The 71,067-nt window shown below is 44.0% G+C and overlaps 1 pseudogene; it reads right to left on the bottom strand.

Moving 5' to 3' along the window:
• Positions 1–27,510: 27,510 nt before the first annotated feature.
• Positions 27,511–36,696, bottom strand: LOC142442286 (small ribosomal subunit protein eS1 pseudogene; annotated as a pseudogene).
• Between the last annotated feature and the right edge of the window lie 34,371 nt (positions 36,697–71,067).

Below are 71,067 nucleotides of genomic sequence, written 5' to 3'. Positions count from 1 at the left end.
AGCTCCAAATGAGGTCATCAAACTGACCTGATTGACAGGCTAGACTTCACCCCTTCACTCTTAATCCTTTCAAATTGACGACAGATTATATAACTATCACACTACCCCAGAAACCTAACAGTAGCAAAATGGCCTGAGGTGGTGGTTTATAAGAATAGTAAGCAAAAAATAAATAAAAGAATAGTAAGCTATCTCATAATTCTGGGGATTGTAAGTCTAAACCAATGTGTTTCCAAGTCCACGCTGCTCCCAGACTTTCAGGGTCAGACCCTTTCTTGTTGTTTCTCATCTCCTAGTAGCCCCTACATTCCTTGGACAGGCCTCTTTATGTGGCCATTTTTTTTTCTTGGCTTCTCTATATTGCTTCTCTTTTACAAAGATAGCACTGCAATTACATTAGGACTCCCCGTACTCTGGCATGACCCGTGTTAACTGATACCAACATCAAAAAACATACCGACCACCAGAGAGACCATTCTGACTCAGTCATCAGATAAGACAGAGTCAAGCTCTTCCACAGGATTCTCAAGGCTGTAAATATTTATGGGCGCCTAAGGCCTCGTCTTTCTACCCATAAGACAGCTGATGGTTTTGAACTGCCAACCTGTAGTTAACAGCCCAGAATCTTCTTCCCCAAATATTGATATCAATATTTTGATCTCCTGTTTAAAATTTTCTTAACCACACACTTGTTGTTATTGTTAGACTGAGAAATGTCTTCTTCTTAGTTGCCTAAGTTAGATTTTTTTCAGCCTCAGGAAATTGTCAAGTATTTTGCTTTGTCTTGCTATTTGCCATTCTGCACCAATTGACAGTCTGATTAAATTGATCAGTGCTCTTGTTCGGTTCTACCAAGTCAGTTCCTACCCATAGTAACCTTACCCCAGCAGAGAAAACACGCCTGGTTCAGTGCCATCCTCACAGTTCCCATGCGTCAGCCCACTGCTGCTGCCAAGGGTAAATCCATCTCTGTAGGGGTTTCCCGCTGCTTCACTGCCCCTCTACGCTACCAAATGTGATGTCCTTCATAATCATCAATTTGAATATGTACAAAATAATCCATTTGCTATTACATGATTCTCTTTCCAGTTCTTTATGCCTGATGCAGGAAACTTAAGGAAGTCACTTACAGGTAAAATCCAGAGATGTATTAGTCATTGTAGGTTTAAATCTAAGGCAATTAAAAATCAGTCCCTGATTGTCCCTAGGACTGATGGTATGTGAAGGGATATGGAAGACAGATTTCTTAAAATAACAACATGGTGGTGGGTCTAACATTTATTCTATGTCTTTTTCTTGGTCTTAACACTGGCACCTTGTTCCAGATGCAATGTCTCTCGCCTTGGTCCATGACATATCGGGAAGTCCCTCAAACGGCAGGCAGACTTTCCTCTAGGACCAAATCAGCTTTGTCTTGACTCTGTAACATTGGTATTTCACTGAGATATGCTGTATCCATGCCCTGTCCTCACCAGTCAACCACACTTCGTCCTTCTGATGAGGTTCCTCCTTTCCGAATCAAGGGGCACCTTCTAGACTAGCTCTCTCCTGGCCTGTATAATACACCTCCAGTTCTAGGTCACAGCTGCCTCCAAATGATGGCGTGTGTGTGTGTGTGTGTGTGTGTGTGTGTGTGTGTGTGTGTGTGTGTATGGGATCTTCTCATTGAGCGATAGAATCTTACTTCAGCAAGAGGGGCCCAAGTCTTCTTTACTCTTGTTGCCTATCTTACACCTGGGTTCCTTCTCTCTCTACCATGACCTGGGATTGATGGGAGAAAGATATGACAGCCTGCTTCCAAGATTTATAACCTTGGAAACCCCACATCATCGTCCTAACATGGCCTTTTTGATAGAGTTTATGAGCGAAAAGCATTCTTAATACGTTCCTCCTCTACTAAGGGATAGAAAATGAGCTAAAATAACATTGACTCACCTGAATAAAGTGGATGTCATCCTGTGAATTAGTCCAGCCCTGTCCAAAATGGCAGTGAAGACACAGAGGAACATTCCATCTGGAAAATCGCCTCCTTTCCCCCATACCTTGTTACAGAAATATAAACATTCACTAATGTCTGATAGTAAAATACGGTCCTTAATCTCTATTCATACCTTGTATTCCTGGGAAAAGCTTAAAAGAGTCTGAAAAGGTGAGTCCAAACCAGTTCGCAGGTATGGAAACAATCCCCAGGTGTGGAAACAATCCCCAGGTGTGGAAACAGTCCCCAGGTGTGGAAACAGTCCCCAGGTGTGGAAACAATCCCCAGGTGTGGAAACAGTCCCCAGGTGTGGAAACAGTCCCCAGGTGTGGAAACAACCCCCAGGTGCGGAAACAATCCCCGTGGCTGTGGGTGGGAGAGGAAAAGGGTCTCAGGAGCATGTGTAAGAGGAGCTGAAAGGAGCGCTTGCTCATCACATCAGATGACTTCTTTATTGACCCAGCATGTTAGCTAGCATTCTTCTCTAGACCAAGCTAGAAAAACATTCCAGAAGAGGCCAGTCACAAGGCATTGAGAGATACAGAAGTTGTTTAGGAAAGATCTTTCATCATGATACTGCATCGCTGTTCAGCCATGAAGCTAGTGAGCCCCTCAATGTTGGAAGAAAGGCTGCATTTGACAACATCTATTTGTACATACTTTTTGATCCAGAAATCATCTCAGAATATTTTTGCACAGGTATATGTGCCAAGTATAAATGTACATCTATTTAGTTACAAACTTATCCGCATTGAAGCACAAAGGTTGCAAGACTCTCACTGGCCTTTCAAGGAAAGGCAGCTTATACAAATTGTGTTATGTCCTTACCAAAGGGGTGTTTCATAGCTTTAAAAGGTAAGGGTGCTTTACACGTATAACTAATATGAAATTAGCTTATATGGTAGATTGACGGGGAAAAACAGCATGGTTTAGAACAATCTATGTAGAATGTTCTCATTTATATATTAAGGAGTGTATCTATTTGTCCATCCATGTCTATTCTAATACATTTATTTCTGAGAAGCCATATTAAAAACTTACACACTGGTTGTCTTTAAATAGGAAGATTGCCGGAGGGTCTGCATGAGAGGGAGACTTAAAACATAGGGATTTGAGAAAGTTTGTGGAAACGTGTATGTGTGCTTCTTAGACAACTAGTTGTTTGCTTGTTGCTAAAGAAATGGAGTCTGTTTGTGTATGCCCCTGGTCTCTTTCGACATGGGCCAAACAATGAATTCCACAAGGCATAGGTTACATTCAACTATTGATAACCTTCGCAAGTGGCTTTCAGGACACCTGAAAGTTTTAGAGCCAGCCAGCTCTTTTATCATGCCCAACTACCCTCGTACCTTGTTCCTCTGAGCACCAAGAGAAGCAAGTGATAAGGGAAGAACCGGCAGCAGGAGGGAGCTGAGGAGGCAGTGGGGAGAAGTTGTTTTGGCAGCTAATTGCAACCAGATTGCTGTAGACTTAGTGCCTTAATGGTCTATCTCTGGTACGTCTGAAGTTGTCATGTGAGGATATACATGCACAAGTTACTTTTGTTCCTCTTCTTCCAGAATGTGCATGGTCACCTAAGATAATTACTGATCTAAATTAAACTTAAAGGCACAATCTAATTTTCTTTTTTGGACTTTGTTTCTCTAAACAAAGTTTTTTAAAAGAGCATCACGCTCAGCATAAAGTGGTCACGGTACTTTCTCTGGTACTTTCTGCAATTCAGAATGGGTTTTAGGCACAAGGTTTTGGTTTTGCTTCTGTTCCCCATCCCCGAAGACTCAAGGTTTAAAGGATATCTAGGGGCAATACACGAAAAACCCTCACTCCCACAGATTCAATTCTGACTCATAGCAATGCTGCAGGACAAGGTAGAACTGGCCCTGTGGGGTTCTGAGACTAACTCTTTATTGGAGTAGAAAACCTCATCTCTCTCCCATGGAGTTTTCTGTGGTTTTAAATGGTCCTTGTGATGGGCACTCCCAAAGCATAACCCCCTGCATCCCCATGTGAAACACCCAATAGCTTCCATGAGAGCCAGAGCTAGATCAGAAATATTAATATTAAGGCACTTCTCTGAAAAGACCCCCAAAACCAAGACCTCAAAGTCTCGGTACCAAGAATAAAAAGTATCACAAGGCCTTTGTCTATCCCTTAGTGTGGTACACTGTGTGGTATACTGGTTCAGAGTTGGGCTGCAAGCCACAAGGTCAACAGTTTGAAACCCCCAGCCACTCCGGACAGGGCTTCCTATTCTCATTAAGAGTTACAGTCTTACACCCACAAGGATGGATCTGCCCTGTCCTTTAGGGTTTATATGAGTTGGCATTGACGGTTAGTTTGGAGTTCTTGCTGAAGCACCGGAAGAAGCTCACTCACTCATTCACTGTGACTGAGTCAATTCTGATTCATCGAGATCATGTGCGTTTCCCCAAAGATGCATCTATGGGGGTATTAAGCCTCATCTTTCTCTCGAACGGTGGCTGGTAGGTTTGAACTGCTGACATTGTAGTTAGTAGCCCAATGCCTAGCCCCCACTTATGCCACCACACTCTAAAGCAAGGATGGAGAACCTTTTTTCTGCCAAGGGCCATTTGGATATTTAGAACATAATTTGACCATACTGGTCAAACCTTTCATTGTCTCTCCCCTAATGCGATTGCTGGGCTGCTTTCTGATGAGGCACGTGGTTAGCTGGTATTGATTTCGCCAACCTTACATGGCCCATAGACTGGGTATTCCCCACTTTAGCAATAAAATATTAAATTTTATTCAGCATGGACCCAGAAGCATGCAACTATCAAGACACAAAACGGTTTCTCTGGAGACATAGCGGAAAATTGTACTGCCGTTCAACTTTGCAAAACCATTGCTAGCACTTCCTTCACTCTTCTAGTGATGGTTTTAAACATTTCGTTAAATCCGCTCAGCAAAACTAGCCATCTGAGGGTCATGCTCTCAAAACCCATTAGTTAAGCAATTTAAAGGAAAGGAGAAAAGCAGGGTTTTTTTTTAATATTCAGAGAATAAATACTTGTAAGCCCTAACATAACTGTGTGCATAACAGAACAAAACACTGCCCGGGACTGCTCCATCTTCACAAATGTTTTATTTCAATCCCTTGTTCTAGTCATTGTGTCAATCGCAAGAGACAGCTTATTTGTGGCTGTGGCTTAGAATAACCTAGCAGAGGAACAAGGGAAACCTCAATAGACTGTTCAAGGTAAAACAGAAGTCCTCAAGATGGAGTCTTATCTATCCATTTTCCTAGGTGGCCACACATAAATCTCATGCAAAAGAATCATCTTTTTAAAAAAACTGACAGCTCTTACAGATCTTACGACAATCCATACATCAAGTGTATCAAGCACATTTGTGCATATGTTGCCCTCATTATTTCTAGGCATTTATTTTCTAGTGAGCCTTTGGTGTCATATCTTGGTGGGGATCATACATCACTAAGTCTCCAAAGACATAAAGGTCACTGCTCACGGTTTTTGTTTTGTTTTTATGAGAAAGGGGATTTTCTACTCCCATAAAGAATTAGTTTTCGAAACCCACAGGAACAGTTCTTTCCTGCCCTCTAGGTTCACTATGGATCGACATCAGCTTGATGACTGAGTTCAGGTTAGTCCCTGGTTTTCCTTAGGCTATCCTGCTATGATGATAACAGTATAACATGCTCAAAATTTCACAACACATTAAAGAGCAACACACACATGTAAAAGGAGATACATAATTTCAAGATGTTTCCTTGGTTAACCAAAATTACCAAAACTCCTTCAGAGGTGGCCACTGATTTTCTAAATAATTCTTGGTAATCCCACGCCAAGCTCTACTACATGAGTAGAGGTCTAGCCCGATCCTTCGAAGTGGCGCTGCATCTTACCAAACAGTGACACACGTTTCCAAACAATCCGGGGACGGCTGCCGGTTATTCCTATATTTTTTTCTTTTTAAAATTTATTTTATTGGGGGTTCTTACAGATACTATCACACGATGTTGATTCCACTCAAAATGTGCACACAAACTCAGATGGTAATACTGAACAATGCAACCGTGCTTTCAATTTCTCTGGGATTCAGTTCAACATATGTATGAGCTCACCATGACCTTGAGCTCTGTGGGCATTGAATTAACTTCCATGAACTACTGAAAGAGAGTGCTCTTTCCCAGATGTCTCAGGTCACCCAAACCTGGGCACACAAAACTGTAACTGCAGACAGAAATGTTTGCAAACAGAAACAAAATTGCTTTGCCTTGGCTATCCACAGAATTAAATACATTTTTGGGAATAAAGATTCAACCCAGGTGATTCGGGCCTTCTGTCTCAAGCCAATTTATGAGACAAGTGTGGGGCAAAGAGTTTTATTGAGTCTGATATTCAAGGAGTTTGCTGGATCCAGTGCAGCTGAGGATGAGCTCTCTGAGCAGAGAAAGGAGGGGCTTTGGGTACAAAGGACCATTCAGAACCGTGTAAGTTTACAAGCAAATGTGTATATATGTTGCCATCATCATTTCCAAGACATTTTCTGTTTGAGCCCTTGATATCAGCTCCTCTTTCTTCCCCTCCCTCTCCCACCCTTCTGTATCCTTGATCAGTTATATGTTACTGTTATTTCCTATCTTACACTGTCCTTTGTCTCCCTTCACCCACATTTCTGAGGGTGTACATTTTTAAGAAGCAATCTGTCTCACAGAGCAGCCAATGCTAAATCCACTGTGCCCCTAGGGCTCCTTCAGTGTAGTGAAACCCAAACCAAGCCCATGGTCCTTGAGTGGATCCTGTCTCAGAAGGTCACTCCATAGTATTTCTAAGACTGCCTACTCCTCCTGAGAAGCATTTGGTGGTTTTGAACTGCTGACCTTGTGAGATATAATAAGCTCTTAGTTAGCAAGGCCTGCCATCTAAGCCTACATTGCTTCAATTTTTATTACTTCTAAAAATTAGAACTGCTGTCACTCTCAATAAGTACCCTCTCCCCCAAAATAACAAACACATTCATTGTAATCAAGTTGATGCCGCTCCCAGTGACCCTATAGGACAGGGTAGAGCTGCCCCTGCGGTTTCTGAGATGGTCACTCTTTACAGGGAGTAGGAAGCCCCAGCAGCAGATTGGTGCTTTTGAATATCTGATCTTGCAGTTAGCAGCCCGGTGTGTCACCACTGCCGCCAGGGCTCCCTCCATAAGTGTCTCAATAAGAGCAGCACATTAAAATGTCTACTGTACTACATTTCCTGTGGGAAATACAGTCTTTGGTCATTTTAAACAGTTTAAAGATTTGCACAGGAGAGTCTCACCATCTCCCTCCAAGGCCTGTGCAGTCTCACTGCACATGCTGAGGCTGGAGAAGGGTTAGGGAAGGGCTGTCAGTGTGCCAGGGAAATAGCAAATAAAAGCGTTCAGCATAAATAACATTTCCCTTATTTTATCAGAAAAGATCCGGTTCTTAGCAGGGTTTAGAATTGCAAACATTGGCTCCTAAAGAGGGGCCATTGTTCCCCCCTCCCCCCGAGCTATGAACAGTAGTCCTCTGGCCCTGGAATCTAGGGCACTGCCCCATCGAGAAACACATTGTTAACTAAAAAAAACAAAAATCCCAAAACAAACAAAAACCTCTCACTGCTATCGAGCTGCTCGGGACACATAGCAGCCGGCACGCTTCACTCTAGAGAGTGAGACCCGTAGCCCGGGCCGACTATTGTAGCAGGCTCTGGTCCCTGGGAAGCTCCAAGGGGCTGCTGGGAAAGGAAGAAAAAGAAAACCCGGCCACTTGGCAGCAGTGCTGCGAACAGTGAGATTAAGGGGCAGATACCTGGACCCATTCTGATGTGACTTCTCCGAGAGAAAGCTTTTTTCTCAGTGGCAAGGGCAGACCAGTCTCTACCCTCAATGACACACTTGGCCTGACAACAAGCATAACTGCGACTATTTGCATTTCAATAGAGAGCAGATAAGGGTGTTTTTTTCATCTTAACAGAACAAACCAGCTTTTGACCTAAGACCAGAGTCCCTGGGTGCTGCCAACTATTTAGACCTTGACTCCTTATCAAAAAGTTACCTGTTCTTGTTTTGCAGGATTTTCTGTATCTGAAAGCCAGGGCGGGTAGATCTATAGAGATAGCGCATTAATGATTGCCTAGGACATGGCAAGGAAGGCTGGGGGGAAATGGAACACGAATAGCGATGGGTAGGAGTACATGTTCTGGATTTGCGATGTTGGTTGTGGACTTGTCTTCATATGATTGAACGGCTAAATTGCATGGCATCTGATGTATATTTAAAAGTTTTTTTTTTAATGTTAGCTGTTCTTACCTATTCAGAGAGATCTGTGAAGAATTGCTTGGCTCTCTGCTTCTGAAAGGTTCAAACCCAAACCTAACCCACTGCCGTCACATGGAGTCTGATTCTTGTTAGGTTTGGCCACCGTTCAACGCCGTGTAGAACAGAGTGAATCACTCCCTGATCCTCAGCCATCCTCACCACGGTTCCTGTGCCTGATCCTGTTGTTTCAGCCACGGGCCACGCCATCTCATTGCCCCTTCACTTTGCCAAGGAGGATGTCCTTCCCCAAGGTCTGGTATCTGCAGAGAGAAAGTCTCTCCATTCTTGCCCCTAAGAGATTTCTGGCTGGGCATCTTCCAAGACAGATCTGATAGTTCCTCTCCCGGTCCCTGGGACTTTCAAATTTCTTGGCCAACAACACAATCCAAATGTATTGATTCTTCTTCTGTCTTCCTTACTCAATGTCCACTTTTGCATGCACAGGAGAGTGAAAATACCGCCGCTGGAGCCAGGTGCTTAAAGTAACACTCTCGCTGCTCAACATTTTTTGTTTTGTTTTTTAATCACTTTATTAGGGGCTCATACAATTTTTATCACAATCCATGCATACATCAATTGTGTAAAGCACATCAGTACATTCATTGCCCGAGCTCCTCTTTTTTTTTTCATGTTGATTTATTTTTATTTATTTTTTAATTTTAACAATTTATTAGGGGCTCATACAATTCTTATCACAGTTCATACATATACATACATCAATTGTATAAAGCACATCTGTACAATCCCTGCCCTAATCATTTTTTTCTCCTCTTTCTTTACATTTTATTAGGGAACCATACAACTCTTATCACCATCCATACATATACATACATCAATTGGATAAAGCACATCCATACATTCCCTGCTCCAATCATTCTCAAAGCATTTGCTCTCCACTTAAGCCCCTTGCATCAGGTCCTCTTTTTTTTTTCCCCTCCCTCCCCTTTCCCCCCTCCCTCATGTGTCCTTGGTAATTTATACCTCGTTATTTTGTCATATCTTGCCCTATCCGGAGTCTCCCTTCCCCCCTTCTCTGCTGTCCCTCTCCCAGGGAAGAGGTCACATGTGGATCCTTGCAATCAGTTCCCCCCTTCCAACCCACTCACCCTCCACTCTCCCAGCATCGTCCCTCACACCCTTGGTCCTGAAGGTATCATCCACCCTGGATTCCCTGTACCCCCAGCCCTCTTATGCACCAGTGTACAGCCTCTGTCCTATCCAGGCCTGCAATGTAGAATTCGGATCATGGTAGTTGGGGGGAGGAAGCATCCAGGATCTGGGGGAAAGCTGTGTTCCCCATCGGTACTACCTCGCACCCTAATTAACCCATCTCATCTCCTAAACCCCTCTATGAGGGGCTCTCCATTGGCCGACACTTGGGCCTTGGGTCTCCACTCTGCACTTCCCCCTTCATTTAATATGGTATATATATACATATACACATATATACACACACTTATATCGTTGTTGTTTTTTTTTTGCATGATGCCTTATACCTGGTCCCTTGGCGCCTCGTGATCGCACTGGCCGGTGTGCTTCTTCCATGTGGGCTTTTTTGCTTCTGAGCTAGATGGCCGCTTGTTCACCTTCAAGCACCATAAATTAAGTGGATTCCTGCCCTTCCCCGAAAAGAATTTGTTCCAAAGGACATTGACTCTGCAGCTCCGGGAGATGGACATATCTGATCAGAGCACACGGGAGCAGATGGAGGGGCAGGAGGAGAGAGTGGAGCACAGCCTGGCCCACCAGGCCGTGATGATGATGTTCCTGAGTAGAGCAGCCAGTCCACAGAGAGAACAACATGGCTGGCCCTACTATGAGACATGATGCCCCTCAGTGACTAAGGGCGATACAGGGGACAGCACCGGAGACACAGTGTGGGAATTGCACCTGACCAGATCCCACCACACCGAGGCAAATCACTGGGGGAGTGCAGCGGAACAGCAAGGGAATGGAGTGGCAAGGTCCCCAGGGAATGCTGAAAGTGGACTTTGGGGCCAGGGCGTGGTGCCCCAACAGACTGGACTGAAAAAACGCTCCTAAGGGCCAGCAAACGATCCCTGAACTAACTACAAGCTTTTCTCTTGTGAACTGTTTTGTTCTGTTCTTTGTCAGTGGTTTGTTTTTGTTGTTTTGTTGTCTGGTTGTATACTGTTGCTTTGTTTTCCTCTGTCTTGTTTTCGTGCATGTTAGTGACTCCACAGGTCTGTCTGAATAGGACAGGCTGGATGAACTATCTGGAGGAAAAACAACGGGACCGACAGTTCCGGGGGGTCTTGGGGTGGGGGGTTAGGGGGGTAAGGAAGTGGTGTTAACAAACCCAGGGACAAGGGAAAAACATGGGACCCCAAATGGTAGAGAAGGGGGAGTGGCAGGCATGGTGGGAAATGATCAAGGGTAAGGTTGCTTAGAGAAGAGGTATACTCTAGCCCAGGTGGCGATGAAGCATGGTAGTAGGGCAGGAGGAAAGTCAAGGGAGATGGAGGAAAGAGCTAGGAGTCAAAGGGCATTCATGGAGGTCTAGACAAAGACATGTACATGCAAATATATATAGGAGGATGGGGAAATAGATCTATGTGTCTATATTTATAGGTCACGTATTAAGGTGGCGGAAGGACCTTGGGCCTCTACTCAAACACTCCCTCAATGCATGAATACCTTCTTTTATTAAATTGGAACTCTATGATGCTCACTCTCCCGACACAACGGCTGGAGCCAAAGTGGGTGAACAAGTAAATGTGGTGAAGAAAGCTGATGGTGCCCGGCTATCAAAAGAGATAGTGACTGGGGTCTTAAAGGCTTGAAGATAAACAAGCGGCCATCTAGCTCAGAAGCAACAAAGTCCACATGGAAGAACACACCAGCCTGTGTGATCGAGTGGTCCCAAAGGGATCAGTTACCAGGCATCAAAGAACAAAAAATCATATCATTGACTGCACACCTCCATGATAGGATCGCTGAAGACAAATGGGTGCATAAGCAAATGTGGTGAAGAAAGCTGATGGTGCCCGGCTATCAAAAGAGATAGTGTCTGGGGTCTTAAAGGCTGCTCAACATTTTTAAGAGATTTGGTGCAGCAGAATTGCCCAATGTAGTATATTATTTGCTCTCTGGACTGTTTCTTCCATGATCATTGGTTCTGGATCCAAGCAAAGTGAAATGCTTCACAACTTGAATGTTCTCTGACTCGTGGGGACCCCCATAGGGTTTCTGAGGCTGTAAGCCTTTACCAGAGCAGTTACCCTCTACTCTCTCCTCTGGTGGTTTTGAACTGCTAACTTTGTGGTGAGCACCCTAATGTTTAAGGCAGTATGTCAGCAGGGCTCTTTGCCACAACTCAACCAAAACCCTAGACATTGAGTCAATGCTGACTCCTGGTGACCCTATTGAAGTTTCCAACGGCCGTACCTTCTCCCATGGAGAGCTGATGGATTTGAACTACTGACCTTGTGGTTAGCAATGCAACGCATAACAGAGAGGGCCACCAGGGCTCCTTGTCAGAACTACAGTGGTATATTAATGAATCTGACATGGTTTTGAGTCTGTTAAATACTAGAACTTTTCTGAGCATTACGGAACTTTCTTCCATCAACTAAAATATTTATCAATTTCTTATTTCAGAAGTTTATTCAGCTCTAGAAAGAAAGAAAAACAAAACTCAAAATCTTAACACTCTGCCATCAAGTTCATGTCAACTCATAATGGTCCTGTAGGAGAGGAGAACGGCCCCTGCAGTTTCTGCTCATTTTCTATTTTCTCCAGAGGCACCGACAGGCTCACTAACTCTTCACTGCATGGCCTCTGTCATCTTGAACACTTGATTAATCAATGTTGAAGCCACCTGACAGGCTACATTCAGGCTACATTCAGGCTACATTGGCTACATGCCAATGGACAGGTACTTATATTTAACAATTCAAAAAATATTTATTGAGCAACAAGTCCAATTGTAGGTATAAAAGATATGACTGAGTGTTATCTTCAGTTTCCATTTAACCCTTCACTTCCCCTCAGGTTGAGTCAATTCTGCCTCCTGGCAACCCCACAGGTCAGGCTGGAACTGTCCCAGGGAGATTCCAAAGCTCACATTTTCTGGAAGCAGACTACTCTGTCTTTCTCATACCTAGCAGCTGGTAGGTTTGAACTATTCATCTTTTGGTTTATAGTCAAGTACTTAACCACTGTGCCACCAGGACCTGTTTTCCAGTTTAATAACAAAACAAATATACCAATTAGCAAGAGAAGGTGTGGGACCATAGTATAGAAGAAAGAATATTTGAACTAAAGTTATGGGCCTTTGCTTTTAGTTTGTACTTATATATAAAATTGGTTAATAATACATTATGCTTCTATAAGGATAAAAAAAGATACAAAGAAAATCCATCATTCTATGTTCTTTGTATGGCATTAAAAGATAACGGAATTTTTCCAAACATTTTTGAAGCCCTTCATATGACCCTCAAAACTACCCATCATACATATAAGACACTCATGTCTTGATATAATAATATATACCTGAACATAAATAATATATATGCATATAAGTACTATGATGTATATGTATTTCAATGGTAAGAGGATTTCATGGGATTTGATGGGAACTGAGAATACTCAACTCATGGCTGGGTGATTTGGCCAGGCTTCATGGAGGAGGTATGATTAGATTTGGGACTGAGAAAATTAGATTTCTGAGGAAAATGACTGCTATAAGAAAGAGAGTGCTTGAGGTCAGAGGAAAAGCATTTTCAAGTAAAAGAAATTATGCAGTCGCCTGGGAAGGGTGCTCCCCCAGAGTTTTGATGTTCAGACGCCCAGCTGGCCTGGCATCGTGGAGGAAGAACATTTGCATTATTGTCTCACCCTATTACTATCTTATTAGGAAAAGGTCAAGTGGGAGTTACACAGGGTGCAGAAAGAACATCTCAGAGTTAAGGAAAGGGTGGTAGGCAGAATATTTGCCCCACAAAGATACCCATGTCTTAATCTCTGAAGCCCGTGAATATGTTCCCTTACAGGACCAAATGGATTTTATAAACAAAATTTAAGCAAATGATTGTGAGATGGGTGGCTATCCTGCATGACCCAGCTGGGTCCCATCTTATCACAAGGATCCTTAGTAAAGTGAAATAGAGAAACTAAGATGTCAGAATCAGAGAGAGATTTAAAACCATATAATGTTGGCTTTGAAGATAGAGGAAGGGACCACAAGCCAAGGAATGCAGCGAACACTGCAGAATGCAACGAAATAGATAGATGATCTCCCAGACATGCCAGCAGGAAGGTGATTCTTTGATGCTAGCCCAGTAAGAATCATTTCAAATGTATGACCTCCAGAAATGTAAGACAACCGGAATTCTGATGTTCTAAGGCATTAAGGTTATAGTAACTTGATAGTGCAAGAACAAATAAATCTCTCTTGGAAGAATTGCAATCACAAGACTCCGTAGAAATAAAGATGGTGCAGAAACGTGAAATACCTTAATATAGCTTTTCTGTCAAAAAAGCAGCCTTGGTGTTGTAATGGTTATTCATTGGGTTTTTAACTACAAGGTCCAAAGTTTGAAACCACCAGCTTCCCTGTGGGAGCAAGACAGGGCTTTCTACTCCTATAAAGAATTACAATCCTGGAAACTCACTGGGGCAGTTCTATCCTCGCCTATAGGGGCGCTGTAAATCCACATTGACTTGATAGTTTGATCCCTCTTTCAAGAGCCTTAATGGTATAGTGGATTATGTGTTGAGCCGCTAGTCACAAAGCCAGTCATTCAAACATATCCACTGAACATACCCTTCTGCTCTGGCAAAGATTTAAAGCCTGGGAAAATGTCAGGGGTCATTTCTCCTCACCTTCAGGGGCAATTCTACTCTGTTCATAGGTCCCTGTGAGTCAGAATTGGCTCCAGGGCAGTGACTTTGGGTTTGAGTTTAATCTGTGTCTCTGTAGCTCTCACCAAATTATGGGGTGTATGCAAAACGAATAGTGTGTATGGAACACGAATGGTCATCAGTTTTAATTGCCATTTCCCTAGCTATATAAACCAAAAAATGCTACCTCAGAAGGAAGCACAGAGAGAAGTCCCAAGACCATCGAGGAAAAAGAGGCACCAGCTGAGAATGTGCAAAATTCCTTCCTGAATAGTAGGGGCAACAGAGGTCATGCCTTGCTGGGACCAGAGGCTGAGGCAAGGCACAGCACCAAAACGATGAGACAGTGAGAGCAACAGCTGGGCTACCCGACCCATGAAGAGGTCAAGGGTCCATGTAGCTGAGGACCAGAGAGAGGCACTTGACTTCTAGCTGAGGAAAGAGGTTGCTGTGGACCAAACACTGTATCATTACTATTTTCTGATCCTGGCTTGTGGTAACCTGTTGACTTCCCTAATAGACCCTTATAATTGTGAGTATGTCTGAGGTCTGTGTGGCCATTGTGATGGGTTATCAAACCCAGCAGAAAAGGAGAGTGTCCTGAGAGGAATGGTTGGGGCCAGAATCGCTAAAGACTGATGGCTGGTGGATGTCTCTGAACTCTGTCTTGTGGCCATTGGCTCTGGGCTGGTGTAGAGATAGATTGCCCATCTCCCTTATGTAGAAAAGGTCAGATATGGTGTCCACTACTTTTTTTCAGAAGGCAAGAATTCATCTTATGCACTCTGGATATATTATTAGGAGAGGCCAGTCCCTGGAACCACCACGGGTCCATGAGTTTGTTGTACTTTGGTGGCGTGTGTGCTGCTGGAAGCTATGTCACTTGTATTTCAAATGGGAGCAGGGTCACCCCAAATGGACAGGTTTCTGTGGACTTTCCAGCTAAAGAACAGACTATGAGAAAGGAACCAGATGCCCACTTACGAGGAAGTTCCTCCTGAAAACCTTATGTGTGGCTTTGAAACATTGCCAGAAGTTGAAGGCCTAAGGAATGGAAGCAGGGCATTGTCAGAAATACTGCCCAAGGAGGGGGACTCTTTGGTCAGAAAGCACTAATTGTGACTTTGGTGAAGCTGCTTTCTCAAAGTACAGTCAACCATGGTGACGTGAATGGAGTAAAACGTGGGGGAGGAAAGCCTTCAGGGTCTTCATTTGCTGGTGGGGCACAAGTCAAAATGAGAGGACACAGCTGCAAAAATCTACTAATAATTGAAACATATGAAATATGTATCTAGGAAAATTGGAAGTTGTCTAAGATGAAATCAGACACATAAAAATATCTTAGGATTTTTTGTGTGAGCTGAAATAGGCTGATATTGGCTATTTGAGTCAGAAAATCAGATGGTTTACTATTTAGGGAATGACATGATCAAGAGAAATGGCATCCCACTCATTGTCAAAATGGACATTTCAAGTCTATCTTTAAATACAATTCGATTTGTGATCTGATTATATCCATTGGTCTTCAAAGAAATCCAGTGAATACAACTCTTATTCAAACATATGCACCAACCACAAAAGTTATCTATGGAGAATTAAAGAATTCTATCCATGTCTTCAGTCTGAAATGGATGAAAACATACATCAAGATGCATTGATCATTATTGGCAACTGAAGTGTGAACTTTGGAGACAAAGGGGAAGGAACAATAGTTGGAAATAGGATGTTGGGGGTAGAAATGAAGATGGAGATCACATGATAGATTTTGCAAAGATTTGTTCATAGAAAATATTTTTTTCAACAATGCTAAAGGCATATGGGCTTCTCCAGATAGAACACACAGAAAACAAATCGACAATTTCTGTAGAGTGGGACAACAGAGAAGCTCAAGATCAGCAGCTAAAGAGGCTGGCCCCAATCCCAACTGCATGGTACCTGCTCCTCCCCCAAGAAGAATTTATTTCAGAGGACCCCACTGAATCTGCAACTCTGGGAGAGGGCCATGTCTGATCAGAGCACATGGGAGCAAATGAAGGGGGAGGAAGAGAGGCTGGAGCACAACCTGTCCCACCAAACCTTGACGATACTCCCACTCAGAGCAGCCAATCCATAGAGAGGACCACATGGCTGGTCCCACTATGAGACAAGCCATCCCTTACTGACCCATAGCTTTACAGGGGACAACACTGGAGACACAGTGTGGGAATTCCACCTGATCTGACTCCACCACACTGAGCTAAAACACTAAGAGTGTGCAACAGAACAGCAAGGGGAACAGAGCAATGAAGTCCAGGGAATACCGAAAATAGACTTTGGGGCCAGAGTTTAGTGCCCCAACAGACTCGGCTGGAAAACACTACTAAAGACCAACAAACAATCCTTGGACTAACTATAAGCTTTTCTTTCTTGTTGTGTATTTTTTGTCATTGTTTTTTTTGTTGTTGTTGTTGTTTTTTGTTGCTTGGTTTTGCTCTGTCTTGTTTTTGTGCGTGTTATTATCTCTGCAGGTCTGTCTAAATAAGATAGGCTGGATGAACAATCTGGAGGAGAAAACAACAGGACTGACAGTTCCGGGGGGAACATGGGAGCAGGGAAGGTGGGGGGAAAGGTAGTGATGTTAACAAACCCAGGGACAAGGGAACAACAAGTGATCCAAATCGGTGGTGAGGAGGGTGTAGGTGGTCTGGTAGAATGTGATCAAGGGTAATGTAACTGAGAGGACTTACTAAAACCCAAATGAAGGCTGAGCGTGATAGTGGGGCAAGAGGAAAGTAAAAGGAAATAGAGGAAAGAGCTAGGAGGCAAAGGGCATTTATAGAGACCTAAATAAAGGCATGTACATATGTAAATATATTTATTATTTGAGGATGTGAAAATAGATCTATGTGCATATATTTATAGGTTTAGTATTAATGTAGCAGATGGACATTGGACCTCCTCTCAAGTACTCCCTCAATGCAAGAATACTTTGTTCTATTAAACTGCCATTCTATGATGCTCACCTTCCTGACACACTTGCTAAAGACAAAACAGGCTAATAAACAAATGTGGTGAAGAAAGTTGATGGTGCCTGGCTATCAAAAGATATAGCATTTGGGGTCTTAAAGACTTGAAGGTAAACAAGTGGCCATCTAACTCAGAAGCAACAAAACCCACATGGAAGAAGTATACCAGCCTGTGTGATCACAAGGTGCCCAAGGGATCAGTTATCAGGCATCAAAGAACAAAAACAACAACATATCATTGTGTGCTCACCTCCATGATACAATCGCTGAAGACAAATGGGTGCATAAGCAAATGTGGCAAAGAAAGCTGATAGTGGCCAGCTATCAAAAGAGATAGTGTCTGTGGTCTTAAAGGCTTGAAAGCAAACAAGCGGCCATCTAGCTCAGAAGCAACAAAGCCCACATGGAAGAAGCACATCAACCTGTGTGATGATGCGGTGTCAAAGGTATCAGGTATCAGGCATCATCAGAACAAAAAAAAATGTATTACTGTGAATAAGGAGGAGTGTGGAATGGAGACCCAAAGTCCATCTGTAGGCAATTGGACACCCCCTTACTGAAGGGTTGCAGGGAGGAGAGGAGCCAGTGGGAGTGCAATGTAGCAACGATGAAACATACAAATTTCCTCTAGTTTCTAAAAGCTTCCTCCCCTCCCCCCACTATCATGATGCCAATTCTACCTTACAAATCTGGCTAGACCAGAGGATGTACATTGGTACAGATAGGAACTGGAAATGCAGGGAATCCAGGGAGGATGATCCCTTCAGGACCAGTGGTGAGAATGAGCAATACAGGAATGGTGGAGGGAGGGTTGGGTGAGAAGGGGGGACTGATTACAAGGATCTACATATAACCTCCTCCCTGGGGGATATACAACATAAAAGTGGGTGAAGGGAGACGTTGGACAGAGCAAGATATGACAAAATAATTTATAAATTATCAAGTGTTCATGAGGGAGGGAGCAATGGGGAGGGAGGGGAAAAAATGAAGAGCTGATGGCAGGGGCTTAAGTGGAGGGCAAATGTTTTGAGAATGATGAGGGCAATGAATGTACAAATGTGCTTTACACAATTGATGTATGTATGGGTTGCGATAAGAGATGTATGAGCCCCTAATAAAATGATTTAAATAATAAAGAATTATTTATAAAGGAGGGAGGGAGAGTGGGGGAGGAAGAGGGGAAAATGAAGAGCTGGTACCAAGGCCGCAAGCAGAAAGAAAATGTTTTGAGAATGATGATGGCAACAAATGTACAAATATGCTTGACACAATGGATGCATGTATGTATTGTGATGAGAGCTGTATGAGCCCCCAATAAAATGATTGAAAGAAATTAAAAAAGATCAGCAGCTAAAACCAGGCCAGGACTGACTATGGAACAATCAGATGCTCATATGTACATTCGAGATGAAACTGAAGAAAATTAAAACAAGTCCACAGGAGCCAAAATGCAAACTTGAGGCTCTCGCACGTGGATCTTGAGAACATCTCAAGAGCAGACTTGATGCGTGCACACTGATGACAGAAGATTGATGAGCTGTTGTAGGACATCAAGACCGTCATTCCTGAGGAAAGCAAAAGCTTACTGAAGAGGCAGAGAAGATGGAAATAGATGTCAGGAAAGACTCTGAAATTTGTGCTTAATCTTAAAGTAGCTAAGGCAAATGGAAGAAATAATGACGTCAAAGAGCTGAGCAGAAATGTTCAAAGTGCAGCTCAAGTGGACAAAGTCAAATCCTATAGTGAATTGTACAAAACCTAGAAGTAGAAAACTGAAAAGGAGGAAAATGCTCATCATATCCTGAAACTGAAAGAACTGAAAAGAAAATTCAAACCTCGAGTTGCAATCTTGAAAGAAATATGGGTAAAATATTGAATGATGCAGAAAGCATCAAAAGAAGATGGAAAGAATGCACAGAGCCACGGTACCAAAGGAATGAGTTAACATTCCACAATTTCACGAGGTAGCATATGAACAAGGACCAGTGGTGCTGAAGGAAGAAGTTCAAGCTGCAATGAATGTATAAGCCAAAAACAAGATTCCAGGGGTTCATGGAATACCAATTGAAATGTTTCAGGTCTAATTCAGAAGAGGGTGTGGAACAAGTGGATATTATTACTGATGTCAGTGGATCTTCGCTGAAAGCAGAGAATACCAGAAAGATGTTTCTTTGTGTCTTATTTCCTTTGACTGTGTGGAATATAACAGACTACGGATAACCTTGAGAAGAATGGGAATTTCAGGACATTTGCTTTTGCTTCTGCAGAACTTTTACATGGATCAAGAGGCAGTTGTGCAAGAATACAAAGCAATACTGCATGGGTTAAAAATCATATTATTCAATATGTATTCTGAGGAGATTATCAGAGAAGCTGGCTTATATGAAGAAGAATGTGGCATCAGGATTGGAGGAAGGTTTATTAACAACCTGCAATATGCAGATGACACAACCTTGTTTGCTGACAGTGAGGAGGACTTGAAGTGCTTGCTGATGAAGTTCAAGGATTGTATCCCTCAGTATGGATCACTAAATTTAAAGAAGATCAAATGACTCACAACTGGATCAATAGTTCACATCATGATAAATGGAGAAAAGATTGGTGTTGTCAAGATTTTGTCTTGCTTGGATCCACAACCAATACTCATGGATGCAGTAGTCAGGAGATCAAAAGACATGTCACATTGGGTAAATCTTCTGCCCAAGACCTCTTTAGAGTATTGAAAAGCAAGGATATTTATTTGAGAACTAAGGTGCACTTGATCTAAGCCATGGTATTCCATGCTGTCTCATCGGCATGTGAATATTGGGCATTGAATAAGGAAGACTGAAGCAGAATCAGTGCATTTACATCATGGAGTTGGTGAAGCATATCATGGACTGACAAAAGGACACACAACTGTGTCTTGAAAGAAGTCAGCCAGATGACTCCTTAGAAGCAAGAATGGCAAGACTGTGACTTACATACTTTGAGCATGTTGTCAGGAGAGACCAGTCCCTGGAGAAGGACATCATATTTCATAAAGTAGAGGGGCAGTGAAAGAGCTGAAAGGCCCTCAGTGAGATGAATTGACCAGAGGCTGCACAACAATGGACTCAGACATAGCAACCGTCCTGAGGATGGTGCAGGACCAGGCAGTGTTTAGTTGTCTTGTGCATAGCTTTGCTCTGGCTTGGAACTAACTCACCGGCAGCTAACAACAATGACAAAGTCCCCGGAAAAGGATACTGCACTTGGGTCAGCAAAACAGAAAAACTCGCAATGAGGTAGATTGATGCAATGACTTCAAACAAAATGACAATTACAAGGATGGCTGAGGCCTGGGTAATGTTTTGTTCGGTTGTACACATGGTCACTATGCGCTGGAATCAACCCGACAGCACTGACCACCACTGGCTTTCAATGACAACAATAAGAAAAGACTAACTACCATGGGGTCAACTCTGACTCACAATGCCCAATAGGGCAGAGTAGAAGAGCTTTAGAGGGTTTCAGAGACTGTAAATCTGTCTAGGAGGAGAGAGCCTCATTTTCCTCCCGAGAGGTGGCTTGTGGGTTTGTACTGCTAATCTTACGGTTAGTTGCCCAACTAAAACTCTCTATGCCACATGGGCTGTCTGATCCTGGTTCTACTTTGCCCTACAGGATCGCGATGTTGGAATGCGCTCCATTGCAGTGAGTACTAAGAGAGAAGGAGACTAATGTAGAGAAGCAGCCAGAGCATTGAAGTGAGGCCTATGCAAATGAACAAAGCTGGAGCTAGAGGCTCATCTTACTAGAAGATTCCTGACAAGCACTGACATTCTTTCTATCTCCTTTTCTCTAATTATTCACTCTCTCCTTTCCTCTCCTACGTGTTTGCATATGTATATCTTACCTGTTTCACTAAGAAGCCCTAATAGCGTAGTGGGGATGCCTTGGGCCACAAATCACAAGGCCTCCAGTTGTAATCACCAGGCACTCCTTTCTACTACTGTAAAGAATTACAATCTCAGAAACCCACAGAGGCAGTTCTACTCTCTACCATAGGATCTCTATGAGTCGGAATCGACTCGAGGTTCATGAGAGTGAATCTGTCACTGAAAACTCCACAGCCAAGGCCACACAAGTTCCCCAGATACCAGTGATTCTCATTTTCCCCTGTTCCAAACAGGAAAATACAGGCCTCCCCATACTTCCTCTTAACTAAAGTTCAATGGGATTTTCCTTTGCAACTTGCTAAACGCTTAGGGACTCTGTAAAAGAAAATACTTATAAACATTCCCACTTTTATGGTCATTGACGTATTTTCTTTAAATTGGTCCTGTAGATATATTAATTCTATGACACCAAGATAGACCTGTTGCCCTCACCTACTGCCAACGCCAAAAAAAAAAAAGGCTTGCTTTTAGCTTTTTAGATGCCCCTTTACCCCTTCAGCCTCTCCCATTCTAGTCAACAACAATGCAGTAACATGGACGTAGGAGATGAACAGAGATGATATCTCATCTCTTCATGAACAAAGGAATCTTCTTTTTCTTGGTTATGTTTATATCGAATGCACTATACCAGAATCAGTTTGAGCTTTCCTACCTTTCAAAAAGACCCCTTTGGTGGAGGGTTGAAGAAGCATTTCTCCCCCAAGGAAAAGATTTTTGAAACTATGCACCAACCAGTTTTTCAGTCATTTAGTTGAAGCTCTTGAACTTCACAGATGGACATAAAGATCTTCTTCATTGGTTTAGTAGATGATCAAAGTTATTATTATCATAACTGATGAGATTAAAAGCTATTAATGTGGGAGTATTCACATATTGTTTGTCTTCTCCTGGGCCCTAATGAGGATCATTTCATTTTTAGCTGTTTCCCTGACCTCTTCTTGGGAAAAGGATGGCCTTTTTCCAGCTATGAAGCTGTAACTACCTGCATAATAAGTTACCAAGGAAGACAGAATGAAGAGAAAAAATTATACATGTATTTAATACAATGAGGGTGGAGAAAGTGGTGGGTATTTAGTTTGTTTTGTTTTTTGCCTTCTTCGAATAAAACATTGAAGAAATTTGAGCTGGAGCAAGTGTGGGTATGGAAAAAATGAACAAGAAAAAAGGACCTTTTAATAAGTGTTGGTTTAAAGTATGTGTTTGGGTGTGTTTTAATGTCCTTTAGGATATTTAAGTAGGGTGTGCAATTTATGATTAATTACTTATAGCAATAGAATTAAATCTCTTAGCATGATTTTAATTACTGAAAGCCACATGATTTCTGAGTTTATAAGTTATTTCTTTATCCAGCAACATTTCACATATATTTGCCATGTGTCAAGCCAGTGTATACAAAGATGGGTAAGATGACTTCCACTCAGGAGGTCAGGGTCGAGAGTAGAGATGTCTCTGTAAACAATACAGTAAGCATATTGGTGGTTATTGATGGGGATGGTGGACCTCCAAATGGTCATTGCCTTAAGGCTTAGGCCTTACAGAGGGAGGTTACTTTGGATGAAGAAAGAATACAGAAATGGAACCATGTGCTATATTCTTGTGTAGCTTTCTCCCAGGAAGAATGTGAGTTGCTCATATTATCTATGGGTGTATGTGTTCCATTTGGACTTAAAATCCTGGTAAGCCATGAAGACCAGAAAAGGTTCCTCATGATTTCAAGCATGAGTCTGAAGCAAGAGAGAAAATAGATTGTAGACAAATGGGCTCTGGTCTAGACCCGGAGGCTGTCTGTCCCAGTGTGGACAGCACGGCATTTCGTAAGGACAGAAATTGAAAAGGGCACTATGATTTTGCTGAAGGAAGATCAGGTGATTGCCAACTTCCTTCAAAACTGCAGCTTGATTGCTCATGCTTCGAGCGCATGTTCTCACTGCACAGCCACACGTGGCTCAGCTGGCTCGCTGTGGGCATGTGAGTAATCTACGCTCGGTGCTGGGCACGAGGCAGATGATGCATCATGACAAGGAATATATTCCATCTCGGTGGTTTTAATAGGATGGAGCAAGATGACAACCAGGAAGGAAGACAAAGTCATAAATAAGGATATATTCTTGAGACCAGTGCTTTCTCTTTCACGTCTATTTTAGCGCAGGTGTGAGGACGAGAAAGGCACTATGAGACAGAATTTGAACCAAGTTTCGTTCTTCGGGATTGGTTATTACACTCAGTAAGGAGGTGATACTGAGTCTTGATTTATCCCTCAGTGAAGAGAAGAAAGGAGACAGTAGCACAGTGGCTCTCAACCTTCCTAAGGCTGCGACCCTTTCATACAGTTCATGTTGTGGTTACCCCCGCCCCAAACCATAAAATGATTTTCATTGCTACTTCATCACTCTCATTTTGCTACTGTTAGGAGTCAGGCAGCCCCTGTGATAGGGTCGTTCGACCCCCCCAAAGGGGTCGCGACCCACAGGTTGAGAACCACTGCAGTAGAGGAACCAGACTGACATTTCTCGAGTTTCTGTGGTGTCAGTGATTATGCTGGACCCCTTAATCATGAGGTCACTAACCCAGACTATCAGGAGGGAGAGGTATGGAGACATGATTCACTGACTTGCTCCTGGGATGCTAGTCTGCTGTGAATAGCAGCTAGCATTCGTGGTGAGTCTCTGCATGGTGCAAATGGTTAACACATTTGGAGGTGTGAGTCTACCTGGAGGTACCTCAAAAGAAAGGACCGGCATTCTGTTTCTGAAAAACCAGCCATTGAAACACTATGGAGCACATTTCTTCTCTGACACACATGGGCCATCATGAGTCAAGGCTGACTGGATGGCAACAGGTAACTGGTTAATACTCATTGAGCCTTCACCCTGAACTAGCACTGTGCCAAGTATTAATTCATTTATTTATTTGGTTGTTTGTTTGAAACCCCAATAACAGCCTTGCAAGTAAGCCACTATTACTTTCTCCCTTTTCTATGGGAAGACATTGAGAGCAAGCTAAGTTAAAGAACAGAGACCGTTACAAAGACCTCTGGCTTCCATACCGCTGGTGTCCACATCCTGGGTAGACGACTGTGCCTGTGTAGATTACTTAACCTCTCTTGACATTTGTGCACTTTAAACAGTGATTGGCTCATTGGAAGAGCTTAGTAAATGTTAGCTATTATCAGGAATCTGAAATAGCAGGCAGGTATCCCTGTTGGGAAGGGCATTTACAGCTTAGTCTGAAATATCCAAGATACGAAGCACATGTTTTGAGGTCAGTATGTATACAACACACACACACACACACAGATATTTTACATGTTGGTACTCAAGAGTTGTGTATTAACCTCTCTAGTTCAGCTTCTACCAGGATGAGGTAGTTAATTTATTGTGCCAACCTGGCCAATAAACACATGTGGGGTTAATTGAAGGGTGGAGTGATAAATGGCTTGGTGAGTCTTGCCTTTCTAGTTCTCGGGTCCCTTGCTTTTTGATGGTCGAACCAGGTTACAGATGCCTTAGCCAGTTCCCTGCTTTAGCTGGCAAGGCTCACTTCCTGCAAGACATCCCTAAGAAGATGCATGGACTTTCCCCAATGCAGCCCTGGGTGCTGAAGCACCCGTGTGGAGACCCCTGCCAGTGCTGAGATGCTTACACATTAACTGACTCGGCTTTCCTCCTGCACTCAGCGTCATTGCATCTGCTTTGTGTGATGGAGGAAGACTTTCTGGATTGGTATTGGACATATGGGTTAATGAACTTGTGGGCTTGGGCAGCACTGGTTTCCTGATGCACACTTAACCTTTATATAAAGCTCTCTCTTATACATGAGTTTCTGTGGATTTGTTTCTCTAAAGTACTCAGACTAACACACAGGGTTCCATGTTCCTCTTTCATTTCCCCTTTGGGTTGGGGTGAATATGAAGTGTGAATCAAGGATGTCAAATGATAGGTGTTTCTGAGTGTTGCGACATGCAAGTCAAAAGGCCACCAGCATCCTGATAGTGGAGTGTCTAAAACATGAAGCACGTTCAATAAGTAAAGACATCTCTATTTTATAATGCCTGGGGAATCTTTAATGAAAGATCTGTGATCATGCCGAAAAGGCTAGTTTGGAAAGATGAAAACTTCACTCTTTAAATGAGAACTTCATGAAATAATTTTTGATGCCAATAAGGTGAGGAATTGGGTTTTTTCTTGAGTTCATTCACAATAGTCATTTTTACATAAAAAGTTTAACTGCACTACATTTTATAGAATTATGGCATGCGTTTAAAATTACTTTTTATGGTGAATTAAACAAGGGCTTACAGATTAGATCTTCATCTGTATTCATAGATCCAACCTCTCAATGATTTCCCCAACTCCCTCTTGTTGGACTTATCTTCCTCTCCACCCAAGCTACCACCTGTCTATCCTCTAGCCTGTGTTTTTCTCTCCTTCCTTCCTCCACTAACTTCCATAACCAGCAACGTGTGGTTTTGTGTATGTGTGTGTGAAAGTCTGATCTTAATACAACAGTTCTCTCAGACAATAGCTACCCTTTTGTGATTCACTAATTTCACTCTAATGTTCTCTAAGTCCCTCTATACCACGGACTGCTTCAGTTTCATCACTGTTGTTTAGCAATGCATACTCTTCCATTTTGTATGTGTGACATCACTTATCCATTCATCCACCATTAGGTGTTCATCTTCTTGTTACTGAGAAATGTGCGGCAGTGAAGATGACTGCGCCTGTTCATTCATGGTTCTTGTTTCGTTGGAGTACACCAAGCAGAAGACTGCTGGTCATATTGGTACTTCTCTTCCCTACTTTTTGAGGGACCTTGGTGGCATAGGGGATAACATGTTGGGCTGTTAGCCACAAGGTCAGCAGTTAGAAATCACTAGCCACCTGTGGGAGAAAAAGAATGCTTTCTCCTCCCATGGAGAGTGACAGTCTCAGAAACTCACAGGGGCAGATCTGCTCTGTCCTATAGGGCCACTATGTGTTGGAATTGACTTGGTGACAGTGAGTTTGGCTTATTTTGGGGGTGGGGGGGTTGTGAAGTCAGAAAAAGTGGAATGCGTCCCCTCTGGCATTTCTACAATTATTAAAGACTCATAGAAGACAGTGAGTTAAATGATCATTTATTTGTTTTCAATGGGACATAAAGACATAGAGTCATATTTTTCCTTTTGAATGACTATTTTCTGCAAGGCTGTTGTATTTAGAAGGCTAAGCACTCTGATGACGGGAGGGGAATGCTTGAGGCCTCTTCCAGAACTAGCCCAGCTCCCTCGGCCTTTCGCAACCTGAGGAGAGAAATCTGCAGCCTGGCAGAGAATCAGCACAACCCAGGTCCAATCAACCACCAAAGACCCATCATCAGGAGCGGGCATCCTATTTCTGTTTTAATGTCACTGTTCCTTTTTCCTCCTCAGTCACCCTGCTCCTGCTCTGTTATGATGTAGGCTTGGCCTAGTTACATAGATCAATCCCCCAAGAGAGATGGCATGATCTTGGGAACAAAATGGATAATTCATTTGAATAATTTAATCATTTTTCTATGGGAATATTTGAATATCAAATAACTTAAATGATTGAAAATTGACCAGTCAGTATCTCCTACCCAACAATATGAGGTCTTCAGTGAGGTTACCAGGGTAATCTGTTTTGCCACGGGATTTAAAAAAAAAAAAAAAGGCCCACTTAAGGCCAAATGATGTAGGGAAGACCCAGCTTGGAGTGGACTGTTAATGTACTCCTCTTGGGAAGACATCACTTTCTGTTTCCAACGTGAAAAGAGCAGAACAAAAAGTTTAAACAAGCTAGAAAGGATATCACCTAGTGCCTGCCTAAATGAGAGAATCATTGCCGCCCAATAAAAAATTGAGGCAACAATAACTAAGATCACCTTCGTAACATTTCTTACTACAATTAGCTCAATTGGAGCTCAGGGTTGGTTTTTTGTTTTTGTTTTGTTTTAGGATACAAGGTGAAGCACATTGTTCCTCACGAGGGCTAGTCTCTGTCCACTCTGGATGCTCTGGGGAGGAAGAAGAGTAAGGAAGGGTCGACAGGATCTCTCTTCTCTGTTTCATCATTTCCCTACCTGCCTGCACTCCTTCCCCTTAGTGTATGGGGAGCAGGGATTTAACAATAGGCCCCTGTGCTGCCCTGCCTCCTCCCACCAGGATGCTTGGGATCTGAGTGGGAGAAGAGGCGAAGGGAAGCTTCCCTTTCAGTTTCCTTGGGACAAGTTTGGTTTAGTTTTGTGGGTAAGTGGCCCAGATGGAAGCTTTGCCTTTTTGTCCCTCCCATGAAGGCTCTAGGGGCTTCAAGATAAAGAAAATGCTGAATTCTCTGACTTCCCTGGGTATTTGTAGGTGTTTCTTCTTGTTTTTTTTCACAATAAGAGTTTTTATTTATCAACATTAAGTCTGAATTTTAAACAGATTCTTGAACTGGTGGCTCATAGCCATCAGCTCATTCCACTTTTGCACCTGTCCCATCGCTAGCAGTTTTTCGAGAACTGCCACCTATACCATGAAGCTCCATGACTTTTCTCAATTCAAACTTGGGCTTTTTCAGCATCTTTACTTTTCTGACAAACACATCATGGAGAGGATAAATAGACTGGCAAGCCTTTTCTATGTCTTTCCCAATGCTGTCCGAAATCACTTTATTGACCACTTCTTTCAGTCATTTGTCTGCCCCTCTCAGGTCATGATTTCCATAATTTTCTTTCGAATTTGGTGGACCTACTGGTGCTGAGCATAAGAGGTCTTCCGAATCTGATTGTTGCGTTTTTTAGTAAAACCAACACAGAACAGACGAAGTAGATACCCATCGGTAGTCTTGACATCAACATGAGCTTCAGTCATGGTCTGCCATTTCTTGACCATGGAGCACATCTTGTCCCGTGTCAGGTCCATGCCATGAAAGTTGGTCAGGCAACTTTTCCCCTGAACATTCTCGGCAATTAACTTAAATTTCCTAAAGACAACCTCATCATTTTGCAGATCGGCAAGGCTCACTTCAAAACTCGACCCCTGGGGCCATCAGATGCAATTGTGGTTCCTTGAGTCCTGCTGACTACTGTTTTCCCGATATTCCTTATATCCAACATAGCTGGTGCTTTCACATCATACCAAACTTTCTTAGAAAATTATCAATGACTTTCTTCTTAGCTCCTTTTGCCACCTTTTGTAAGGTGCTTGCTCTTGCCAACCACCATGGTGTCGTGCAGAGAGCCAAAAGGGTACAGATGCTTCTTTAAGGCCACTGCCATTCATCCTTGGCACAGTAAAAGATCCCCAATGTGTTCAGGTAAAGAAATAATTGAAGCATATTTAGAACATTCCCAATGGGAGTTACACCACCTTTAATACCATGGGAGATAACTAGACAGGCCAGGACAGTGGCTCATCACAGCTAACCCAAACCCTCAGCCACTGAATGGATTCCCACGAATAGCAACCCTATCTGGAAACATCAGGTTCCAAAGGCTGTAATTCTACACAAAAGCTGACTGTCGCATCTCCGCATTCCCCATGACCTCTTATTCTTGCAATCGTCCTCGCTTCAATTAGTGTAAGCTCTTTTCTTCCAGTCCCTCAGGGAAAACCCGTACTGGTTTCTTTGACTTATCTCCTTTTCTCACCTCCCATCAATACTTTCATGAGAGTGTGACTCAAATCAATGATTTCGGTGGCCGCTCTACTTCTTCTTCTCTGCCCCCCCACCCCACCCTACCCCCACCCCTCCCCACTGATTGGAACCAGAACTCTGGTACAGCTCTCCCTCTACAGCCCTGCTTGAGTCCCCATTACTTCACCATAAGACGATGGCAATAGTCTCCCCACTGACCATGTGGTTGCTGCTCTAGGCCCCTTCATTCTGCACAAGGCAGCCTCATAAAGCAAGAGTCACATCATGTCGCTCGCCAGCTCAAAACCCTCAGTAGGTTCCTGCCTCCCTCAGTGTGAAAACCAAAGCCATCATAATGCGCTCACTGCCAGACCCTATACTCCCCGTCCTGGGTTACCTTGCTTTTTCTTATTCTTAGTTGGGATTTAATACATATATCATATCATTCCGTGTTCCAATCATATCAAGTGGAATTGTACAATGGCTACCATAATCAATTTCCAAACATTCTTTTACTGCATGGACCCTTGAAATTGTCCCTTTTACCCCACCTCCATCACTGCCCCCCACAAACTCCTGGTAGGTTCCATATACCCAAAAACCAGAAAAGCATATAACACAGCTTCAAGAGGGTGACCTTCATTGACATAGCACCTCTGAGACACGCTCTCATACGAACAAGCAAAAACCAAACAGTACAATACAAACCAAAAATACAGAAAAAATTGGAAACTAGATCAGGTCCAGCGTGCATCACAGGGGGGATCTACTGACAAAGTTTTAACTGTTCAAGACAGATGGACGCCTTTCATCTTCTGTACTCCCCTCTCCCAAGCATTCTGTTAACTGACCACTTTCCTCCCATCCTTCATTTTTAGGTGAGGGGAGGTCTCCGGAGGATTATCTCCTAAGTAGTTCCACATATGAATCCTGGGCCCCACTGTCATCCACTGCCTTCTGGACACCGGATTCTCAGAGTTTAGGCTCGGATACTGATTCCTCCTTTAACTTCGGATTCTATGGATTCCAATCCTTCATGACTGATGATGGCGAGCTTCTTCCATGTGGACTTGGTTGACATCTCACTTAGATGACTGCTTGTTTGGAGACAAGCCTTTAGGACCCCTGACACTACTTTATTGGATAGCCAGGCACCATCTAAATTCTTCACCACACTTTGCTATAGCACCCATATCTTCTGTGTTCCCTTCCTGAGGACAAGAACTGAGCAGGGTCATGATGTAAGAACTAATTGTTCTTAAGTTGGAAGTGCGACTTAGTGCAAGCCCAAAACCCATTCCTGGATCTATGCTTTTCCGTCTTCTTTTATTTTCTGTAACTTGGGAGTTGATATATCTTGGTTACCTTTCTGACCTTAGCTCCTAGATAACTGGAATTTATAACTGCAGTATTTAGTAAATGAAAGAATGAGTCAGATACTTATTATAGATTTATTTCTTTGTTTATTTATCTTTCTTAAACACAGAAGCTAGACTATAATATATCCTCCCAATATGTTTATTGAATCAATAAATATGTAGCTGAACCCAGACCGACTTTCAAGCCTGTGTCCTTAACCCACTCTATATCACAGAGACAGACTTTAGGTGCTTCAGATTTTGTTATATATACAAATTCCCCTTACCTTTTCCATTCACTGTTTGTGTTTTACCTATGCTGTGGCAATTTCACACTGCATCTACCTGGTTTTTGGTCCTTTAAATATTTTTTTAAATGTATTTTTTGTTGTTGCCAAGAATAAGCACAGAATGCAACATTTTCTACAGGTTCAATCCAGTGACGTCGACTATATTCTTTGAGTCATACAGCCAACCTCACCCTCATTTTCTGTGTGGGTCCCCCCTCATTACCATGAAAACACTGCTCCCGAGGTTCTCATCCATTCCTTCCAGGTATTGATGCCAATTTTGATCCCATATAGATAATTCTTAAAAGAGCATAATGCTCAAGGCAGGCTTTTTAATTAGCTAAGCAACACCATTACTTGGTTTTAAGAAGACTCCGGGGGATATTTTTGGTTAAAGGTTTAAATATTTGATTTAAAGGGTATGAAAGGCAATACTTTCAGGAGTTCATCCAGCATTCATGGATCCAGAAAGTCTGGAGTCCATGAAGATTTGAAATTCTGTTCTTTATCGAACCCCTGTTGATGTTTCTTTTATGGAATCTTTGACGACGGTGACCAGGCCTGGCAGCCAGGCACCATCCAGTTCTGACGTCATTGCAAAGGAAGCAGTTGTTCATCACGGCGATTAGTCGCCCTTTCCGTTTCCTCCTCTTGTCCCTCACGTTTCCTTTTCCTCTGTTCCTCCAGATGAAGAAACCAGTCGTGACTTGGATGGCTTCTTACAAACTTTTAACACACCCCCTTCTGCCCACTGCACAAGGAACTAGGAGGTAGAACAGAGCCTCTAAACATTATCAAGGCAATTAAATGTCTCCTAGAATCATGACTCCAAATTGAGGAATTAAATCACATGAGATATGCAGTCTGTGTGTGTGTGTGTGTTTCTTCGTCATGGTTGTGAATAGGTCTATATATCTTTAGCCAGTTCAACTTTTTGCAGGTGTAAAAAGTCATTGCTTACCTTAGCCATCTGTGCAGCCCAATCTTTACAAGGTGATTTTCATCACCTCAACTCCGTACCCCAAAGGCAGTAACGTTCTCTCCTCTCTGGCACATGTTGGCCTATTTAAGTGAGGTCACACAATACTTTCCCTTTTATGATGGATGTATTTCAATCTGCATAACATATTTTTAGTCCCATATCATTCGTGGCATGTATCAGGACTTCATTTCTCTTACTGGTTGGAGAATACTTCATTGCATATGTGCCCTACATCTTGCGTATCCATTCATCTGCTGACGGGTCTTCAGGTTGTTCCCCCCTTCAGGTTATTGTGACTAGTAGGCAATGAACAGTGGGGACAAGTCTCTGTTTGAGTCTCTGCTTTCAAGCCTTTTGGCTCATACACCTGGAAGCGGAGTCACTGGGTCTTATGATAGTTCTATATTTAGTTTTTAGGGAAGCGCTAATGTTTTTCTAGAATAGCTGTGCCACTCTGCATCCCCATCAGGAATGCTTAAAGGGTGGTTTCTCTCTCCTTCGTGTGAATGGTTGCCACAGCCAATATTTCACAGTCCTGAATTTGCAAATAGCGGCTGTGAGGAGGCTCGGACTTTCCATGTGATGTAAGAAAACTTGTCAAGTACTTAGCACAGAGTATCAGACGATCCAAGTTAGTCCCCTTTTCTCTCTCAGGGCAAAGAAAGCACACCGTTTAGTTCAACACTAAGCCGAGGCTATGGCTGGAGGAGGTGGGGACTTAGACATGCCCGGAGAACATCTTCTTCGTGTTGCTTTACAGACGAGCAGAGTGCTTCCTCTGTAGGCTTTGTTCCTCATTTACATCAACTATCAGAATGTGGAAGTGAAAATCGTCTCCCTCAAACCTCTCACTTCCTTCCTCTTTACAGGAAGGACTGTGCTCTTGCTTTCTGAGAAGGATTCCTGGCTAAGGGACCTTTGGGGGCCATGTTTTTCTTGAGTTTCAGCAGAAGTGTCGCTTGCTAGCTTGGTGAGCTTGAGAAAATATTAAGGATTGAACTGTGTCGGCACAAAGTAAGTGTTGGACTCCTAATTTTAGCACGTGTGTGCACAATCAAGTCAACTATAATGCAATGTTATTGCTCCTGCTGTGAGGCGCATCGAGTTAGTTCTGACCCAACGTAACCCTCTGCATAGCAGAATGAAGCACTTGCCCAGTCCTGCATCACCCTCGAAACTGTTGATAAATGCCCCAAGCTTCCATAAAACAATACAATATAACGGAACCATTTCCTTTGGATCATGGTGCTGGAGAAGAACGTTGAAATTACCATGGACTGCCGAAAGAACAGACAATTCTGTCTTGGAAAAAGTTCAGCCAGAGTGCTCGTTAGGGCCAAGGTTGAAGAGACTTGTTCTCATGCACTTTGGGCATGTTGTCGGAGAGATCAGTCCCTGGAGAAGACATCCTGCTTCGTCAGGTGGTGGGGCAAGGAAAAGGAGGACGACTTTCGACAAGATGGATGGACACAGTGGGCGAACTCAAACATATAAACAATTGCGAGGATGACACAAACCCATGCAAGATGTTGTTTACTTGTAGGTTTGTTATAAGTCAGAACTGATTGGATGGCAACTCACAAGAACATGGTCGTTCTATATCTGTTTGCTTGTTTACTTTTTATTGTGAATTAGGTGAAAGTTTAAAGATCAGTTTTACATTCAACGATTTATACTTATTTCCTTTGTCTCAACTCATCCATGGCAACCCATCCAGACACCATCACATATCCAACTTCATGCTTGTGTTTCCTGCTTCCATCCCTCCATCTTTCTAATCCCCAGTACTTTGTCTTTGGGTAACTGCTGCCCTTTGGCTTTTAAATGGAGCAAATTGAATTCCAGACATGAAGAGTAACTAAAAACCATGGTCTTGGGTGTTCCACCATTCTCTAGCCAACCAGCAATCTTGGTCTCTTTTATAGATGTAGGTTCTGTTCCACAGTTTTCCTCCCTCTCTGCGCAGGACCCTTCTCAGAGCAGTGGTCATAGTAGCCAGGCCTCAGCTAGTTCTTCTGGTCTCAGGGTTGTGGGGACTGATGTTTTGAGGGTCCACTGGACGAATTACTTCCATACGTCTTTAGATTTTCATCCTCTTTTTTTCATTTTCTGGTGGGGAATGGTCCATGGTTACACATTAGACGGCTGCTCACAAGCTTCCCCCGACCCCACTTCTGTGAATTCAACATTTATTAATTACATACCCCCCAAAGTAGAACGATGCAGGGGGGGAGGACTACACAAGCAGATACCTACACCTTTTCCTGGATTATGGGCTATAGTATAAAAATTTTCATTACCAATGTGGATTAAGCATTTTTTATTGGAAAAGGGGGCTGTAGGTCAAATAATTTGGGGATAACTCATAGCATTTAATGCAGCGCATTAACCTTGTAATGTATGTTATACCAAATGACCTTAGTGTCCACTGAGACCCCGATCCAGAGGTCTCAAAGGGTTTGATTATCTCTAAGACATTTCCATACATCTCTGTCCCCACCCCTCCACCCGCATATACTCCACCACATCCATGGATCCATTTATAGCAAAGGTAAATACATATGGCTATTATCTAACTATGTGTCGAATTTTTATATATTCATGAGTATACTCCTAATCCCCTTCCCACACCTGCTCACCCTGCATGTCTCTGCAGGCATCTACTAGAAGATCACCACTGCTGCAGGCTTGTGTAGACAATAGTAATGACCTTGAACTCTTCAGGCCTCCAAATGCCATGTCCTGCCTCCATCGCTTTTTGTCAACCTCGCTCCACACTTGTCTACCTTCTGGCCTCTGACTCTGCCCCCCTCCCCGCCTCTCCCAACCCTCATACCCATTAAGGAATGTTTCCTTTAGTGTGAAAAGCTTTGCTTGACTTTTACAATAGTGGGCTCGTACAACATGTTTCCCTTTTTGATGGGCTCAATTCACTCAGTGTAATGTCTCCCAGGTTCATCCATGGTATGAAGCGTTTCACTGGTTCATCGTTATTTTTTAACGTCACACGGTATTCTGTTGTGCATATTTCCTAAGATTTGCTTACCTGGTCTCCCAGTGAGAGACAGTTAGGTTGCTGTCACCTCTTTGCCAGTGACTGCTGTAATGACCGTGGCATACATATTCATGTCATGCCTTTCATTTCTCTAAGATAGACATTAGTGCAGGGATTGCTTAGTCATATGATATTTCCACCCCCAATTTTTTGAGGAAGCCCAAAATCACGTTCTTCCATGGGTGCATTGCTTTCCAGCCCCATCAGCAGTGTCCGGGGCTCGAGCTTCAGCCCCTCACCCGCCCTGCTTGTTTTCTAGGATCTGTTTTTGGTTTTGTTTTCCCTTTGTACTTGATGCTGAGGGGAGGTGATCTCTCACTCTTGTCCTGATTTAGCTCTCTCCAATAGCCTGTTTTGGTTGGCCATCTGGATATCATTTTTGGCAAAGTATCTCTCTGCCCATTTTAAAATCAGGTTATTATCTTTTCCTCGCTGAGGTGGAGACATGTTCTACATATTTTAGAGATGAGTTTCTTGTTTGAAGTGTCATTGCCAAAATATTCTCTCCAGTTTGTGGGCTCCTTTTCGATTCTTTTGTTGAAATCTTTTCTGTTCTTTTTTGGTCCCGACTGCCTTGGTTGGAGAAGCCTGGGCTCATCTTGTAGGCCCGTCTATCTCACATAACGTGCATGTCCTGATCATGACCCTGATCCTGCTTCTATAGTCTCACTTGTAAATGATTCATCTGCCACTGGGCATGGATTTGTGATAGTTCCCTTTGTTCCATGCCTTATGTAACTAGCATCTGTTTGTGGATCCTCAGACGCCATTGCGCCCTCACACACGTGGCCTCCCACATCTGAAGGATGTCTGTGTCTTTGTGTTGTCTATGTCCCTTTTAAGACTTACTGTGCTCCTTAAATTGTATTTGAGGTTGGGGTCTTCTTTGCACCCTAAGATCCAGAAAGCAAACACAATAGAGAAGATCCCACTTCACCTAAAGGAACTGGTTGCCAAGAAACCATTTTGAATACATGCACATGCAGGACTAATCCATTTAAGAGGGAGAATGTAAAGGAAGCTCAGTAAAATGTTGATATTTGAGGAATCTGGTTGAAGGGTATTGGAATTCTTTGTAGTTTGTTTTAGTTTTGTTTTCTCAGAGCCCACAATACCAATTTTTATTATTGCTTTTTTAAAACAAAGATTACAATCAATACTTCAAGATGGAAAGGTCAGTCATATACTGATTTCAGGACCCATTTATTTGGGCATTTTTCTCAATGACATTGATAAGGGTTCTTCATGTTTCCCTCGAGTTTGTTGTTGTTCAGTGACATGGGTTGTTGGTTGGGACCCATAGTGAACCGATGCACAACAAACAGGAAACCTCACCCGGTCCTGCAGCAGCTGTAAAATGGTCCTCTGCCTGAGCCCATTGTTGCAGCCAGTGTCATTTTGGATGCTCATGATGTCATCTGACAACTCATCAGTTCTCTGTCATTCGTGCTTACTGTGTCGGATCTATTCTTGAGAGGTTCCTTCAGCTTAGGTAGGAGATACAGGGTTGCATTTTGGCTGCCATGGACTTGTTTTAATTTTCTTCAGCTTCAACTTGAACCTGAATATGAGCACCTGATGGTTTCTTCCACAGTTGGTCCCTGGCATTGCCATGACTGATGATATTGAGCGTCTCCATCGTCTCTTCCTACAAGTAGAGTCAATTTGATTCTTATGTCTTCCATCTGGCAAGGTCAAGTGCATAATTGCCACCTAAGGTGTTGCAAAAAGTATTTGCAATGAAAAAGTCACTGGTCTTGCGCAATTATATCATCTGATCCCTAGCTTCCTTTCTCTCACCAAAGCTCTATTTTCCAAATACTGATCCTTCCTGTTTCTTACTTTGCACTCCAATCACCAGTAATTATCAGTGCATCTTAATTGCATGTTTGATCAATCTCAGACAGCAGAAACCGGTTAAAAAAATCTTCATTTTCCTCCATTTTGACATTAGTGTTTGCTGTTAATCTGGATGATAATTATACTCACTATTTTTCTTTATAGGTGTATCAATACTATTCTATCACAAATAACATTTTTTTCTGGATAAATCTTGAGATACTTTAAAACAATGAAAACTCCACTCCTCTTCAGTTTCTCTTTCCCAGCATAGTAGACTATACATTTTTCTGATTCCAAGTGACCCAAACCAGTCTATTTCAGCTCACTAATGCCTCAAAGTGAGACATCCTATTTCATCTTTTATGACTTCCAATTTTTCTAGACTCATACTCCGTACATTCCATGATCTGATTATTAATGGGCGGGTCCAGCTGGTTCTTCTCATTTTGAGTCATGCCATATCATCCTATGAAGGCCCCAAACTTTACTCGATCTACTTAGCTAAACTCTACTCTGTAAGTCAACTGTACTCTGAGGAGGCCGCTCTTCCCCAGTGGTATGGAGCATTTCTGCTCTGTAACACATGAGATGGCCATGAGTTGGGAATGACTAGACAGGAAAGTTTTTTTTTCTTCATTTGATTGATTTTTACATATGTGGAAACCAATAAGAATGCATAATTCAGGGATTCAGGTCAAGATGGCACCCAGGTGAGCAAGCACATCCTGAGGACTCTTTCATGCAAGGTGGGTCTAGTGTCCAGGGGAAAGATTCTGGTGAGTGAGAGAACCCCCTGGGACAACGCCCCCTCCACCACACACACACACACACACACACACACACACACACACACACACACACACACACCTCTCTTGAGCTGGAGTCCCTGAGACCTTGGATCTGATCCTTGGAACATCTTGGATCATCAGGCTGAGCTGCCCCAGCACACCATCACCACTGCTGCAGGCAGTGAATGACACACCCCACCTCCAGTCTAGGTCTCCAAGCCAGGGAGGTGCTCGGCTGTCCTTGCCAGACACACACAGCTGTGGCAGGACCCCCTGCAGCAGCTGCCCACTTGTGCTCCAATCAGAGAGAATTTTCCCGTTCCTGCAGTTTCCCTCGCTACACGTGGCAGCGGTCCGCCTCTGGGCTCCGGTCTCCCCATCCATTCACCCAGGGCCCCGGAAATTGACCCGAGTCTTCCTGTAGATGGTTAGGTGACTTGCGACTGGGGGAGATACACCCTCATTGTTGCCTGGGACCCCTGCACCGGCGTCCTCATTGGCCTGCTCACTCCCAAAAGGCCAGCCTCACTCCCTGCTTGGAAGGCTTCATTGTGGCACACTCTCTGAGCTGGCATCCCTGGGTATTCCCTGCCGCTCCCGTGGAGAAACGTATGCCACTCCTGCCTTCTCTGGGCTGGCCCACGTCTCTCAGCACCGGTGACCCTGAACACTCTGCCTTGCTGCTCCAGCTCGTTCCTGCAATTGCAGGAGGCTTGCCACAGCTGTGTGCATCCTGCTGGCGCCACTTCTGCCTACTAGCTCAGCACTACAGACAGGAAGGGAGCAGGGCGGAGTGCATGCTGGATCTGAAGAACATACATTCCACACACATAGCCTGGCTTCTCAGCCTTAGATCAACACCACCTCCCATGGCAGCAAGGCCTCCTCTGCCTTTGCCTTCTATTAAGCATCTTTAAAAATTGGAGGGAAAAGAAAACAAAAAAATTTTTTTAATTAAAAAAGAAAAAAGGCTACTAAGTGTGGTCTGACAGACCACATCAAGGCAGCCCAGGGGTGTACAGATAGGCTCCAGCTCCCACTCCAGTCACTGAAACTCCTTATCACTGTTGGCCACTGAACCATTGAGGAACTCTGCCTACATGGTCACAGGCAGTAGGTCACAGGCAGCCCCCTGAAAGCATCCTTAACAATAACACAGAGAATGACCTAAGGGCCCCCTGGTCTCCCAGCAACATGGGGCCTACAAAAGGATGGAAGAAAAATCAACTACATCACTCTCAACAACAACAAAAACAACCGAGAGACAAAACACAGTAGCAGAGCTAACGCCTCTAATAGAAGAATCAGGCATGGATCTGTCACAGAACGAAATCTTCAGAAGTTTGCTTGGAGCAAAACAGGAGCTGAGGGAAGCAAGGCAGAATAAGGATGCAATCATAGAGGGGATGAAGTCCACAATAGAGAGGTTAAAGTCCATGCACCAAAGGGAAATACAGGTGCTAACAGATGAGGTAGCAGAAGCCACACACAAGGTTACAGGTTATATTATTAAGCTTGAGGAGGCAGAGAACTGTATCAGTGATTATGAAGACACTCAAAGAGACCTCATCAAATGAGAAATATATTCAGATAGAAAAGTTGAAGGAGCAGAAGATAACCTGAGATCAATGACAGAGGCCACAAAGAGGAATAGTATTCAAACAACTGCTCTACTAGAGCAGGGCACACCATACAAGTTGGCAGTTAAGATCATGAAGGAATTTTTGAAAGTAAACTCCCCCACCTTAATGAGAGAACCAGGCACTCATGCAGGAAGCAGAAAGGACACCAACTAGACTAAAGTCCAAGAAGAACTCACCAAGACATATAATAGTAAAAATATCCAACTTCAAGGAAAAAGAAAAATTTAAGAGCAGCAAGAGAAAGGAAGACAGTCACATACAAAGGAGCTCAAGAAATATTATGCTCAGACCTATCAGCGGACACCATGAAGAGGAGGAGAGAGTGGAGCAATATCTTCCAAAAGCTGAAAGGAAAAAAAACACCTGCCCAAGAATCCTTTACCCTGCCAAATTATCCATTAAGATAAATGGGGAGATAAGGGTCTTCCAGGACAAGGAAAGACTCAAAGAATATGTTGCAAGATACCCAACCCTGCGGAAGATACTGGCTGACTCTCTGTGGCCAAAGGATCAACCTCCACCAAGCACAAGCAGGAGACCACTAAATAGCCCAACTCCATCCAGAAGCCAATGTGCCAACAATGATTACCAATATGACAGGGCCTCAGAGGGAAAAGAAGACAAGAAAGAAGTCCTACACACAAACACAGTAAACTAATATAAAGCGAGATAGAAAAACATCCAAAACACAAGACATGATATTACAGCAATGAATCCACAGCTTGTGATAATAACTCTGAATTCAAATGGCCTCAATTCATACATTAAAAGGATAAGGCTTGAAGGCTGGCTCAGAAAACATAACCCATCAATCTGTTGCCTGCAAAAGACACATCTAAAGCACACAGACAAAAATTAACTAAGACTAAAAGGCTGGCAGAAAGTATACCAGACAAATGGCAACTTAAAAAAAAGCAGGAGTGGCAAGCCTAATCTCCAACAAAATGGACCTCAAGGTCAAACCATAAAAAGGGACAAAGAGGGGCACTATGTAATGCTTAAAGAATCAGTAAACCAGGAACCAGTTAGCACATTGAATATTTGCATGCCCAACAATGGAGTAGTGAATTTCATCACACAAACTATTAAAAATATGAAAAAAGAAATCACGGATTCAACAATTAATACTTTGCTATCAGAGAAAGGCAGATCACTGAGAAAGAAGCTAAGCAAAGAGATTATAGAGCTAAGCAATGCAATTAGGCAACTGGGCCTGATAGGCATTTATAGTTTTCCATCCAAACACAAAAAACTCACATTCTTCTCAATCCCACATGGCTCATTTTCAAGAATACACCACATGCTGGGACACAAGTCAAACCTGAGTACACTCAAACACCTAGAGGTTATTCAGATGTCTTTTTCGGATCATCATTGCATAAAGCTGGAGATTAATAAAAGGAGGTCTGAAAAGGAAGGACAATCAATTGGAAGATGAACAACGATCTTCTGCAACATGAATGGGTATAGGCCCTGATTAGAAAGGATGTTAGGAAATGTCTCGAAACTAATGAGAACGCGAACTCAACATATCAAAAAACTTATGGGATACTGTGAAGTCAGTTATCAGAGGTAGCTTGATATCAATAAATGCATATATAACAAAAGAAGAGGGGCTTATGAGTACTATGTTATCACAAAACCTCCAACAACTAGAACAGAGTTAACAGAACAACCCCTCCAATAGCAAAAGAAAATAAATAATAAAAATCAGGGAAAAGTTAAACCAGTGGGAAGACAAGAGAATGATGCAAAAGATAAATGCAGCCAAAAGATGGTTCTATGAAAGGATCGATAGAATTGACAGACTGTTGGTGAACCTAACCAAGGAGAGGAAGGAGCAAACATCAATAGTCAGGATGAAACCGCCATGAGATTAAAAGGATAATGACAAACTACTATGAAGGATTGTATTCTAATGAATTCAGAAATGTGGAAGACATGGATAAATACTTGGGAAAACAGTCCCTCCCTGGATTATCTAAGACAGAGGTCAAGAACCTCAACAAAACCATAGCGAAAGAAGAAATAGAGAGGGTCATCAAGAAGCTACCAACAAAGAAAGCCCCCAGGCCAATTGGCTTCACAGGAGAATTCTACCAAGCATTCAGGGAAGAGTCAACACTGATCCTCCACAAAGTATTCCAAAGCAGAGAAAAGGATGGCAAAGTCCCAAACTCATTCTACGAAGCCAACATAACTTTGATACCCAAACAGGGTAAAAACCCCACAGATATAGAGAACTAAACACCCAAATCTCTAATGAACATAGATACAAAAATCCTTAACAAAATATTGGCCAATAGAATACAAAAGTATATAAGGCATATCATCCACCATGACCAAGTAGGATTCATCCCAGGGATAGAGGGATGGTTTAATGTCCCCAAATCCATCAAAATTATACACCACACTGATATGAAAGACTGTAAGAACCACATGGTAATGTCCTATATGCAGAAAAAGCATTTGACAACACCCAACACCGATTCCTTATTAAGACACTCATGAAGTTAGGAATGGAAGGTAAATTCCTCAAGCTAATACAAGCTATCTCTGAAAATCCAACAGTCAACATCATAGTTAATGGAGAAAAGACAAAACAATCCCAGTGAAATAGGGTACAAGACAAGGATGTCCCTTGTCCCCACTTCTATTCAATATCGTACTGGAGGTCCTAGCTAACAATATAAGAAAGCAGAAGGATATTAGAGTATCCAAATGTCACTATTTGCAGACGATATGATTCTGTACATTGAAAACCACAAAGGCTCCACAATGGGAGCACTTACAGTAATAGAGGAATATGGAAAAGTGGCAAGATACAAGATCAACACGCAGAAATCAATAGGTTTGCTATACATATTGGACAGGACTATGGAAGATCAAGAAGGCAGTGCCCTTCACAGCAGCTAAAAACAAACTGAATATATTTAACAACAACAAAAAAACCTAAAGAGCTATACAAGGAAAACTACAGGACCTTACTACAGGAAAACAAAAGTGACCTTGACAAATAGAAGAACACCCCATGTTTGTGGATTGGAAAGCTCAACATAGTAAAGATGTTAATCTTACCTAAAGCACTTTGTAAGTTTAATGCTACACTGATTCAAATACCAACCATCTTCTTCAAAGAACTGGATAAGCTGACCATCAATTTCATATGAAGAGAGAAGAAGCCCAGAATTAGCAGAGAACTCCTCAAGAAGGACAAAGTCAGAGGACTCGCTTTAAATGATTTCAAAACCTACAAAATAGCCACAGTGGTCAAATCAGCGTGGTACTGGCACAATGACAGAGACTCAGACCAGTGGACAAGAATAGAAAGCCCAGAAGTAAAACCATCAGCATATAGACAACTGATATTCGATAAGGGTCCCCAAAACATCAAGTGGGAAGTTGATGCCCTTTTTAACAAATGGTGCTTGAAACAATAGATATCCATGTGTAGAAAAATGAAACAAGATATTTACTTCACTCCATGCATAAGAACAAACTCAAGCTGGATTACAGATTAGAAGCAAAACCCCAAACCATCAGGGCCATCAAGGAGGGAATTGGGACAAACCTAAAATCATTGGCCCAGGGGATTCATAGGCTCACTGCAATAGGGAAGGGTGTACACACACACACACACACACGAACTGGAAATCGACAAATGGGATTTAATAAAACACCTGTGCACCTTGAAAGACTTCACCAAGAGGGTAACAAGGCAAACCACAGGCTGGGAGAGGATTTTTAGTAGTGACACATCAAAGGGCTCATTACTAAAATCTAGAACACCCTCATGACCTGCAAAAAGAGGAAAACAGTTAACCCCCTGAGGAAGTGGGCAAAAGAACTGAAAAGAATTTTCACTTGGGAGGAAACCCATATGGCCAACAAACACATGAGAAAGTGTTCCCGTTCATTAGCCATAAGAGAAATGCAAATTAAAACAACCACGAGACACCATCTAACACCCCTGAGGTTAGCCCAAATCAGAAAAGCAGAAAGCAACAAGTGTTGGAGGGGCTGTGATGCAATAGGAACCCTCCTCCACTGCTGGTGGTCGTGTAGAGATGTACAGCCACTGTGGAAAGTGATCTGGTGATACTTAAAATGAAAGTTGATCTACCTTACGACCCAGCCATCCCTCTACTGGGCATATACCCAGAGGAGATAAAAAATAAAACACCACCAGTCACCTGTGCTCCATTGTTTATTGTGGGGCAATTCACAACCACAAAAGTTTGGAAACAAGCTAAATTTCCATCGATAGATGAGTGGATTAGTAAACTCTGGCACATACACACAACGGAGCACTATGCAACACTAAAAAGTGTGAATAATCACAAGAAATGTGTCTTTTATGGGAAGAGTTGGAGGAATTATGTTAAGTGAGGTAAACCAATCTCAAAAGGACCAGTATAACATGAGACCCCTGAGGTAAGTACAATCAGCACAGCAGGATTGGAAGAAAAGACACTTATCTCACAATATACAGGTGGAAGCACAGGCAGTCGGGGGGGGGGGGGAATCAGACCGAACCCAGAGTGGTACACGTGAATCCAACATAAAGAAGGGGAAAGGGGGAAGGAGGATGGAGAATTGGGGTGGGGAGAAACGGATATGATGACATGGGGAGGGGAGGACAGGACACTAACCCACCCAGGGGGAGAGTATTGGTTGTGTCTCCACAGAATTAGAACCTGCATACAGACCCCACCATGGTGCACCAAACCAGGAGGACAACGTAACCCATGGAGGAATCCATGAAAAGACTGGACTACAGGGCTGGTCCCAAGCAGAACCAGCCTGACCCCCACCGTGGAAGTGTGTGCTGCAGAGAACGACACTAGACCTTCTGGTGGGGGAAAGGAAGCAGCCTACCATACCCAGACAGAAGCAAACCAAGAACAAAAAGAAAGGGGAAGTTGGCCTAGACTCCATATGGGCACATTAAGTTCAGAGAATGAGGTCCCTGCATGGAGCTGCTGGGGTACAGACAGGACTGTGGGACTACCAACAGCTCAAGACACGTTTTCCCCTAACTGAGCATAGAGGACAGGGGACAATAATGGGGACACATGGCAGGGAGACAGTGGGGGGTGGTGGTGGAGCACAACAGATCAGCTATTGGAGTAAAGCCAAGTCAAAGAACCCTTGAGGTGTCCCAAGAATAGACTGGGCGAAGAACGGAAACCCCTGGATCTCCCTCAGGACCGGGGGGAGGGTCTTGTGGGGACCAACAAACAGATCTGGACCTATGTCGGTTTTTGTTTTTTTCTTTTCTCTCATCTTTTTCTTTTTCTTTCTTCAACCATAGGTTTTCTTACTGTTCAGACTAGGACACGGATGATTTGCCTAATTATATGGGTTGGATCATGGGAGGGAATCTCGGGGAGAAGGCAATGGGGCCAATGGCCCCACAAGGTGGAGGGGGAAGAAGGAGGTGGGGAGAAGGATGTGGTGAGTGGACAGCATCATGGACAGGGGAACAACTAGGGAAGCGGAGCCTGCATCTAAGAGAAGGTAGAGATCCTGTGAGTATTAGAGCAACACCAAGCTAGTGGAGAGGAAGCACTAACAGGTGGGAGAAGGAGGAAAGAGATGGCAGGACAGGAGGAGGCAAAAAGAAACAGAGGCAAGCTCTAGGAAGCAAAGACATAGATAGGGAGATTAACAGGGGTGTGCTCTTATGCAAATACAGTAATCCATAATAACAGAGGTATTGGCCTATGCACATACAGTTATAAGGCAATACGCTGAAACTGCACATGGGCCTCAGGCCTCGGCTCATATCTTCCCTCAATACAAGGACATTTTGTTCTAATGAATTGGCATTCTGTGATGTTCACCCCCCACCCCCTACACAATCGCTGAAGACAAAATGGGTGCATAAGCAGATGTGGTGAAGACAGAGGATTGTGCCTGGCTATTAAAAGATATAGTGTCTGGGGTTTTAAAGGCTTGAAGTTAAACATGCAGCCATCCAACCATGAAGCAACAAGCCCACATGGAATAAACACACTAGCCAGTGAGATTGTGAGGTGTCCTTGAGACTGGGCAATGGGTATCAGAAGATTCACAACAAAGAGTAAACAAATAAACAAAAATGCATTGGTGAGAATGGAGGGGGGGTGGGAGGGGAGACCCAAAGCCCATGTATAGACAATGGAGCATCCCCCCACAGAGGGGTCACAGGGAAGGGGTGGGTCACACAATATACCTCTGATCCCTTGAGGCCTCCTCACCCCCAGCTGTCATGACCTCAGTGCTTCCTCCCAATCTAGACTAGATGGGAACATGTTCATAAGTATAGGCAAGAGATAAAACTCACAACACATGAAACCCAGGAACAGGAATGGGAATAGAGATACCAAAAGGGTAGGGGGAAGGGTTGAGAGATGGGGAGGGAAGTGGGCACTGATCACAATGAATGACACATAACCACAACCCCCCATCTAGAGGGAAGAACAACAGAAATCAGAGGGGAAGGGAGATAATATTTGGTGTGAGATTTGAAAATAATTAACAATCTACAATCTATCAGGGGGCCACAAGGGTTGGAGGTGGGGAGGAGGCAGGGAAACAAAGAGGAGCTGATCCCAAGGTCTCAGTGGATAGGAAATGTCTAGAAAAGATTGATGGAATATAGCTACAAATATGTCAGATACAATTGATGTATGGTTTCTTACAAGAATTGTAAGAGCCCCCAATAAAATGATTAAAAATAACAACAACAAACCCTGCATAATTTACAGGATTTTATAACTGACTGGATGTGACCTAGGTGGAAAGGGGCTTCTTGAATATAAAACTCACTGCCATTGAGTCAATCTGACTCATGTTGACCCTAGGGGATGGGGTAGAACTGCTGCTGTGGATTTCTGACACGGAATCCTCATAGAAGTAGACAGCTTCACTTTTCTTTACATGGAGGCAGGTAGTTTCAAACTGCTGACCTTGTAGCTAGCAGCTCAGATAACAGAGGGCCTGGTGAATAATTCTTGGACATAGATCTCTGGAATTGTCTACCAGGCCATCTGCTACCTGTGCTGTGCTTTTCCGAGAGATGGATAAAATCCCCACTTTGGACACAGGTCTCAGGAAGCTGTGCACAGTTTGCAAATCAGCTGCAGATCAGTTCCTCTGCTAGGTGCCCCTGTGCAGTCATCAGAAATTCTTAGCCTTCCTAGTGAGGTGACCCTATAATACAGTTCTTCAAGTGCAGTGACCCCTAACCATAAAATTATTTTCATTGCTACTTCATCATTGTAATTTTGCTACTGTCATGAATTGGGTGACCCCTGTGAAAGGGTCATTTGACCCCCAAAGGTCAGGTGACCAGATTTTAACATTGGTAAAGCAGGACACCAGCGGGACACCATTGATAAAACTCATATCCTGGCGAAATAGCCATGTGGCAGCTTGTTGTGCATTCTTTCCAAAAAGCAGGACTTTTAAAAAATTCCGCGGGACATGGGAAAATTGTTAAAGATCTGGGCTGTCCCGTCAAAAGCAGGACATCTGGTCACCTTACAGGGGTCGTGACCCACAGGTTAAGAACCACATGGTAGGTGATGGTGGTGGATTCCAACTGACCACCCTCTATTGGACAGAGTAGACCTGCCCTGTAAGTTTCCTGGAATCTTCCCAGTAGCAGACTGACACATCTTTCTCACTGGAATGTTGCTTCGCACGGTCTGCCGAATGACTATCTCTTGATCCATGTGCAAGTTCTGCATGAGCACAATTAAGTGTTCTGATATTCGAACAAGACAAAGGAATACTTCCTGGTTTGAAATCAGGAAAGGTATGTGTCAGGGTTGTCTTCTTTCACCTTATTTACTCAATTGTATCTCGGACAAAATAGTAAGAGAAGCTGGATGATATGAAAAAGATGCAGCATCAGGACCAGAATTCGACTTACTAACAACCTATTAGATGTAGATGACACAACCTTGCTTGATGAAAGTGAGGAGGACTTGATGCCCTTGTTGGTGGATATCAGGGCCTGCAGGCTTCAGTCTGGTTACAACTCATAGCAGACATGGATCCTAAGTCAGAGAGCATAGCCAGGAAAGTCTACCCACAGGGCACATCCTCCTGAGGAACCAAAGCAACTGGATTAAAAGCATTCACCTCTCTTCATAGGCAATTTAGATCTAAATTGAATCCATGACAGGAAGACCTGTAAATGTGTCACAATAGTTCCTCCCGACATCGCCATAGAAGCTCCACACCAACACCACACAGTCTTCGACTCTTTAAAGTTAGTCTCCAGGTCTGCTGTCACGGGGTGGGACAACAGGCACCTCCATTCCAGACCCAGGCAGGAGATGATCATTTGGTCAGAATGCTCCCTAGAAACAAGGATGGTGAGACAAGTACTATGGCCATAGCAGGAGGGAGCAGTCCCTGAATTAGGACAGCATGTTTTGTAAAATAAGAATATAGCATAACAGATGAAGATCTTCAACAAGATGGATTGACTCAGTGGCCGCAGCTGTACACTCAAACATAAGAACAATTGTGAGGATGGCACGGGGCTGGGCAGTGATTCATTCTGCGGTACATAGGATCACTGTGAGTCAGAAGTGACCCAACAGCACAACCACCTGACAGAGACTTTGGTTAGGAGAGCCACATGAGGTACTGCCCTGCCCTGGCAACCTCATTAAGCTTTAATTGGAACCTAGTGAGGGCAGGCTTACTGGCAAACTACAGAGAACCCTGACCTTACTCAGTTGATCTAAAATCTAACTATCACAGTGAGATTCCTGAACACATGACATAAGCCAGTGTAGTGAGACACTCAATGATACGCCAGGATTTTGTTTCCCAGGGATATAGACAGAGGCAGATCCCTTCTTCTTCCACTGGAACTTTCAGACAGCTAGGCTAGGAGGTGGTTGGCTGAGAAGCCATTTTGTTGTTGCTTCTTGGGAAGCTCTTGTCTGAGAACATAGCTGGTAGAGCGAAAAATCAACTCAGAGTTCCTTTGGCATGTAGGCATTCAAATCCAGAGAAGCCCAAACAAACATAATCCATGGATACTCTAAACATGCGACAAACACCAATATTCCTGACCCTTTCCTCCTCTCCCCTCCTTTCTTCTCTCTCGGCTTATTTGTGTATTTTCCTTCCCTCCCCTTCCCTTCCCTTCCCTCCCCTTCCCTCCCCTTCCCTTCCCTCCCCTTCCCTTTCCTTCCCTCCCCTTCCCTCCCCTTCCCTTCCCTCCCCTTCCCTTCCCTTCCCTTCCCTTCATTTCCGTCTCCTCTCCTTCTTGTCCCTCTTTATTCCATCAAAGTATTTGTTTTCCTCTTTTTTTCTAATTTTTTCCCCTAATTTTCTACCTTGGATTGATTTGCAGAAAGAATAGGGAAGGGAAAGTTTAGGGGCAAAGAAATACATTTGCTCATATTTGTGATATTAGTATTGTTATGATTGGTTAATATATTCATATTGCTTTTGTTATTGTTGCCGGGTGCTATTGATTTATTTCTGGTCCATACTGAGCCTGTGATCACAGAAAGCAATTCTGTTCAGCACAGTTTAAGCCTGTTTTTGCAGCCTCTGAGTTAATTCAACATGTTTAGTATCTTCCTCTTTTTTGTTGACCTTCCACTTTTCTAAGAACGATGTGCATCTTCCAGGGCTGCTGCCTCTTTGTGTGAGACAAAACTTACCATCCTTGGTTCTAAAGAGCATTCTGACTGGACTTCCAAGACAGAGTTGATCGTTCTTCTCTCAGTCCACTGTATATTCAGTATTCTTTGCTGATCCCATAATTCAAAGGCATCCATTCTTATTTGATTTTTTGGGGGTTACAACTCATAGCAGACATGGATCCTAAGCCAGAGAGCGTAGCCAGGAAAGTCTACCCACAGGGCACATCCTCCTGAGGAACCAAAGCAACTGGATTAAAAGTATTCACCTCTCTTCATAGGCAATTTAGGTTTAAACTGAATCCATGACAGGAAAGACCTGTAAATGTTTCAGAAGCTCCACACCAACACTACACACAGTCTTTGACTCTTAAAGTTAGTCTCCAGGTCTGCCGTCACGGGGTGGGACAACAGCTACTCTGAGGTTCCTTTTAGTTATTTATTCATTCATTCAATTATCTATGTATGTATCTATTTTTATTAATCATTCTATTGGGAACTTTTACAGATATCCCAACATTCCATAGTTCAATCCATCAAGCAGTATTGTATGATTGCTACCAACAATCCATTTCAAAATATTTCTTTCTTCTTGAACTCCTTGATATCAGCTCCCCCTTTCCCTGCAGTATTCTTCCACTCTTGGCTTTATAGTCTAACTCCAGATGTTCAATCTGCCTGGAGCACTTTGTTTTGGTTGGTTGGTGGGGGTGGGGGGAGGTAGGAGATAAGATGAGAGGGGACAATGTCTGCTGATTTCACTGCTAATGTTGCCTCATCTCCATCTGTAACATGGGGCACTAATTTTATTTTCCGGAAGCCCTGGTGGTGGAATGGGTTATGCCTTTGGTTACTAACTACAAGGTTGGCAGTTCAAAACCCCTTCTGGTCTGCAGGAACAAACTGAGGCTTTCTACAGTCTCAGAAACCCATGGAGGCAGGGAGATTTTTGGTTTGCAGATGGCATACCATTTTATATAAGCCACAGAAAAGGACATTGGAACCCATGTAAATCGAGATGAATTTTGTTGCGGTGGTAAACATTTGGTATTCCAACAACCTTCCCATGTATAATTAATTAGTTCAGTGACATTCATTGTGTTTATCATGTTGTTGAAGCATCACCATTACCCTTTCCTGATGATTTTCCCTACCATCCCCATCCCCTACGCAGAAGTTAATTTCACAGCCAAATGACATTTCAGGCAAAGTCTACTCAACATTGCATGCCGCCTGACAGTTTATGGCTATTGTTGTCATCCACCGTTCGCTCATCCTGACCTGCCTCTGCTCCGTAGGTACAATCCAGGCCACAGCTCAAGGCTCAGTACCAACTCTTCCAAGAAAGCAGCCTCTGTTGTTCCAGCCTGAGTGACTTCTTACCTCCTTTCTTTGAACCCCACCATCACATGGACACATTCTTTCACCAGCCAGCACACAAGACAGAGCGATTCTTCTTCTTGCCATCTTCTTCAGTCATTTCATGGGGGAAGCCTTGTTGCCCAAACAAAGCTTGCGTGAAACAGGCCGGCCATCATTTGGTTTTCTTCTACCAGGAAAGCAAGTGTTGGGCCCCAGTCAGGTACTCAAATTGACCTGGTGATGGGAGGACCCACCATGGGCAAAGGTTGTCTTTTACTTACAGGTCATTGCTCAGAGTCATGGTGACTTGAAAGCACTTAGAGGTTGAGCATTGTGGTGGCTCCTGGTAAGTCCCTAAGTGGTAATTTTGTAGACCTTCAAAGAGAGAAGAACATTTGGAACAAGGGAGCATAGGAAAGAGAAGGAAAAAGGAAAGGCCTTTTCTCTCAAATCAGGGATCTTTGGAAATTGCTAGACTATCTGAAAAGGCAAGGCTTTGATGGATAAAGCTCTTAAAACAGTTTCCTATTGATATCAGAAAACAACAGCAACAACAACAAACAAGATCCTCTAAATGCAAAAAAAGGTCAAATGAGAGGAGTTGCCATGGAGGTCTTGGCTGTGGATTTTTGCAGGAAGGTGAGCAGATGGGAGAACCTCCTGGTGAGACCATCCGGCACTTCCCCTGGGCGGCTTTGGTTCCCACAGACAGCTGTTGAGGGAGTGCAAGGGCTGGCGACCTTGCATCTGACTGGACTGTTTACACCCACCAGCATACATACCCTCAGCTCCTCTGGCAGCCTGCTGCCACCACACAGCAGGTTCCCTGGGCAGGGCTCTCCTTTCTCTGGGCATCCAGCCAGAGAATCAGGCTGGGGTCAGAGGGTCTGTTTGCATCCTGTAGTGCTCCAGCTGTCTCCTTCAGAGTTCTTTGAGAAACATCACCTGCTGGGTGTTTCATCCTCATTCCTAGCGAATTCTCTTTTAATCATTCTCAGATTTCATTAAGGCTTTGCTCAATAACCACCTCTACCATGAAGCCTTCGTGTTTTGACTTGTGGCGACTGTGTATGAGGGGAGAAATGTAGAACTGTGTACAAGGGCAACTGAGCTCCATATGTTCTCCCGAGATGGAATCTATTAGAAACATTCTCTCAGACACTTACAGGTGAACTCAAACCACCAGTCTTTTGATTGACAGCCCAGCTCTTGGACCCGATTAAACCATGGCAGTAAATCATTGCAGTAAAATTTATGAACTTTCTTAGGCCTGACTTCATCAGACTTTATCTACCTACAGTATGACTCTGTTCAAGTTGCTGCAAAGCTCAAGCTGGTGATAATAATAACTATCCTATCATGGTTGACTCAGGGTGGACTGCCAAGAGGATGAACACATCTCTCTTGGAAGAAGTATGGCCAGAGGGCTCCTGAGAGCCAAGGACAGTGAGGTTTCATCTTACAAACTTCGGACATGTTGTCAGGGACGACCAGTCTCTGGAGAAGGGCATCATGCTTGGTGAAGAGGACAGGCAGGGAGGAGAGGCAGGCCCTCAATGAGATGGAGCGGCACAGTGGCTGCAAAAATGGGTTCCAGTGTCGGAGCAGCTGTGAAGACGGGGCAGGACTGGGCAGTGCTTCATGGTGTTGTGCAGGAGTCCTCAAACTGTTTAAACAGGGGGCCAGTTCACTCTTCTGCAGACCATTGGCGGGTCACACTATAGTTAAAAAAAATATGAACAAATTCCTATGTACACTGGATGAGTCAGCTGCTATGCAGGATAGGCAGTGGTGGCAAAAACACCCGGAGGGCTGGATAAATGTCCTCGGCGGGCCACTTGTGGCCCGTGGTTCGTAGTTTGGGGCCGTAGTTTGAGGACCCCTCATATCGTGCATTGGTTGCTGTGGGTTGGGATGGACTCCGTGGCACCTAACAACTACAACCAGCTTTTGTAAAGAAATGAGATCATGCATGTAAAGCAGTTTACTCAATCAAATACATTCGAGTAGTTGATAAACACCAGGTAATTCTCTATTTTTGATCACGATTTTTCTAACAACACAAACGATACCCCTGGTTCTCCATCCTCTTCTGAATCCAGCTTGTGTTTCTGGCAGTTCCCTGTGGATGTTCAACTGCAATTGCTTTTATATGATCCTTTAGAAAAGTGCTAGCATGTGATATTATTGGATAATTTCCACATTCTGTTTGATTGCCTTGCTTTGAAATGGGAATTAATATGTGACTATTTTGGTCTCTTGTCCAGGTAGCTGCCTTCTAAATTTCCTGACATAGACCAGCAAGCACTTCTGACACTGCATCCATTTACTGAAGCATTTTATTGATATTGTGTCAATTCCTGGAGCAACATTTCTGTGCCAGTACTTTCAGTTTAGCTTGGACTTCTTCATTCACTGCCAGCACTGCTTGGGCATATGTTTCTTCATAAAACAGTTGAATGTTGACCCGATCTTTTTGATATTTCTTTCATCTTCTTTTGATTATTTGTCATTCAATGTTTTGCCCAAATAATCCATCAGTAATACAACTAGTGGTCTGCATCATGGCTTCAGTTCTTTCAACTTGAAAACTTCTGACTGTATTCTTCCCTCGTCACCTGAATGTGAAGACAGCCAAAGTTCTCACACCTGATACCACATCGTGGTAAATGGAGACAACCACGAAGCTGTCAATGATCACATATTACTTATAACAACAATCAAAGTCTATACACATACACACACACAATCTGGACAATGAAACACACACACAGACACACAAACACACACACACAGGCCCGAGGAATTCAACGATGGTGTTGGCAGAGAATGAACAAATGTGTTTTAGAAGAAATTCTAATGAAATGCTCCTTAGGGATGGGGATGACAAGGCTTTGGCTCTCTTGCCCTATCCATAGAAAAGGCCAATTGCTAGCAAATAATTATGGTTGGTGTTGGGAAATGAAATTGCTTCAATATAGATCTTCTAATCATTTATTTATAACTAGCTCCCACTCAACGATTAGGTGGAACTAATGCAAATAAGATGTTGTTGTTAGGTGTTACTGAATTGTTTCCAACCCATAGCGATCTTGTGCACAGCAGAATGAAACATCGCATCATCCCACGCCATCCTTAAAATTGTTCCTATGCCCAAGTCCATTGCTGCAGCCATGGTGTCCGTCCATTTCACTGAGGGCCGTCCTTCCCTTCACTGCCCCTGCTCTTTACTAAACATGATTCTCTTCTTCAGGGACTGGTCTCTGACATGCCCACAGTATGCGAGAGGAAGTCTTGCCATCCTGGCCTCTAACGAGCACTCTGGCCACACTTTTCCAAGACAGATAGATCTGTCCTTTAAACAGTCCATGGTTCTTTCAGTATTCTTCTCCTGCACCCTTCCAATCCACTGGTTCTTCCTCAGTCTTCTTTATTCAATTCCCAACTTGCACATGCATCGGAGCCAATAGAAAATGCCACGGAGTGGGTCAGAGGCACCTTAGTCCTCAAAGTAACATCCCTGCTGGTCACCACTGTGAAGAGGCCCTGTGCAGCACACCCTATGATTCACAATTAGGAGAGTTTGTTAGGGATGTCTGCCGCACAAGGCATTCCTCAGAAGCCCTCATAGTTATGGCCACTGTCAATGAATTCTCTGTGGCCACTGCAATGGATTATTAAACCTATCGAAGAAATTGAGTGCAGTGAGAAGAATGGCTGATGTCAGAATAGAATCAAGTAGGATGGAGGCTAGAGGCATGTCTGACCTCTGCTGTGTGGCAATTGGTCTTGGGCTGGTGTGGAACTGGATTCTTCTCCGCGATGAAGCCAGAGGAGGACAGATATGACCCCCAGACCCTTTCTTCAATTGGAAAAGTGGAGCCTCAGTGAACATGAAGGAAAACTTCAATAAGACAGATTGACATCTTACCCCCAGCAATGCCCTTCAACATACCCACAATCAGGACGATTGTTTTCTTCCATTTTATGTTGCAGCGGTTGCGATGGGTTGAAGTTGACTGCTTAGCAACTGAAAATGGCAAAGAGGCCACATCTGACTTTCCCAGGCTGCACTAGGGAGAAAGCAAATCCACTCCACACCCGTCCAAGGTCTGCTGCCACTAGACAGAGATCAGACATGCCTTTACTCTTGATCTTTCTTTGACCACATTGTGACACCAAATATTCCTTCCACAACAGTCTCCTCTTCTGCGGGGTGTGATGGTCCTTAGCTAAGGCCACACAGAATTCACAGACATTTAGAGACATTTAGGAGGGAAGTTGCCAGGTTACCACAAGCCAAGATGAGAGAACCTTAAGGACATAGACATTGGTTCACAGCAACACCTCTTTAGTCAGTCTCTGTGGTGCTCAGCCTTTAAGCCACGTGGTCCCTGGGTCTGCCTCTGTCTGTGCTCTCTATGCTGCAGCTGCTGGTGACCCCTGTGTCCTCAGGCAGGGACTCTGAGTGTACTGCTCTCACACAGGGGAATGGCGTTGATGGAGGGGTGTTTCTGTTTTTCAGCAGATCATATCCCCCAAGAAACAAAGGGTGGTGACTTGGCTCAAGCCCTTGAGTAAGATGGAGACCCAAATACAGTCCACCTTAACTCTGACCTTTAACATAACAGAGGACTACCTCCCAAATGGGATTAGAACCACAAGTACAGAGGTTAGAACTTGCAGTACATCTCAAATGGGATTATGGATAGAAGGGCCATAATAAGACATTTCACTTCACCACCACAATTAACAATAAGAATTAGCAAAGAGATTGACAGGCGTTAACCATCCAATAAACAGTATTTCTTTTAAATAATATTAAATATTATTATGAACTATTATTTAACAATAAAAGTAATTAGCATAATAATTATTCAATGACATTTTAATCATCAACAGTACATCAGAATCTAATATTTAGTAATTTATGTCAGCATATGGAACAGTATTGTTAATATTTTATGGCTATACTTATTTTTAAATAATAATTTAATAAATAAAATATACTAATTTAAGACTTATTTTTAAAGCAGGATTATTTTTATTTGAAATAAAAATTATTAGTAATATAAATATTGGGTTAAAGTAATAAGCTTTGGAGTCACATAGATAAGTTCCTGGCTTCCAACCCTGTTAAATTTTTGATCTGAGGTGAATTAGTTCATTAATCCCTTTATATCTTGTGTTTTTGATCTGAAAAATGGGATTAGAATATACATAAAGACTTACTATATAAATGTATGGAAAACATATTAAGAACAAGTGATAACTCTTTCAGTTAGATAGGATATGATAATTAAGCAATACCTTAATAGGGTGGGTCCTAAGTCTAATAATCACTTTTCGGAGCAGATTAGACACATAGACACGAATTCACAGGGGCAAAGAGAAGCCATGAAGGATCATCTACGAATCAAGGAACTGAAGGTTGCCTATCTACAAGGAAGGGATGAATTGAGACCCTGATTTGAACTTTTGTACCAGAACTGTGGAAAAATTAATTTAGCTTCCTATGGCCACCCATAAGATTAAATTTGTACTACAGCATAACTAGGTGATTGAGACACTGCCACAAGGCTTTTTGGGGTCATTTGTTTGTAAATCATTTCTGGCAGTAGCATGTTATTGATCATGTTCTTTACTTAGCTGCTTGCAAAAACACACACCTCAGATGGATACGCCATGATTAGAAACACATGTTCTGTCTTTCCATGGCCATGAGGACACTGTGTAAGTCCCTGCACAAGAGATTTAATAAGCATTACCTTCTGGCTTATTCTTTATGTCTTATCTCCTACTATTATTATCTGTTATGTAACGCAGCCCATTTACCTATCTGCCTTTCCCCCAAAGTAAGAGTAGCCTCTCCAATCAGGGCTCAGGCTGTTCCCTCTGCCTGTACTGTACAGGGAGACGGGTAAGGACCGAGGAGGGGAAAGAAGCAGGAGTGATCATCAGAACACTTCTCCCGAGGGATGAATTGCTATTGTGAGAGCTATCTTGGGTGGTCGTGAGGGGAGAGAGGGTTGGGGATGGCAGTCAGTACCAGGAAGGGTTTGAACTTCCAACTTTTTCCCTGACCACTAACTTCGGGAAAACTCCTTTGCCTCACGGAGCCTTGGTTCCTTCCCTGAGTCCCAGGTGTGGCAACCGCCATTTCCATGACAGTGCGAATGAGCATCGTGCTTCAATGCTTTGCTGCTGTCCGACCTATCAGTCCTTCTGAGGAGGAAGACCTGATGCTCTGCAACCTTAAAGATGACAGCCTAGGACATCCTACAGAACCCGGATCGACTGCCATTGAGTCAATTCCCATTCATAATGACTCGATAGGATCGCCTTGCGTTGCTCCTGAGAGTTTCCTGTAAAGCTACAGGAGTAGCTAACTGCTAGCCTCATGTTTTCCTCACAGAGTGCTAATCTTTTCCCCCCCAGAAAGGCTGGTGTATTGGACCATCACTCTTGTTCTGCACAGTACAATGCTTAATCCACTGTGCCACCAGGGCACCTTGGAAACCCCACAGGGATGTCCTACTCTGTCCCACGTGGCTACTACACGTCAGAATGGAGTCCATGGCACATACCTGCAAGCCTCCTAAGGTGGTGCAAACAGTTCAATGTCCGACTACTACCTGAAAGATTGATGGTTTGAATCCATCAGCGGGACCTTGGAAGAAAGGCCTGGCGTTCTAGTTCTGCAAGGTCACTCTCATGAAAGCCCGATGGAGTAACGTTCCACTTTGAGACACCTGGAGTGATCAAGCGTTGGAATCATGGCAGCTTGTTGTTTTACACAAGCACTACTGGTGAAGTAGAAGGGCAGAAAGGCGAGGAAGATCCTTGATGGGATGAATGACACAGGGCTGCAACAACAGGCTCAAACATACAGTAATTGTCAGGAGGTTCAGACGGGGTGGTGTTTCTTCTGTTGTACATATGGCCACTACGAGTCAGGACCGGCTTGACCGCACCTAACAACAATGCAAGGCTTTCTGAGGGTTGGTGCTAAGACGGAAAACAATGTAAACAAACACAACACACTACCTTTGGGGCGCTTACTTGAAAGAGGTACCAGAATCAATGTTCGAGGCAGACTTCACGGGTGCTAGGAGTGCTGGCTTCATCATAGGTTATGAGACGGGCTGCTAACTGCAAGGCCAGCCATGGTTCAAAACCACCAGCTACTTCTTGGGAGAAAGCTAAGGCTTTCTACACCCATAAAATTCAGTCTCAGAAACCCATAAGGGCTGTTCTCCCCTGGAGGTAGTTAATTGATTGTGCCAACCTGGCCGATAAACACATGTGGGGTTAATTGAAGGGCGGAGGGATAAATGGCTCGGTGAGCCTCACCTTTCAAGTTCTCGAGTTTCTTGCTTTCTGATGATCAGACCAGGGTGCAGCTGCCTTAGGCAGGTCCCTGCTTCAGCTGGCAAGGCTTGGTTCCTGCAAGACATCCCCACGGAGAAGCTGCATGGACCTACCCGATGCAGCCCTGGGTGCTGGAGCAGCTGTGTGGAGACCCCTGCTAGTGCTGAGATTCTTACATGTTCACTGATTTGGCTTTTCTCCTGCAGTTGGCATCAGAGTGTGTTTTGTGATGCAGTTGGCATCAGAGGACTTTGCGGATTGGTGTTAGACGTACGGGTTAATGTTGGACTTGTGGGCTTGGGGAGCACTGGGTTGGGATATTTTCTTGATGTGCACTTACCCTTTATATGAAACTCTCTCTTCTACATGTGCTTCTGTGGATTTGCTTCTCTACAGTACCCAGACGAACACACCCCTGTCCTGTAGGGACACTGTGAGTGGCACTTGACTTATTGGCAATGAGTTTGGTTTGAGTTTTTGAGACTGATGCTGGGCCGAGGGCGCCCTGCTAGGTACTGCGCAGCATGAGGGCACATCTGAAAGTGGGGACTAAGTGAGTCCTGGGTGCACCTTTGCTTTCCTTGGGTGAGAATGCTTCTTCCACTGGACAGGCTTCTCTTCTTGTCCTGACTGTAACTAGCTCCTCTGGAAGGTAGCAGTGTCGGCTTTTACCCAGGCAGCAGATGGCTGCCACGGAGCACCCCCGCTGGGGATGCATAGAGGAGAAAATGATGATGGCGCATTTGACGAACATGCAAGGACTCATGCATGCAGCTCATGTTACACACACCAGAAGCTTCCTTAGTTAGGCAGCTGGATATGACAGAATGGCACACAGGCCCCAAAAGAGTATTTCCACATGGGTGCTTCCTTTCCGAATGCTCACTTTATCTCCTGATCATAAAGCAATAATAATTTTGAAAAGCAAAAACAAAATAAAAAAATCTCACTGCCATTGAGTAGATGTAGACTCATAGTGAGCTATGAGTGGATGCAGACTCTCCCAAGGAGCTGCTGGTGGTTTTGAACTACCAACCTTGCCGATCAAAGCCCATCGCGTAGCCACTGTGCGTGCCTCTAAATTGTGTTCATAAAAGAATTTGCTCACTTCCTTCAGGGCAGTATTCTAATTCCATTGTGTGTGTGTGTGTGTGTGTGTGTGTGTGTGTGTTGATGGTGTGCATCTGATTTGCAGAATTGATTATTTTTAGTTGAGAAAAGAGTTGACATCAGTGCTGGATATGTGCATGCAGAGAAATGGGTCTATGGCATCAGTCAACTGTGATTCACTTTGAGCTTTTGGAGAAACATCCAGCAAATAATGGGACTCCTACATATACAGTAGAATTGTCTCAGTTTGGGAGGAAAGTGAAGATGAGTGCTAGAACCCATGCTGGGCCCCTTTCTCCCTCTCAACACTGCCTCTGGTTACGCGGTTGCTGTCTCTCAGGCAGCCACTGCCGGCAGCAATGGCTCAGATTGGATGACCAAACCAAACAGACAGTAGATTCCAACTCATAGTGGGTTTCCAAGGCTGTAACTCTTCAGGAGACTGGAAGGCTCCAGCTTTCTCCTGTCGAGACACTACTGCTTATGAACTTCTGACCTTGAGATTAGCAACCCATCCCATAATCCACTATGCCACCAGCGCTCCTCTTACACCACCACGGCTCCCTAGTTAGCAACTCTGATTAGAGTGAAGTCTTCCTAGTGATGGAGCAGTGGTGGAAACAAGGGCTGATACAGTTGTCCAGAATGTGCGAGAAAGTGGGGTGGGGGGGCGTGTTGAGAAACAGGATAGAGGGGGTGAGGATTTGGAGGACAGCCGAGGTCGGTCTGAGAGCTTAGTTCACCTGTTAGTCGCATGGAAGGTGCCTGATTCTTGGGGTGGGGAGGGGGGAGAAAGTGAAGCAGAAATGCAAAGGGTTGCTTTGCCCACCCTGAGCTCTGCTCTCCTCGTGGACAGTGGTAATAGAAGCTGTCGGCTCTGATTCCAGCAGGGCTCTTTTAAAGCAGCCATTGCCTATAGGGTTGTTGTGACTTGCCACTGAGTGGGGAGCAGCAGGCTTGGGTGTGGGTGTGTGGGTCTGCGGCTTCGTGAGCCCTAGTGGTGGAGGAGAGGCATTCGAACTTACAAACTTGGGGCGGGAGCCGGAACAAGAGAAAAGGAGAGTACCAAGATCCACTGGGGGCCAAAGGAGTTTGGAGATTTTCCTCTCACCCAGGAAAGCTCAAGGGAGGAGATTGACAAGAAGTCCACTCAAGTGGCCGTGGGCACAAGACAATTGTCTGCTGATCACAGGAAAAGCAATTGTATTTAGGGCCAAAATAAAATGCCCCACTGTATGACAGTAGTCAGTGGAGGGATGACATTCCAAAATGTGAAGGTAATTTCCATCCCAACTTTCCACGTCATCGGTCAGACACAGCCTCTCCGTGAGGCGCTTTTCCTCTCCGGCCCTAACCACCTAGGCCTGGTTCTCTGCACTTTTGGGCTCCATCTTTCTGGCTCCTGCCACGCAGGCCAGCACTAGCCTTTTTGCCGGCTCGCACTACCTTCCGAGGGTTCCGGAATTCCCTAGAATGACTTTCAGAACCCATGCAAAGTAGCATCTGTAGTTAGCCATTTAATTTAATTCGTGAGATGATTTGGACATGCTGTCAGGGCAGAGCAGTTCCTGGAAAAGGACATCATGCTGGTCACGGTGACAGTGACAGAAAGGAGGTGCCTCGGCGAGATGGAGTGGCACTGTGGCTGCAGCAGCAGGGTCGGGATGACCAATTGTGAGGATGACACAAGACCAGGCAATGTTTCTTTCTGCTGGGCATAAGGTTGCTATGGGTCTTAACGGACTCAGCGGCACCTAAGAAATTGCACATGCATAGGGACACTGAGCGAGCTCTGCGAGCGTTCCTGTCACCCGGCCTCCAATTATCCAAGGACATGTTACTCCTCCTGAGCATGGAGCTTCTCATTAATCCAGGAAGATCCAAAGGGAGCCCGCTGAGACCCAGGACCCCTAGAAAATATGAATACCTTGGATCTCAGTGCTTTGTTGGGTCCAGTCAATGCAGCTTTGTTAGGTCCAGTCAATGCAGCTTTGTTGGGTCCAGTCAATGCATGTGCATGATTGCATTTGGGTCCCTTCCATTCTCCTAATGCACCCAAAGTGTGGGCTGTAGCCCCTACTTGCCTGGCTAGTTTTGAAAACAAGGGCATCTTGATTGCTTGGGTTATTTACCAAAAAGAGTGTCAACATACCTATTCATTTGGAATGCTGAGCAAATCATTGTAAACGCTGGATTATAAGATGAAGAATATGGCATCAGGATTGGAGGAAGGCTTATTAATAACAATGTGCATTTGACACAACCTTGCTTGCAGAAACTGAGGAGGACTTGAAGCACTTGTTAATGAAGATCAAGGATTACAGTCTTCAGGATGAATTACAACTCAATGTAAAGAAGACAACAATACTCACAACTGCACCAAATGGTAACATCATGATAAATGGGGGAAAGATAGAAGTTGTCAAGGATTTTGTCTTGCTTGAATCCACAATCAGTGCTTAGGCAAGCGGCAGTCAAAAATCAAGAGATGTGTTGCATTAGATAAATCTGTTGTAAAAGACCTTCTTAGAGAATTGAAAAACAGGTGTTACTTTGAGAACAAAGGTGTGCCTAACGGTGTTTACTAAGGTATGCCTTGGGTTAGACTCGAACCCAGGCCATGGAATGTTCCATTGCATCCTCTTCATGTGAAAGTTAAATATGGAATAAGGCAGACCAAAGAGAATCCGTGCATTGGAATTGTGGAGCTGGAGAAGAAGGTTGAAAATATCATGAACTGTTACAGGATAAACCAATCTGATTTGGAAGAAGTTTGGCCCGAGCGCACCTTAGAGGCAAGGATACCAAGACGTTACTTATCTACTTGGGACATGTTATAAAGGACATTGGCTTGGTAAAGCAGAGAGCCAGAAATAATGAGGAAGCCCCTAGAGGAGATGGCTGGATACAGTGTCTGCAAGTGCGGGCTCAAGCATGGGAACAACTCAGGATGGCCCAGAACCAGCCAAAACCGGGGCACGGCCCAGAGAAGCCTAGGGTAGGAGCACAGGTTTGTCTGATGCTCAAACACCTGCACACTTGATGTTGGTCCATATCACAAGGTGGAGCGGGCATGGCCCACCCTCCTTCCTCCGTCACCTGCAACACTCTGTTTTCTGTTTTCCTCGATACATTCTCACTTAAGAGATGCTGCTCCTCTAAAAATGTTTAGGTGCAGCCTCACCACGTCATTCGCCCTATTTGGGCACAAAACAACTCCCTCCTTGTTGAACCATAGATTTTGCATGTTTCTTTGAGACTCTATGGCTTTCTCCTCCTGGTAGCAGTGACAGTCACAGGGGGCTCTCACAGGGTGTAGTTCTAGCCTGTCCTGTAGGGTCGCTGTGAGTCTAAATCAACTCCAAGGCTGTGAATGTAGGGTAGTTACATAATTTCATGTCAACTTGAAGATACATGAAAGATACATGGGGGTGGCATTCAACCTGTCAATCAGGTCACAGCCTGACGGTGCCTCCTTGTGGGCATGGCCTTCTCATAAGGAGGGTCCTGGGAAAGTCCCCTTCTCTCTCTGTGTTCTCCCGTCTTGCTGGCAGACTCTGATTGCTGCCAGAGCCACCACCATTGGATCCACATGACTTTGCACCCTCGTACCCCCTGTGATCTTCCTGCATTCTGCATCATCGCATGTGGCTGTGAGAGGCTAAGGAGGGACTTGTGGACGAGTATTGGACTTGTGGACTTGAGATGGACTGGGCTGGGACATTGTCTTGGTATAGAATTCCTTTTTGATACAAAGCCCTCTCTTACACATAGATGAGTGTCACTGGATTTGTTTCTCTAGTCCACCCGGCCTCACACAGAGGGAGAAGAAAACAAGCAAAAGCCCCATGTGAGCTCTGTTTTAAGATAAAATGCTCACATGAAAGCGTTGGGAGTCATGGCGCCTGGCTGCTGATTGCTTCTGGACTTCTGCAAGCTAACGTCCTTGCTATTTTTAGAGGAATGATTCGCACTGTCTACTCGGTAATACATGAGAGCTCTCGGGGGAGCAAACTGCAAGGCATACAGAAGAGCAGGAGCATGTCCTACCTGCTGAACGGTGATCAGGCATAAAGCAAGACGTTTAGTGTGATGCAGACATATTTCCATAGGCATCACGCTGCTTTCATCCTTTCCTATATACCCAATTTCCATATCCATCATGCTGTTTTCAGTCTCTAACAGTCAAAGGCAGGAGTGACCTAGGGCGGGGGGTAGGAGGGTGGGGAGGCACATCTCTTGTGTGTTTGGAGCTCTTTGGGTTTTTCTGACCGTGGTTGGCTCAGTTCTAATTGGGCGCCAGCGTGTGCAGCGCATCCCTAACAGTGAGCTGAAGGCCTCGTCTTTGCTGGAGCTCTGCCCACGCCTTTCCTCCCACCTGCTGAAGAGAGGCTGGTCCTCAACACAGAGCTGGGGCTTTGGAGAGTTGTCTACCTAAACGAAGGAAACAAGATGCTCTGGACTGAATGAACTCCTCCCCCAACGCAGTGTCATCAATACTAAGCACTATGCCTATGAATCAGGAGCCCTGTTGGCTCAGTGGCTTAGTGGTTCCGTGCTTGGCTGCTCACTGTAAGGTCTTCAGTTCAAATCTACCATTGGCTCCGCAGGAAAAAAGAGCTGCATGTCCAAACACGAACACAAACCAAATGCCTTGCTATCAAGTCTGTTCTGACTCAGGACAGGGTAGCACTGCCCAAGGAGGGTTTCCAAGGCTGTAGTCCTTACAGAGCAGAGGGCCACAGCTTTCCTCTTTGCAGTGACTGACAGGTACAAACCACCAAGTTGTCAGTCAGCAGCCAAGTGCCGTGGCCCACAATGTACAGCCTGGGGAACCCTGGGCTGGGGAGCAGTTCTACTCTGTCCTAACGAGTAGTTATGGGTTGGCATCTACCGGATGCCACACAAGAAAATACCTGTAGGTCTCATCTCATTTGAGAATAAAACTGTATTCATGTTAATGAGGACATATGAGTGTAATTGGTTTCTTAAACCAACCACGTTGGAGATATGAAAGATCAGCGTAGGCAGCAAAACAAGGATGGAGAGGGGAATAGATGTCATCACCACCCGAGGGCAGTTAGGTAACTGGTCTGGCCTATAAGAGAGGGAAGGCTGAGCATGGCCAGCTACCAAAGCTGAGATAAGAAGCATTGCCCTCCACACTCACCCCTGAAGACAGAGTGGGAGGTTTTCCCCAGAGTTGACTCTGAAATCAGAGTTCTCACTTCCTAATCAGTGAGATAATAACTTTCTGTTCACTAAAGCCACCCCTTTTGGGTATTTCAGCAGTGCTAAGAAGCCACGAGCTTTCTAGTCACTTGTCTGAATGCCAAATTATGTACATTTGTATTTGATACTAATTTTTCAAGGCACTTTCAAGTTGCCAATCCTTCCCAATTCCTGTCATTAGCAAGAATTATGATCTAAATTCACAGATGGAGAAAGCGAGGACACTAGGCATAAGCAATGATGAGAACAAAGGTGGCTTCTGGCTACCAGCTATGACCTGCCCGTGTGTCAAGCACGGTTTTCATGAGAGTGGCTCCTGACATAGCATCACACTGACTTGTCTGTTAAGTCCTAGCTTCGGTCTCATTTCATAGAGAGAAAACCTGACACTCAGCCTAAAAACTACAAAATGAGAGCGTTCCAGAGCTAGAGACCAACTCCAAGTCATCTGACCCTACGTCCCAGCATCATTTACCACATCACGTGTGAGTCACCTGCTCACTTCTCCATCACTTCAAAATATCTCTTGGCAGCGTCAACTACTTATAACATTCTAGTTCTCTTTGAGAAAACGGCCCTTTCTTTTCATTTCTCTTCTCTCCTATCTTTCTTGAGGAGGCCTCAATGCCCAGTAGTGACACACTGGGCTGAGATCGGAAAGGTCCACTGTTCGAAACCACCAGGGCTCCAAAAGGGAGAAAGACTGGGCTTTGTGCTGCTGTAAGGAGCTGCAGTCTGGGAAACCCACAGGGGCAGCTCTCTCCTGTTCTATGGGGTCACTGTGAGTTAGCATCAACTAGATGGCAGTGAGTACTCTCTTTCACCAGGAGAAAGACCAGGCTGTCTGCTCCTGAAGTTTTGGAAACTTAAACGGGCAGTTCTACCTTGTCCTACAGGGTCACTGGGCATCAGAATTGACTAGATGAAAGTGAATGTATTCTCTTTCTTTTATACCTAGTTACTGCTGCTCTGAAACTGACCCCAAAAGGACAATGGTCCCTTAGACAGCCTTACAATACTTATGGTTATAGCACATGATCTAAAACCATGGTGCCCTCAAATCAAGATCAAGTTTAATTAGAAGGATGTATATGCATTTCTTTGGAATATATATAAATATATATTTATAAGTACAGGGATTCAATGCCATTTTAAAAAGAAATCCATGTTGAACATCATTTATCAGCTAGACACAAATAGTTCTATGAGCTTAAATTCTAGGCTTGGCTTGGGGTTTGCAGCCCATGCATTTCTATCAGTTAGAGTATTGCCTTCTGAGTCACAAAAAACAACGCGGAATGGCTTCAGCAAAATGGCACTGACTAGCTCCGATTCCTGCAAAGTGCTAAGGGTTTCTGGAACGGCACGCTTCTCTTATTTTCTCAGCTTTGTTTGGTTGGGTTTTGTGTGTGAGTGTGTGTGCACTCTTCATTCTTAGTCATGCTCTCCCAAAGGCACGACAGACTTGCCATACCAGAGTTACAAGGTTTGAGCAGTTCCCAAGCCTAGAGAAAAGAGTCCTTCGGGTTACACCATCTCTGGAGGACACTTGGACTGTCCTTTACCAGTTAGGTGCCTGTGGCTTTCCGTCAGTCGCTGGGGACATGGGTGGTGCCTGGATTGGCTGTGAGCTACAAATCTCCAGCCAGTTCCTTCTAGCCCCTGAGTTCCACCCTAAGGCCTTGCTCTCACTCGAACGTGAAGTTTTCTGGGGCAGCTCTGTACAAAGGGGGAGTGTAACCTTTCTGCTACCGGTTGGAAGTCACTTTTGCCGGCAAGGAGCTTATTTATTTATTTTTGTTTGCTTGTTTCAGATGAAAGCAATGGCAGTGCCAGAGGGAGTGAGATACGGACACAGGACAGTTGGACTGTGACAGAGCTAAGGATGGCCCTTGGACTAGCAGAAGTCCACCTACTGATGTTATCTCCTGGATTCACCCTTGTATAGTCAGGATGGGCCACTGCTCTAAGAAAACAACCCCAAACCCTGGTGGATTGAGGCAATTAAGGTTTGTTCCTTGATTTTTGTTATTGTCCAATGGAAAGCAAGAGCCTAGGCTTCATCTAGTTGACCAGGGACTCAAACTCCTTCTATTGGGTTATCTGCCATGGGCCTTAGGATTTCCATTAGATCCTCTGAATGTGGCTCAAAAACAAGGACTGGAAGAGGCTGTGATTGATTGCAAGGGAGATTTTAGAGAACCCCCCTGGAAATGGCATGCGTTATTTCTGCTCAACATTAGCAGGTTGAAATGAAGCCGCTCTAGTCTCACTTGCCAGAGTAAGTGGCCTGGAAACACTTAACCATGAAATCAGAGACCATAATACCCAGTAGGGATTGCATCTGAATGTAAAGAAATGAAAACCCTGAGTTCCTAAGACAATGTTTAAAAAGCAAAGAAGTGAGAAGTACAAGAAGAAAGTGGGATATGTGATGCTACATCGTGGGCACTGCAATCAATGGCATTAAACAAATGTCTATGAATTGTTGAATGGAAAACTTATAAAAGCCCTCTGTGAACCTTCATTCAATTCACAATAAAAATATTTTTAATCTGAAAAAAAGAAAAGAACATGAAAATCCATATGAGTGGACAAAATGTTTATCATCATAAACAGAGGGGAAAAAATTGAAGTTGTCAAGAACTTTATTCTAGATGGATCCACAATCAACACTCCTGGAAGCAGCAGTCAATAGATCAAATGGTTTTGATCACTGGTTTGGGCAAATCTGCTGCATAAGACCTCTATAAAGTACCAGGAACAAAGATGTCACTTTGACGACAGGATCCTACTGACCCAAGCCATTGTATTTTCAGTCACCTCCTCTTCATGTGAAAACTGGACAGTGCATAATGGAGAAAGAGAAGCCTAGATGCTTTTGAGTGATGGTGTTGCCACAGGAGGAACGTCGAATGATTGAATATCCCACGGGCTGCCAGGAAAATGAGCACAATCTGTCTTAGAAGAAGTACAGCCAGAATGCTGCTTAGAATGGAGGATGGCATGTCATCATCTCACATCGTGTGTATATATTATCAGGAGGGAATAGCCCTATAGAAGGGTACCCTCTTGCTAAAGTAGGGGATCAGCACCTCAATGAGCAGAGCAGGAAGTGGGGGTCAGCTAAAGAAGTAAACATAACTGATTTAGAACACAACCTATTGCTCAACATTTTTTCCAGTCGTTTGTCTTAAATTGTGCACTTTTCAAAACTATAAACAGGTGCCCACTCAACAACGTTACATTAAGTCAGGCCCCTTGGCTCCAGTGAAGAAAATAGAGCCTCTGCTCCCGTGGAGCCTGTGTTATTATGTATTGTCTTTAGGGATTGAAATTGTCTAATGGGCTATGGGGAAAGAAACCAGTGTTGACCATACCCTGATGGCTGTATCATGGATGTCAGGAGCTCAGGTGGATAGTGGTTATACATTGCATTTTCAATCCCCAAGGTCAGCTGTTTGAAGCCACCAGTCACTCTGAGGGAGAAAGATAGGCCTCTATTCCTGTAAAGAGTTACAGTCTCAAAAACCCACAGGGGCAGCTCTACCCTGTCCTATGAACTTGCTATGACTCCATATAGGCTCTTTGGCAGTGACTTTTGAGTTAGGTATCTATTAGCATGAGGGTTGTTGCTTTTTCTCTCTCCCTCACTTTTCTTCACATCTTGGCTTGCCAACTAGGTTTTGAGGCCTATCCTGACCATCCTCCTGAATCATATGAATGGATCCCTTATGCACTCGTTCCCAAGCCTGCCTGCCCTTTCCTACTCACTCTTTTCTCCCCCTGCAACTTATTGTCTTCTAATTATTCTACAATTTACTATTCTTTACTATACAGTGTCTAGCCCACATCTGATTGGATATACATTCCAGAAGGATAGGGATCTTTATATATTCTCTGGTTCTATCGTCGAAACCTTGAATAGTGCCTGGCACAAAGTAGGTGCTCACCAAACATTTACTGAGTGAATGAGCTCAGTCCCTCCAGGTCAGGCCTCCTTTTGAGGCCCACTCTAATTTACAGATGTTTTCATTGAAAAAAATAAAATTTAGAGTGAAGCAACCGTGCTTTTAGCCGTGGCTTTTCTTTTGCTGGTTCTGAAAAAGGGAATTGGATTTCATCTTCACAGAGCTGGAAATCAAGATGGGGTTAGGCTGGCGAAGGTCTTCAGATATTCACGGGGTCAAAATCTGAAGGGCACGTGTGGGCCTGATATTCCCCTCCTCACTCTTTTGTCTATGGAGTCAATGCGACAGCGGCCTGGTTTTCGCTTTGTCTTACTGGCTCTTTGCAGGGTGGATGGAGCCCGCTGGGGGATGAAGGGTTGCCTGGGGACCTGGAGACAGTTGTGTCTAATTGGAACCATCAGCCTCCCTTACCCTTTGATCCCCAAGTAATGAGGAAATGCTGGGAAGCAACCGTGGCCACATTCCCCAGGCAGTTCTGAATGTGAAATCCTGCAATGTTCCCAGGTCTGGCAGATCATGGGACATGATCATGGGAAGCGAGTTGACTCTGGCTGATGTCACCTTTGGGGTTTAACTTTGCTCTCATCTGTGTCTTACTCACTTGGCTTGATGATGCTGAGGCACTGTGCGTAAGCCTTTAGCTAAACCCTTAGCATTTTACATGTGGGGAGGCCGCTGCAGAAGTCGAATGTGTTTCTCGCACTCATTGCTTGTGTGCGCACACATGCACTCGCCTGTCCGGAGGCTCTAGTTTCTTCTGACAGCAGCGTCCTTCGGTCCTTGAGTCCGTCGGTCCTTGAGAAGGAAGTAGGGGAGCCATTCCCTTTTATCGTCTCTTCTTTCTTCTCCGTCTCCTCAAGGTCCTACTTCTGCTTCTTTCTTGGTGTGGGCTGCTGCCCTTGATCTTTTTGGATTCCTCTGGGTTTTCTTCAGAAGGGCCTTTGCGTTATGCGCAGATGATGGAAGACTGATCGGCTATAGAAGAGGGCCTCTTGGAGGTCACGCTTCCTGTTCCCAGAGCATCGGGCACAGGACAGGGCAACCTTTCAGAACGTTTGCCGTAATACCTCCCTGGGTCAGGATCAACTCCACGGCAACTAACCACGATCAGTACCATGGCCCTGGGAGGTGTGACTGAACGGTCCATCTGCTTGGCTGCTAACCAACAGGCTGGAGGGAGAATCCGCTCTGCGGTGACTGGGAAGCAAGGCAAGGAGATTCTTTTCTGAAAAAATGTGCCATGGAAAATCTCGTGGAGCATCGTTCCACTTTGACGCACACAGGATCGTCTTGAGTCAGAATCGACTTGACAGCCACTGGCGGGCACGACCTTGAGCTTATTGTCTTTCCTTGACCTTAGCAAAGAGCCTTGGTGAGGCAGGGGGCTCCAGCTGTTCTGCGGGAGAAAGATGAGGCTCTCGACGCCCATGAAGATGTACAGACTCGGAAAGCCACAGATGCACTGCTGCTGTCGTTATGGGTCAGAATTGATTGGATGGCAGCGAGTGAGCGCTTTGCCTTATCAAATAAGCCCTAGGGGGGTATCGGGCTAAATATCGGGGGGTTAACCACAACAGCAGTGGTTCAAACTTACTGACTACCCTACAGGATGAAGAGGAGGCTGGCTGCTCCAGGAAGATGTACCCTTTTGGAACTCCTAAGGAGAAGCTTTAGTCTCCTATAGGGTTACTTTCAGTCAGGATTGACAAGAGGGCAGTGGATTGGGGCGGGGGGGGGGGGGGTTCCTTCCCACATTGGAGCAGGGGAAGAAGGAGGCAGATCTGTGCATTTTCAAAGAAAATGGTAAAATGGGAAACTGCGCCAGCCCGAGAAGCCAGAATGGAAATGCACCTCTGACCGCAGTGGGTAGGGGCTCGCCTTAGGTACCTAGAGGTCCTTGGAGAAGATTTGTTGTGACACAGAACATACACTTAATGGGAGAGTCTATGAAACCTGTCTACTGTAGACTCACTTTCATTTGTTTAAAGTTTTCAATTGATATTTATTTTTACCTTTTAAAGTGCAGGACACTTGCTGTCATAAATGAGAGGAAAATACCAAAACAGAAAAGGAAAAAAAATATTGAGAGTACATTTGTATATATTCCCATCCCTGGAAGAGAACTAATGTTCACACTTTGTTGTGTTCCTTTCTAATATCTTTTAAAATGTATTTCTTCATAAATTGCAAATATGTAGTACCTATAGTCTTGTATATACTAATTTATTTTTAAAGATCATTTTATTGGGGCTCTTACAGCTCTTATAACAATCCATACATCAATTGTATCAAACATATTTGTACATATGTTGCCACCATCATTTTCTAAACATTTACTTTTTATTTGAGCCCTTGGTATTTATTTACTTTTTATTTACTTTTTATTTGAGCCCTGGGTATCAGCTCCTTTCCCCACCTCGTGTATCCTTGATAAATTATTATTTTCATATCTTACATCAACTACTGTCTCCCTTCACCCATGTTTTGGTTGTTTGTTCCCTTAGGGGTGGGGGTGGGGTGGTTATGTCTCTATCATTGTGATCAGTTCCTCTTTCTTCCCCTCCTCCCACCACCTTCCCCCTACCCTCCTTGTATAGCTACTCCCATTTCTGTTCCTGAGGGATTTATCTGATCTGGATTCCGTATGTCATGAGCTCTTATCTGGACCAGTGTACATGCTCCAGTCTAGCCAGAACTAAAAGTCAGGACTGGGGTCATGTAGTAGGGGGTGAGGAAACCTCAAAGAACCTGAAGAATATTGTGTGTTTCATCAGTGCTATACTGTGCCCTGGTTGACTCATCCATTCTTTGAGACCCTTTTGTGAGTGTTTGTCCTATTGTCTACAGAGTTCTGGGTCTCTGCTCCAACCCCCCTCGTTCTCAACAATATGTTTTTTGTTGTTGTTTTGGGTTTTCTGGTGCCTGTTACCTGCTTCCATCGACACCTCATGATCTCACAGGCTGCTGTTGTTCTTCCATGTGGGATTGTTGCTTCACTGCTAGATGGCCACTTGTTTCAAGCCTTTCAGAGCCCAGACACTTTATCTTTTGACAGCTGGGCACCAGCAGCTTTCTTCGCCACATTTGCTTATGCACCCATTCTGTCTTCAGCAATCTTGTGTGTGTGGGAGGATGCTGGTGAGCATCACAGAATGTCAGGTTGTTAGAACAAAGTGTTCTTGTGTTGAAGGAGGGCTTGAGCAGAGGCCTAGAGTGTGGCTACTTCCTCAACGTATTGCCAAATAAATATATGTACATAGGCCAATACCTCTATTTTTATGAATTCAAATATTTATAAATGTACACACCTATGTTTATACCTGTATCCATAGCTTTGCTTCCTAGATCTTCCCTGTTTCCTTTTACCTTCCCCCTGTTCCACCAGAATGCTTGCCCTTCTTTTGCCTCTTAGTAATTCCTCTCAGCTAGATATGAGAGCTAGATATGATTTAAGACAACATTAAACCTACAGGTTGGGGAGAGGGGCTGGCCTGCCATGCGCACACAGAAGCAAACCAAGAAGGAAAAAGAGAGAGCGAGGGACAAGACTCCATACTGACACAACAACCCAGGAGGACAAAGTCCCTCGATGGAGCTGCTAAGGCACAGAGAGGACTGTAGGGCTGATATCAGCTCGAGACATGATGTCCCCTCACTGGAGCAGACTGGGACAGAGAACAATACTGGGGA

Source organism: Tenrec ecaudatus, chromosome 3, assembly GCF_050624435.1.
Source record: "Tenrec ecaudatus isolate mTenEca1 chromosome 3, mTenEca1.hap1, whole genome shotgun sequence".
Lineage (NCBI taxonomy): Eukaryota > Metazoa > Chordata > Mammalia > Afrosoricida > Tenrecidae > Tenrec > Tenrec ecaudatus.
This window is presented reverse-complemented; position numbering and strand designations above follow the sequence as displayed.